General features: G+C 46.4%; 1 protein-coding gene across 1 annotated transcript; it reads left to right on the top strand.

Moving 5' to 3' along the window:
- The first annotated feature begins 3,076 nt into the window (after positions 1 to 3,076).
- LOC139226168 (cytochrome P450 2D15-like) lies at positions 3,077 to 53,250 on the top strand. Its single transcript, XM_070856806.1, is given in 11 exon segments — positions 3,077 to 3,195; positions 8,393 to 8,686; positions 14,828 to 15,041; positions 24,897 to 25,065; positions 33,707 to 33,859; positions 36,431 to 36,591; positions 38,026 to 38,199; positions 39,465 to 39,606; positions 42,176 to 42,363; positions 44,864 to 45,005; positions 47,001 to 53,250. Coding segments are annotated over 11 exon segments (1,938 nt in total). The 3' UTR covers positions 47,183 to 53,250.
- Positions 53,251 to 56,627: the final 3,377 nt, after the last annotated feature.

Below are 56,627 nucleotides of genomic sequence, written 5' to 3'. Positions count from 1 at the left end.
TTGGTGGAGACTTTGTTCCAGACCCTGATGAGTTCCTTGTAAAAGACAGGCAGCTCCCGGAGGGCGGTCCTGACACCCCCCAAGTTCACAAACAGGAGCTGCGTGTCATATGAATCCCAAAAAGTTAGTTTGCAGGTGCAGCAGGTAATCAGGAAGGCGAATGGAATGTTGGCCTTCATTGCGAGAGGGATGGAGTACAACAGCAGGGAGGTCCTGCTGCAACTGTATAGGGCATTGGTGAGGCCGCACCTGGAGTACTGCGTGCAGTTTTGGTCACCTTACTTAAGGGAGGATATACTAGCTTTGGAGGGGGTACAGAGACGATTCACTAGGCTGATTCCGGAGATGAGGGGGTTACCTTATGATGGTAGATTGAGTAGACTATGTCTTTACTCGTTGGAGTTCAGAAGGATGAGGGGTGATCTTATAGAAACATTTAAAATAATGAAAGGGATAGACAAGATAGAGGCAGAGAGGTTGTTTCCACTGGTCGGGGAGACTAGAACTAGGGGGCACAGCCTCAAAATACAGGGAGCCAATTTAAAACTGAGTTGAGAAGGAATTTCTTCTCCCAGAGAGTTGTGAATCTGTGGAATTCTCTGCCCAAGGAAGCAGTTGAGGCTAGCTCATTGAATGTATTCAAGTCACAGAAAGATAGATTTTTAACCAATAAGGGAATTAAGGGTTACGGGGAGCGGGCGGGTAAGTGGAGCTGAGTCCACGGCCAGATCAGCCATGATTTTGTTGAATGGCGGAGCAGGCTCGAGGGGCTAGATGGCCTACTCCTGTTCCTAATTCTTCTGTTCTTATGTTCTTATGTGTGGCTGATCATCAACCTCAACTCCACTTTCCCTCCCAATCTCCATATCCCTTGATTCCCCTAAACTCCCAAAATCTATCTCTCTCAACCTTGTATATATTCAGAGACTCAGCATCCCTCTGGGGCAGGGAATTGCAAAGATTCACAACCCAGTCTGTGACTTAAATGACCTAGCCCTTATCCTAAGACTATGTCCCCTAGTTCTAGACACTCTTGCCAAGGGGAAACAACCTCTCAGCATCTACCCTGTCAATTCCCTTCAGAATATTATATGTTTCAATGAGATCACCCATCATTCTTCTAAACTCCAGAGAGTCGAGGCCCATTCTACACAATCTCTCATCATAAGACAGCCCTCTCATCCCAGGAATCAATCTAGTGTTCCTCCTCCTGTTAATGGTTAAGCAACATTGCTCACATGAACCCATTGAATTTACAGTGGACAAGAGTTCTCAGCAAAAATTGCACAGATATTCTGCACTGATTGGCTGCTTTGCAACAGTGAGGGTGAAATTGGTCTTCAGCAATAGTGCAAAATGCACACTAGCCAATCTGAAGCAGCATTTCCTTTTCCAGTGAAGTCGGCTGCTGATTCACAACGCCTGTTTTGTCCTATCACCAAAGTCCAATTTCACCCCTATTCATCATCATCATCATCATAGGCAGTCCCTCAAAGCGAGGGTGACTTGCTTCCATGCCAAAAAAAGAGATGAGTTCGCAGGTATTTCAATGAAGGACCTAATATTCCGGATCCTGAACTACATCCTGAAGGGTGAAAGATGCCTGTGCGTGGATTTTTTTAGCGTCTGATGGCCGTTACACACCAGCCACCACACGGGCTTGACAGAGCTAGGTCTTGGTACAGTGGCAAGGGTTATCCAAGACGACTGGAGACCTGCTCTGCTGCACGGACATAGTGCGCGCACATATCCCTATTGAGAAGTTATTGAACAACTGCTCATGTCTGTGTGAATGCTCACCATTTCTTCTCCATCTTTCTGTCAATGTGTTCAGTAATTTACAGATTTAAACTTGCACCAACAGGACAGATCTAATTATATCAATTGTTTAACTAGTAATTTAACAAAAAGAGGAAATTGTTTCAATCCTTCTGCGTATTGTTTAGTTTGGACCAGTTATTCTAAATGTCACGTTAATCTGCGTATCTCTTTGTATGGTTTGTTTAATGGGTGTAGTATGTGCAGGCTAATGGTGCAATGGATCGGTGCACCAATGTTGCAATGATGTCTCCAACATGTATCTTAAATAAAAATAGAAAATACTGGAAACATAAAGCAGATTCATCAGTGTCTAAACCTTCAGAGTCCAACCCATAAGCTGCTCAGATTGTAGCTTTGCTCAGAACACATCTAATGACGAACATGCTACAGAATGGAATGATAGAATGTGTTTCTGATCCTGCCCGTGATGCATGGAGGGGGGCAAAATCAGTATTTGAAACCGGCCAGCGATGTGTGTAGTGGTAGCAACTAGTTATACTGTCAGAGGGACACAGACTTGACTGGAGTGTTCGAAAAATCACACAGGTATTTTCAATCAAACAAATGGAAGCAAGTTTTGAGGTGATCATTGTCATGTATGTAACCTTCATGTAACAACACTGCAATATTGTATATAATTGAGAAATGCACACCTTGACCACATGGGGTGAACTTGTGGGAGACACTCCTCACCTGGTCATCCAGGTATATAAAGGGAGGTCCCACACAGGGTCATCACTTTTGGGTCCTGTGAATAAAGGTGCAGGTCACAGAGTGACCTTGTCCATAGAATATGCCTTGTGTGGATTTGTGGTATTGTGTAAGGACTTTACAGTGGCGACGAGAAACGGGAATCAACGACCCACGAGAATGGCTACTGGTAGCACAGAGGAACGGTACTGTGTTGGTGAGGACTGGGACGATTTCATTGAGAGGCTTCAGCAGAGCTTTGTCATGAAGGACTGGCTGGGAGAATCAGTGGCAGACAAGCGAAGGGCTCATCTACTGACCAGCTGTGGACCTAAGACTTACATGCTCATGAAAGACCTGTTAGCAACCGAGAAGCCGGCAGACAAACCCTTTGAAGAGCTCAGCAAGCTAATCAGTGAGCACCTCAAACCAGCGAGCAGCATACATATGGCCCGACAGATTCTATACCCACCGACGTCGGGAAGGACAAAGCATACCGGACTTTGTTGCGGACCTCCAGCACTTGGCCAGCCTCTGTAAGTTCACAGACGCCTGCAGGGAGGAGATGCTAAGGGATTTCTTTATTGAGGGCATCGTTCATGCCGGGATTTTCAGAAAGTTAATCGAGACTAAGAACTTCACCGAGGAAGCGGCGGCGTTGCTGGCTCAGACATTTATGGCGGGGTAGGAGGAAACCAAGATAATATACGCATGCAACTCTGCCTCCAGGGGGTCAGGGGGTCAATATCATAAATGCGACTCAGAGCCCAGCAGGCAGGCAAGGGCAGTTCGACACACCCCAGGCAGCAATAGACCCCAGAACAGGTTTTCAACACAGACAATGGCAGGCTGAATGGACATTTATGCCATCCCAGTGGACAATGCATCCTGGGATGGGGCCATTTGACATCCACTAACAGGGTGCTCAAGAGCAGTCAAAGGGACAATCAGCGAGGAATGCCTGGTAACAGCTCTTGTTCACAACAATGGGAATCTCAGTTCATGCTGGAGGTGTGGGGGCAGACATACTGCTAGGACTCGCAGGTTTCAACAGTTCATCTGCAGAAATTGTAACCTCACTGGCCATTTAGCTAGAATGTGCAGGAAGCCTGCGACCATGCTAATTTACGAGGTGGATGGAGCAGAAGAGGGGTCAGCAAGGCAGGATGACGCATGGGGCAAATCAATGGATGCTGAAGTTCAGCAGGTTTATGTGGCAAACATTCACAGCTCATATACCAAAACGCCACCTATGATGATGAAGGTCCTATTAAACAGCATCCCGGTACGCATGGAGCTGGACACGGGGGCCAGCCAGTCACTCATGAGCGTTCAACAATTCGAAAAGCTATGGCCTCTCAAAGCCAGCAGACCCAAACTAGAACGCATTGAGACTCAATTACGGACGCACACCAAAGAAATCATTCCAGTGCTAGGCAGTGCAACGTTAGCTGTCACACACAATGGATCAGTGAACCGGCTGCCGCTCTGGATTGTCCCGGACAATGGTTCCGCACTGTTGGGGAGGAGCTGGTTAGCTGAGATGAACTGGAAATGGGGGGATGTGCATGCAGTGTCATCTGTGGAACGAAGTTCATGCTCACAGCTCCTACAGCAATTTGAGTCGCTATTCCAACCTGACGTCAGGACATTCAAAGGTACATTCTCATCACCCCGGACGCCAGACCAGTGCACCACAAAGCCAGAGCTGTGCTGTATGTGATGCGGGAGAAAATTGAAAGCGAATCGGACCGTTTGCTGAGAGAGGGCATCATCTCGCCTGTTGAATTCAGCGACTGGGCGAGCCCCATTGTTCCCGTCCTAAAAGCGGGTGGCTCGGTCAGGATCAACCGGGTGTCCCGACGAGACCAATACCCACTTCCGAGAGCGGAGGATCTTTTTGCCACACTGGCAGGTGGCAAGCTGTTCACCAAGTTGGACCTCACTTCAGCCTACATGACCCAAGAACTGGCCGACGAATCTAAACTACTGACGACCATCACCACGCACAAGGGACTGTTTGTTTACAACAGGTGCCCATTTGACATTCGATCAGTGGCCGCGATCTTTCAAAGAAACATGGAAAGCCTGCTCAAATCCATTCCTGGAACGATCGTATTCCAGGATGATATCCTCATCACGGGTCGGGACACCGAGGAACACCTCCACAACCTGGAAGAGGTGCTACGCCAACTGGACCGGGTAGGCCTGCGACTCAAGGAGCCTAAGTGTGTGTTTTTGGCTCCCGAAGTTGAGTTTCTGGGCAGGAGGGTTGCTGCAGATGGAATTCGGCCTACCGAATCCAAAACAGAGGCGATTCGACGAGCGCCCAGGCCCTGCAACACATCGGAGTTGCGTTCATTTCTGGGACTCTTTGAACTATTGTGCGAACTTTCTGCCGAACTTAAGCACATTGTTGGAGCCGCTACACGTGTTCCTGCGTAAGGGTTGCGATTGGTTTTGGGGGGACTGTCAAGAACGCGCTTTCAATCGGGCGTGTAACCTACTCTGTTCAAATAAGTTGTTGCCCCTGTACAACCCCTGTAAGAAATTGGTTCTGACGTGTGATGCATCATCCTATGGGGTTGGGTGCATGTTGCAGCAGGGCAATGCTGAGGGGCAACTCCACCAGTGGCTTATGCCTCCAGGTCGCTCTCTCAAGCAGAATGTGGATATGGGATGGTTGAGAAGGAAGCGCTCGCATGTGTCTATGGGGTGAAAAAGATGCACCAGTACCTTTTTGGCAGGAGGGTTGAATTAGAAACGGACCACAAGCCGTTAACATCCCTGTTGTCAGACAGCAAGGCTGTCAATGCCAATATATCAGCTCGCATGCAACGATGGGCTCTCACGCTGGCTGCTTATGACTACTCCATCCAGCACAGGCCGGGCACTGAAAATTGCGCTGACGCGCTCAGCAGACTTCCACTGGCCACCACTGAGGGGGCAGCGGAGCAAAGCGCTGAGATGGTCATAGCCGTTGATGCCTTTGACAGCGCAGGCTCCCCCATCACAGCCCGCCAGATCAAAATCTGGACAAACAGAGATCCCCTCCTTTCTTTGATTAAGAAATGTGTCCTGACTGGGGATTGGAAACCCGCACACGGAGCATGCCCTGAGGAGGTCAGACTGTTTCACAGGCGGATGGATGAGCTCTCCATCCAAGCCGACTGCCTACTATGGGGCAGCCAGGTAGTCATGCCCCAGAGGGGCAGGGAAGCTTTCATCAGGGAACTCCACAGTGAGCACCCAGGCATCGTGCTGATGAAGGCCATTGCCCAGTCACACGTTTGGTGGCTGGGAATTGATACAGACCTGGAACACTGTGCTCGCAGGTGCACGACGTGTGCTCAGCCCGTGGCCCTGGCCCACCAGGCCATGGTCACGCATTCACGTAGACTACGTGGGCCCGTTCATGGGGAAAATGTTTCTCATCGTGGTTGATGCGTACTCGAAATGGATCGAGTGCATCATTTTGAATTCGTGCACAACATCCACCATTGTGGAGAGTCTACTTGCGGTCTTTGCGACCCATGGTTTGCCGGACATCCTTGTTAGCGATAATGGCCCATGTTTCACCAGCTACAAATTCCGGAAGTTCATGTCGGGTAATAGCATCAACCATGTCAGGACAGCACCGTTCAAGCCGGCCTCCAATGGCCAGGCGGAACGTGCGGTCCAAATCATAAAGCAAGACATGCTCAGGATTCAAGGTCCCTCCCTTCAATGCCGCCTATTCCGCCTCCTGTTAGCCTACAGGTCCCGACCGCACTCGCTCACGGGGGTCCCGCCCGCGGAGCTCTTTATGAAACGTACCCTCAAAACTCGGCTGTCCCTCATTCATCCTGTCTTGTCCGACATTGTTGAAGGCAAGTGCCAGTCCTAAAATGAGTACCATGACCGAAATTCAAGGGGGAGATGTATAGAAATTGGTGACCCTATATTTGTTCTCAATCACGCTTTGGGGCCCAAATGGCTTGAAGGTACTGTAATAGACAAAGAGGGGAATAAGGTCATCGTGGTTAAACTTAACAATGGGCAGATATGCCGCAAGCATCTGGACCAAGTAAAAAAAAGGTTCAGCATGGACTCTGAGGAACCTGAGGAAGATCATGAGATGGTATTCACACCACCGCCAGTGAACGATCAACCGGAACATTCAGCAGCATGCACAGTCCCCGCGGTCAGCCCGGACAGGCCAGAATCACCACAGGGGACAGACACGCAGGCCAAGGCTCAACAGCCAGAGCCCCAACTGCGGCGCTCCACGAGGGAGCGCAGACCACCCGAAAGACTTAACCTGTGATCCCAATAAGACGTTGGGGGGGAGGTGATGTCATGTATGTAACCTTCATGTAACAACACTGCAATACTGTATATACTTGAGAAATGCACAGCTTGACCACAGGGGGTGAACTTGTGGGAGACACTCCTCACCTGGTCATCCAGGTATATAAAGGGAGGTCCCACGCAGGGTCATCACTTCTGGGTGCTGTGTATAACGGTGCTGGTCACAGAGTGACCTTGTCCATAGAATGTGCCTCGTGTGGATTTGTGGTATTGTGTCAGGACTTTACAATCATAATGGTCACTTCATTGGCTGTAAAGCAGTTTGGGAAACCCGATGGTCGTGAAAGGTGCTATATAAATGCAAGTCTTTCTTTAACTTGGTGCTGGTCTTAAATCAGTAGCATGGACAGAGTTGGCTGCTGAAAAGATGATAACTTTAGAAACACCACTTTACCGTAGGTTTCACCATGGTGACCAGATTAAAGAGGATGCTTTCTAAATGTCAAGCCAACGTAGAAGTAGTCTTGAGATATTTTAAGTTGAAGGAGCGCAGGCACAGTGACTGTCCTGCACCCATCCTGCAGCCTGTCACGATGTTCGCATTTGAGTTAGAAGATTGTGGGTTCAAATCCCACTCCAGAGAATTAAGCATAAAATCAAGGTGACACTTCTGTCACCAGTGTGCAGTACTGAGAGAATAAGCATAAAAGTGTTTAGTAAGGATAAAATTGGTTCTGTGTATATATATATATATATATGTAAATGTAAAAGTGTAGATTATGTGGAAAGGCTGCAGTGTTGAAAGAAACAAATTGGATGACTTCCCCAAGTTCATGTCTCCTGGCTGGGCAGAGCTCAAGGAACAAAGGAAGCATGGCTTTAAAACTCACCAAACTAGAAAAGACGTTGATTGGAAAGCCATTAATCTAACCAAGGATTGGCACCAGCCCTCCAGACAGACACATATATGAGAAGAAGCCAATCAGGAATGGCCCTGGAAATAATAGCCAATCCTGAGGCTTTCTGAGGATCAATGGCCGTAAGGGGTATAATAATCCAAGCAAAGATTGCTGGGTCTCTTCTCCTTAGCACATGGCAAAGCAGGAACCTCCCTCCACAGCAGAAACAAGGACGCCATGTGCTTGTGCTTTGCCAGAGGGAAGTGACGTATACCGTTTTATAAATCATTGTAACATCATTGTATCTGTTGTAACTTCTGTTTCTCTGATAGATGTGGATGTGTGTGTGCTTAATATACGATTCCAAATTGTTTTAAAAGAATCGGTCTTGCTGTCAATTTAATGGCAGAGATTTAGCAATCTTACAGCACGGAGAATGTATCTGGCCTTGCACTGAGGGTAAACTGCCATTAATTGCCATCCAAGCTGCATTAATCCTTGTCTCTTGTTTCTTTCTGGGTCAGAGATATGACTTGAACTTGGAGTCCGTGGAAGGGCAGGGGGGGGGGCGCAGAAACCCCTCCTGAAGATGGTCTATCACTCATTCTTAGCACCCTGAGCAATTTAGACAGTGAAAGGGACAAAGGAAACGTCTGTTTGCAGGACCAGGTTATGCCCTTTCTCTGCTGAAGAGAACAGAAATGTGGTGCTCAGTCCGAGCCTTTACAAAAGAATGCTTTCAGTGCATGGAGGGTTACTGGAGGGAGCAGTGTGCAGCAGCCCAGCCTGGAAACCGGCGTGGTCCCAGTCTGTAAGACCATCAGCAGGCCGGGGCCATTAGAGCGAGCACCGTGCAGCGGCATACCACTGCAGGAAGGCGACGGCTGCGAAGTCCGGTCACTGATTGCAGTGCGGGCACGCACAGCAAGAGGGGCGAAAGAGCGGCAAGAGTTTGTAGATGGAAGTGACCGGGATCCAGGAGAGGTGTGAGTCTGGGGCACAGAAGAGCCGAGGGCCCAGGGGCAGCACGAGCCAGCCCACACTGCGATATGTGTGCGCGCTCGGTCCGTGCAGCAGAGCTGGTCTCCAGTCGCCTTGGTTAATCCCTACTACTGGACCAAGACCTAGCTCTGTCAAGCCCGTGTGGTGGCTGGTGTGCAACAGTCACCACACGTTAAAAAAATGCACGCACAGGCATCTTCCACCCTTCAAGATATGGTTCGGGATCTGGAATATTAGGTCCTTCATTGAAACATCTGTGAACTCATTTCTTTTTGGCGTGGAAGCAAGTCATCCTCGATACGAGGGATTGCCTATGATGATGAACTATCTGCCTTGGATCTTCCAACACATATTATCTAGTGTAGAGGATCCCATAATCCATATGTGTGGGCTTCTAATGTATGGCATTGAAATGCTGCAGGGCATCATAGTTCACAGGTTCACACCAGGGTCGTTTACAATAGAGCCCGTGAGGATAAAGCCAGTGATATTTATACTGTCGACATGTAGACCCTGGCTTCTGTGTACTTCCCCTTGAACAGGCTAGGAGACTAAATGGATACAAACTTCTGTTATCTCAATGCTCTCTTTGAATCGGCTCTGCTCCAAATCTGTGAGCAAGTTGCCAACATTACTAGGATGATGGCATGCGATGGGTATCGATGATGTTGCTGTCGTTCTGGATGATAATACTGTTGTACTCTTGCATCTCTTTGCCCCGCCCCCCCATTAGTGTCTCGACCAGTGCTTGAAAACATGCCATCCAGGCTCCCAAACTGGAGCCCTCTGTAGCTGAATCTCTTCACACTCGCGCTCACTGAGGTCAACAGCCACCATCATCTCCAGAGCCAAGAGCGCAAGCGATCGGGGTTTGGTCAGACAATCGGTGGCAGGGGGTTGGGGCAGAGAATCGGGGCCGGATGCTTGGGGGAGGGGGGTGTGTGGGCAGGGTGGTGAAGAGAAGATCATGGTCAGCCTGAGCACCATCGCTGCGGGGGCGGGGGGGGGGGGGAAATCCCTGGGGCGGTGATCAGAGGCCACATGAGGGGGTCTCTGATCGCGGGGGATGGTTAGGAAGGGACCCTGGATCCAGGAGGGAGGTATGAAGCCACTTCTTATTGCACGAATTGTGTGAAACCCGTCGACATGAAGTTAAAAATAGGTTGAAGGTTAACGAAGAGGCTTCCAGCCTCATTATAATATTTAAATCAACATCCCACCTTCTGGGAGCAGGTCGGTTGCACGTGCCCTTGTCCGTCCCTTTTTCGCCTCTGACCTGAACCCACAATATTCTGACTCAGAGGCGAGAGTGCTACCCACTGAGAGGAAAGGGGAGTGAGGCAATGGGAGCGCTGTACACCCTGTTCTATTAAAAACCTGTGCCCAAGGTCATCTGCCCAGCTGTGAAAGTCATGCTGCATCAATTCTCATGCCACTAAATCATCTCAATTAGCCACAGGAGACTGCATTTATTCATCAGATGCCTGACACACTATTCAGGACAGCGGAGTGTTAGAACAATTATGATCCTTTTAATGTAATGGAGGCTCGTGGACTCGAGACAGAGACCTCTGATCAATATTTGACACAAATTAGTGGGAAAGCGGGTTGTGTAGAGGACACAGAGAGGCTGCAAAGAGATTTAGATAGGTTAAGCGAATGGGCTAAGGTTTGGCAGATGAAATACAATGTCGGAAAATGTGAGGTCATCCACCTTGGAAAAAAAAACTGGAAAAAGGGAATATTATTTGAATGGGGAGAAATTACAATATGCTGCGGTGCAGAGGGACCTGGGGGTCCTTGTGCATCAATCCCAAAAAGTTAGTTTGCAAGTGCAGCAGGTTATCAGGAAGGCGAATGGAATGTTGGCCTTCATTGCGAGAGGGATGGAGTATGAAAGCAGGGAGGTCCTGCTGAAACTGTACAGGGTATTGGTGAGGCCGCACCTGGAGTACTGCGTGCAGTTTTGGTCACCTTACTTAAAGAAGGATATACTAGCTTTGGAGGGGTTACAGAGACGATTCACTAGGCTGATTCTGGAGATGAGGGGGTTACCTTATGATGATAGATTAAGTAGACTGGGTCTTTACTCATTGGAGTTCAGAAGGATGAGGGGTGATCTTATAGAAACATTTAAAATAATGAAAGGGATAGACAAGATAGAGGTAGAGAGGTTGTTTCCACTGGTCGGGGAGACTAGAACTAGGGGGCACAGCCTCAAAATACGGGGGGAGCCAATTTAAAACAGAGTTGAGAAGGAATTTCTTCTCCCAGAGGGTTGTGAATCTGTGAAATTCTCTGTCCAAGGAAGCAGTTGAGGCTAGCTCATTGAATGTATTCAAATCACAGAAAGATAGATTTTTAACCAATAAGGGAATTAAGGGTTATGGGGAGCGGGCGGGTAAGTGGAGCTGAGTCCACGGCCAGATCAGCCATGATCTTGTTGAGTGGCGGAGCAGGCTCGAGGGGCTAGATGGCCTACTCCTGTTCCTAATTCTTATGTTCTTATGTTCTTATGTTTACCAAATCAATACAGACCCAACATACCCAGGTTACATTCACCATTAAAGAATTCATCGTCCCCTGCCCACTCATGGTAGCCCTACATAAGAATGCTAGTGTCACTGCAGGTCCCCAGTACAGTTCAGAATGTCAGGTTAACGCAAGGTTAATACGCAAACTCGCCAGCAGTCCTGTAGACAATTACCTCTCCTCTCGCACATGCACATTGTGGCTCAATCTCTTTATTGCTCTCCAGACATTTCACACCCATGGGTGTTCAGACTGGCCTTGGGGATCTGCACTTTCTTATCTGTGCTTCACACAACTGTGTTTCTTACTGTTCAACTGAACTCATTCCTTTTCCAACAGTAGTGTATTTGCCTCATGGGTTCATGGCTACACATGTGCTCTAAAAAACTAACTCGTTCATTAGCAAAGGTTTAACAATCAAACTGAACCCTACCGGTTCATCCACCAGGCTCACCTCATCATGGAGAAACTGAAGTCAATTAACTGGAGTTTTGTTGAGTCTTGTGAACATCACATGACTGGCTAAGCCACTCACAGTGCAACAGCTCTACAATTATATTAGGTAAAACTATAAATCAAGTGCCCCCTTATTAAAATTTGATTGCCGGGGGAGATGATGCACTCCAGTCCCTCTGGTGCCCACCTCCCGTGGAAGGCCGCGAGCGTACCGGTGGACACCGCGTGCTCCATCTCCAGGGACACCCTGGCTCGGATGTAACCGCAGAAGAGAGGCAGGCAGTCGGGCTGAACGACCCGCTGCCTGGACCGACTGATGGCCCCCTTGGCCGTGCCCAGGAGCAGTCCTACGAGGAGGCCTTCCGACCTGCCCGCTCCCCTCCGCACAGGGTGCCCAAAGATCAGGAGTGTGAGACTGAAGTGCAACCAGAATTTGAGGTGCAGCCACTTCAAATAATGGAATCGGGGCTGCAACCTCGCACATTCCATAAAAACGTGGAACACGGACTCCTCCAGACCGCAGAAAGTGCAGGCGGCCTGGGAGCCCGTGAACCGACAAAGATTTATTGCACGGGATTGCTCCATGCACCAGCCTCCAGGCCAAGTCCCCAATGAATAGGGGGAGGACTCCCACACAGAGTGCACTCCATTGGGGACCCCTGCCTCCTCCGGACGGCAAGATGGTGCGCCATGGCGTGTCCGGACGGCAGACGAGGATGACAAGGTGGAGAGTGTGCAAGAGCAGCCTGTACAAGAAACCCCTCCGTACAGAACTGAAAGGCACGGAGGGGCATAGCAACCCATTAACTATCTTAAACTTAAGTCTTGTGATTCAATTTTCATCTAAGAGTCTACAGTTAATTATTACGCAAGTTGTATTATCTTGTTCAAGCGGTATGTCTTGGAAAGAGCAATATTGCTTTCAGATCCTCTCTCACCTCTCTACACATTCACTATCATTCCCTATATCAATGAACCTATAATGCTGACTGCTCATGTCAAGTTATCATGTAATATTTCTCCTAATATTCCTAAAATCCACATCTTGGGAATGCAATCACTTTGGCATCACAGCAAGGCAGCAGAGTAATTGCATTACAAAGTTTTATAGCATTTCTGGCTTCCCCAAAGTGTCGGGTGAAGTAGATGGCACCAAATACCATCTCATGCAGTTTCTGTTTCTTTCGCAGTTAACCCTTTATGAATCGATTTGAGCTTCATGGTAACATCATAATATAAATGGAAACAAAATCCTTTCAAAGCCAAATAGGAAAAAATCACAAAATGTTGCAAGGCCACAAATAGGAATTGTGGCCATCTCAGTAACTTATTTCTTTCAACAGGTAACCCTTCTGGGCCCTCCCCCCAAGACCCTCCACCTTCATCTCACCTCAAACATTAAGCTTAGCAATTTCTTTGTCACCAAGATCAAAACTATTGGTGTAGCTGTCTTTGCTGAATTTACTCATTCTCTTCACCTCCAGGCCCCAGACCCTCCCTAGGCTTCCACCCACCTTAGCCTGAACCTCAATTTGATGAAGATACACCTTCAACAGCCATCCATGCTCTCCAAGCTTATTTCATCAGGGCGATCATCCTCCAGGCTCCCTAAAGCCCCTCAACTCATGACCTCCAACTCCTCTTCCTGACCCCAGGGTAACTGACATTATCAACACTTCTCTCTCTTCAGGCATCATCCCTCGCCGCTTCAAAACTGTCATCTTCATCCCCTTCTAAAAAAATCCTTCAATTCTTACTTTCTTATCCAATGAATGTGCCATTGACTCAAAGCTTTGCGCCCATCTCTCCTGTTCGAACATAAGAAATAGGAGCAGGAGTCGGCCATTTGGCCTCTCGAGTCTGCTCTACCATTCAATAAGATCATGGCTGATCTGATCTTGGCCACAACTCCACTTCCCTGCTCGCTCCCCATAACCCTTGACTCCCTCATTGTTCAAAAATCTGTCTATCTCCACCTTAAATATATTCAATGACCCAACCTCCACAGCTCTCTGGGGTAGAGAATTCCAAAGATTCACGACGCTCTGAGAGAAGAAATTCCTCCTCATCTCTGTTTTAATGGGTGACCCCTTATTCTAAAACTCTGCCCCCTAGTTCTAGATCCCCCCCATGAGGGGAAACATCCTCTCTGCATCTTGATCCGTCCAATCTGGCTTCCGCCAAGTGCACAGCGCTGAAATGGTGCTAACCATGATCTCAAGCAACATCCTCAGTGACTGTTAAATATGGTTTAAAGCGTGGCCCGATTGCATTGATTCAGGGCAGATTTTGCGTCCGGCTATATGCAAATGATTTTGTGCGGAATCTTGAGAGAAAAAACACTTTTCAAAACTAGTGCAATTTTGGGCACAATTTTCGCCCGTTCCGGCTATATAAATACAATTTCTTGTTGTTGTTGATTGCGTCCAAAGCAGAATCTGAGCAAATTGTTGGCCCACACTCCTAACATCTCCTTCTTTTGCTCACCGTCTATTTATATCTGATTACGCTTTTGTATGCTTATCTAGGATAAAGGCGCTATTTAAATGCAAGTTGTGGTTGTTGGTCAGCTTTTGCTCATTGTATAGCTTGGCATGTATGTGATATTATCGGCATAAAGGGATTTCTGAGCTACATGATGTGTGAGTTAAAACTTGCAAAACCAAATCCCGGGGGAATAGAAGATTGAATTTCTGCTACTCTAAGAATGTTTCTGGAAAGATAGAAGTTTGCAGCACAGAATGAGAGCCTTTGTGTCTGTGCCAGCTCTTTGTGAGAGCATTGCAAAGTAATGTCGCTGTCGAACTCTCTATCGCCTTGTATCTTCCTCAGCTTCAACAACATTTCCAAATCTTCTGTTTTATTAATCTGGCTGTGAAAGAAAAAAGGATTTTTGAAGATTGAAAAAAAAGAACAAAAGTGAGACTGAACTTGAGCAAACAAGTTTTCTTTTTATAGTTACACAAAGACTGGGCCAGTAAACAAAGTCACATGGCACTGGCAGAAAGTGTTGAGTGTTGCACAAGACGGTCTGGCCACTCCCAGTCAGGCTCTGGGACTTATCCACATCCCACTGACAGACTGGGCGGGATTTGTTCTCTGCCAGTTGGCTGGTGAACACGTGTTTGTCTCTGCAGCAAAAATGAAGTCCTGGCTCTCTCCGAGTTCCTGCTCCCGGCATTTGACAGATTCACCGCGCTGGCCGTCTTCTGCATTGCCTTTTCCCTGGCCTTTGACTTCATGAAGAGATGGAAGAGGTGTCAGAACTACCCTCCCAGACCCTGGGCTCTGCCTTTCATTGGAAACATTCTTCAGGTGGACCTCAGCAACCTTCACCTGTCCTTTGCAAAGGTACAGTACAAGCTGTGGGCTGGCCCAGACTGAATGGGGCTGGCTGAAGGTGAGGGTCACATTCTGTGCAGCACATTTAACCCTCTCACTTTCTCTCTCCTTCCGTTATTGAGTTGCTTTTTCATGTGTCTTTCTCCATTTATGTCTTCTTAATTATGTTTCACTTTCTCTTTTTTCCAATTTTATATACTTATTCTTTTTCTACCCTTATCGTAGTGCCAGCTGTGGCTCAGTGGATAGCACTCTTGCCTCTGAGTCAGAAGGTTGTGGGTCCAAGTCCCCAGTGCAGTGTTGCACTGTCGGATGAGACATTAAACCGAGGCCCAGTCTGCTCTCTTAGGTGGATGTAAAAGATCCCATGGCACAATTTCGAAGAAGAGCATGTGGAGTTATCCTCGGTGTCCTGGCCAATATTTATCCCTCAATCAACATAACAAAAACAGATTATCTGGTCATTATCACATTGCTGTTTGTGGGAGCTTGCTGTGCAAAAATTGGCTGCCGCATTTCCTACATTACAACAGTAACTACACTTCAAAAGTACTTTATTGGCTGTAAGGTGCTTTGAGATGTCCGGTGGTCATGAAAGGCGCTTTATAAATCCAAGTCTTTATTGAACATTGCTGTATTTATAACCATATCAAGGGGTATGAAGAGAAAGCTGGAATGGGGTACTGAAGTTGCATGATCAGCCATGATCATATTGAATGATGGTGCAGGCTCGAAGGGCCAAATGGCCTACTCCTGCACCCATTGTCTATGTTTCTATGTTTTCTTTAATGGAGTCAAATATAACTTTCCTGTTTATTGTGTTGTTGCTCCAGGTTTAGGTTGAGTGACGATCCCAGTAATGAAATAATACATTTTCTTAGCAAGCAGTTCACCTATCTTACAGAATACAAAGGTTAGCTATGATATGCATAATCAGTACATCTTCAGGCTTCAGTGAAAGGTTTGGCCTACATATTTTGCAGTCAGTCAGTATAAGACATGCTGATTTCAAAGATCCCCAGAGAGAGCGTTAGAGAGATGATCTGGGCCACAATATAGAGGAGGGAAGATCGAGTAGTGAGAGTTCACTAAACTCATCATCATAGGCAGTCCACTCTAAAAGTGAGTTCTCATGTTACTGAACAATCCAATACAGGAATTACAGTCTCTATCACAGGTGGGACAGACAGTGGTTGAAGGAAAGGGTGGGTGAGGAATCTGGTTTGCCGCACGTTCCTTCCGCTGCCGGCGCTTGTTTTCTGCATGCTCTCAGCTTGAGTTGCTCAGTGCCCTCTCGGAATCCTCTTCCTCCACTTAGGGCGGTCTTTGCCAGGGACTCCCAGGTGTCGGTGGGGATGTTGCACTTTATCAAAGAGGCTTTGAGGGTGTCCTTGAAACATTTCCTCTGCCCACATGAGGATCGCTTGACGTGTAGGAGTTCCGAGTAGAGCGCTTGCTTTGGGAGTCACGTGTCGGGCATGCGGATGATGTGGCCGCCCAACGAAGCTGGTCGAATGTGGTCAGTGCTTCGATGTGGGGGATGTTGGCCTGATCGAGAACACTGACGTTGGTGCGTCTATCCTCCCAGGGGACTTGCAGGATCTTGCGGAGACATCGTTGGTGGTCTTTCTCCAGCGATTTGAGGTGTCCACTCCAAGTGGTCCATGTCTATGAGCCATACAGGAGGGCAGGTATCACTACAGCCCTGTAGACCATAAGTTTGGTGCCATATTTGAGGGCCTGATCTTCGTACACTCTCTTCCTCAGGCGACCGAAGGCTGCGCTGGCGCACTGGAGGCAGTGTTGGACCTTGTTGTCGATTACGGAGACGTGGCTCCAGGATGATCAGGGCTGGGAACTCAACATCCAGGGGTATTCAACATTCAGGAAGGATAGAATAAAAGGAAAAGGAGGTGGAGTAGCATTGCTGGTTAAAGAGGAGATTAATGCAATAGTTAGGAAAGACATTAGCTTGGATGATGTGGAATCTATATGGGTAGAGCTGCAGAACACTAAAGGGCAAAAATCGTTAGTGGGAGTTGTGTACAGACCTCCAAACAGTAGTAGTGATGTTGGGGAGGGCATCAAACAGGAAATTAGGAGTGCATGCAATAAAGGTGCAGCAGTTATAATGGGTGACTTTAATATGCACATAGATTGGGCTAGCCAAACTGGAAGCAATACGGTGGAGGAGGATTTCCTGGAATGCATAAGGGATGGTTTTCTAGACCAATATGTCGAGGAACCAACTAGGGGGGAGGCCATCTTAGACTGGGTGTTGTGTAATGAGAGAGGATTAATTAGCAATCTCATTGTGCGAGGCCCCTTGGGGAAGAGTGACCATAATATGGTGGAATTCTGCATTAGGATGGAGAATGAAACAGTTAATTCAGAGACCATGGTCCAGAACTTAAAGAAGGGTAACTTTGAAGGTATGAGGCATGAATTGGCTAAGATAGATTGGCTAATGATACTTAAGGGGTTGACTGTGGATGGGCAATGGCAGACATTTAGAGAACGCATGGATGAATTACAACAATTGTACATTCCTGTCTGGTGTAAAAATAAAAAAGGGAAGGTGGCTCAACCGTGGCTATCTAGGGAAATCAGGGATAGTATTAAAGCCAAGGAAGTGGCATACAAATTGGCCAGAAATAGCAGCGAACCTGGGGACTGGGAGAAATTTAGAACTCAGCAGAGGAGGACAAAGGGTTTGATTAGGGTAGGGAAAATGGAGTACGAGAAGAAGCTTGCAGGGAACATTAAGGCGGATTGCAAAAGTTTCTATAGGTATGTAAAGAGAAAGAGTTTAGTAAAGACAAACGTAGGTCCCCTGCAGTCAGAATCAGGGGAAGTCATAACGGGGAACAAAGAAATGGCAGACCAATTGAACAAGTACTTTGGTTCAGTATTCACTAAGGAGGACACAAACAACCTTCCGGATATAAAAGTGGTCATAGCAGCGCATTTGGAAAATGGTGACATGATAGGTCCAAGTCAGCATGGATTTGTAAAAGGGAGATCATGCTTGACAAATCTTCTGGAATTTTTTGAGGATGTTTCCAATAAAGTGGACAAAGGAGTACCAGTTGATGTGGTATATTTGGACTTTCAGAAGGCTTTCGACAAGGTCCCACACAGGAGACTAATGTGCAAAGTTAAAGCACATGGGATTGGGGGTAGTGTGCTGACGTGGATTGAGAACTGGTTGTCAGACAGGAAGCAAAGAGTAGGAGTAAATGGGTACTTTTCGGAATGGCAGGCAGTGACTAGTGGGGTACCACAGGGTTCTGTGCTGGGGCCCCAGCTGTTTACATTGTACATTAATGATTTAGACGAGGGGATTAAATGTAGTATCTCCAAATTTGCGGATGACACTAAGTTGGGTGGCAGTGTGAGCTGCGAGGAGGATGCTATGAGGCTACAGAGTGACTTGGATAGATTAGGTGAGTGGGCAAATGCGTGGCAGATGAAGTATAATGTGGATAAATGTGAGGTTATCCACTTTGGTGGTAAAAACAGAGAGACAGACTATTATCTGAATGGTGACAGATTAGGAAAAGGGAAGGTGCAACGAGACCTGGGTGTCATGGTACATCAGTCATTGAAGGTTGGCATGCAAGTACAGCAGGCGGTTAAGAAAGCAAATGGCATGTTGGCCTTCATAGCGAGGGGATTTGAGTACAGGGGCAGGGAGGTGTTGCTACAGTTGTACAGGGCCTTGGTGAGGCCGCACCTGGAGTATTGTGTACAGTTTTGGTCTCCTAACTTGAGGAAGGACATACTTGCTGTTGAGGGAGTGCAGCGAAGATTCACCAGACTGATTCCCGGGATGGTGGGACTGACCTATCAAGAAAGACTGAATCAACTGGGCTTGTATTCACTGGAGTTCAGAAGAGTGAGAGGGGACCTCATAGAAACGTTTAAAATTCTGACGGGTTTGGACAGGTTAGATGCAGGAAGAATGTTCCCAATGTTGGGGAAGTCCAGAACCAGGGGTCACAGTCTAAGGATAAGGGGTAAGCCATTTAGGACCGAGATAAGGAGAAACTTCTTCACCCAGAGAGTGGTGAACCTGTGGAATTCTCTACCACAGGAAGTAGTTGAGGCCAATTCACTAAATATATTCAAAAGGGAGTTAGATGAAGTCCTTACTACTCGGGGGATCAAGGGGTATGGCGTGAAAGCAGGAAGTGGGTACTGAAGTTTCATGTTCAGCCATGAACTCGTTGAATGGCGGTGCAGGCTAGAAGGGCTGAATGGCCTGCTCCTGCACCTATTTTCTATGTTTCTATGTTTCTATGTCTGCCCTTGCTGACTAAACTGCCGGTTTGTTATAACTCTGTGTGGATGCCAGTCAAAGAGCTCGATTAATCTGTAACTTCCACATTAGTTATTCAGTGTAAACAATGACACAATTCAGGAACCATCAAAATAACCAGGAGCAAACAAACTTGCTACATCTAACTGTTGTCAAGCCCAAAGTTTGAGATTAATGTTTTGGACTGTTTAACAATTATATTTTAAAATCTATTTTATGTAACAACTTTCTCTTCTCTCTGCATTGTCCTGGCCAATATTTATCCCTCAACCAACATAACAAAAACAGATTAACTGGTCATTATCACATTGCTATTTGTGGGAGTTTGCTGTGTGCAAGTTGGCTGCTGCATTTCCCACATCACAACAGTGACTGCACTTCAAAAGTACTTCATTGGCTGTAAAGCGCTTTGAGACGTTCGGAGACGAAAGGCGCTTTATAAATCCAAGTCTTTCACTTTTTCTTTCTACCTGTTTTATTTTTGTCTTAACCTCTTTCTATTCATTTCATAGAATAATAGACAGTACAGTAGGAGGCCAATCGGCCCATTGTGCCTTGTGTTGGTGTTAGCTTTGTAGCTGGAGCTACCTATTCGAATCCCAGTTTCCTGGCCTTTCCATAATATTGTTTTATATTCTTCCTTTTCAAGTACCCAAATCCCTTTTAAATGTTGTTAATCGTTCCCACCTCATTTGTGATCAGACAATCCAGGCCCAAAATTCCTCGGGCCATATTCCACCACTGGGAGGATGGTGGGCGAGGTTTATTGTCGCCTCGTCTACTACTTATTTGATCTGAATCTCAATTCCAGAAGGGTCATTTACTTGGTGGTGGAGAGGGGTTGGGGGAGATGCATTCATGCAATTGGCAGTGTTTGTGGGGCATCCGCCTCAGTGCGAGCACAAACCTTGGAGGGCTAGTTTGCCAGGGGCCGGCTCTGCGATCAGCAGCCATTGGGAATCCAGCACGTCGGGCCCTCCTGGGCGCCATTTGCCACGAGAGCTGGTCCTGCCATGCTAGAACTCAGCACTGGGGCAACGGGGGCAGAGTTGGCAGATTATCTGCTGGATGACATCATCCTTCAGTTCCATCTCTTGCAGAGATTTACTCGGGCGTGGGGGTGGGCATTAGATGGAAGAAGCACCCTCCCTCACTTCTGGCAGAATTTGGTGACATAGGAAAAAGGGCCGTAGGTGGCATGCTGCAATTGGGCCCCGTCCCAAGTTGGGTCTGCCCAACAAACTATGCTGCCACAGCACCCCTCAAATCCAAGAATTTCGGGCCTTCTGTGTTCTTGTATCCTTCTATGTGAAAACATTTATTCTAACTTCCCCTTAATTCTTCTCATAATAATCTTGAACTTCTCCACCAATTTGCCAATCATTGGAACCATTTGTTCACTATTTACAATCTCAAAAACTTTCACAATTTACAAAACCTAAATTAGATTCTTCCTTAACCTATTTTGTTCAAGGCAATAAAAGGCCCATTTCTAGATCTTTACTTCATAACTACAATTTCCCATTCTTGGTGTCAGTCTAGTGAACAATAAGTGTGCACCCTTTCCATGGCTTTAATATACCGCACAGGATTTTGGTTCCTCATACATTTTGTTATATCGCTTTCTTTCACAGTGTCAGCTGTGGCTCAGCAATAGCACTCGTGCCTGAGTCAGAAGATCGTGGGTTCAGGTCCCACTCTAGAGCAGAACATCTGGGCTGACACTGCAGTGCAGTACAGCGGGAGGTCTGCACTGTCGGAAATGGTGTCCTTCTGTTGAGATGTTAAACTGAGGATCCATCTGCCCTCTCGGGTGGATATTAAAGATCCCACGGCACTATTTTGAAGATGAGCAGAGGAATTCTCCCCGGTGTTTTGGCCAATATTTATCCCGCAACCAACATCACTGAAACAGATTATCTGATCATTTTCATATTGCTGTTTGTGGGAGCTTGCTGTGCGCAAATTGGTTGCCGTGTGCCCTACATTACAACAGTGACTACACTTCAAAAGAACCGGCTGTAAGTGCTTTGGGATGCCCTGGGGTTGAGAAAGGCGCTACATAAATGCAACTCTTTTTCATCTTTTTTTTCTGAATCTCAGTTTTCTGATTTGTACTGAAATGCATGTTTGCACACAGAAAATGTCTCCAAGCTGAAGTACTGTTAGCTTTTTCTTACACAGTTGCAGGTATGCATTAATTTCAACGTTACTAGATCGCACATAATTTATTAGGCAATCAGAATACATGCGTGATAATGCTCTTTGCTCATCATCATCATAGGCTGTCCATTGGGGTCGAGGATGACTTGCTTCCACATTAAAAATGAGGTCTCAGATGACTGTTAAGTCCAAAGCGGGAGCTAGAGTCTCTGTTGCAGGTTGGACAGACGGTGGTTGAAAGGACGTTGGTTGAAGTGTCGGTTTTTTGAAGGGCTTGGGTTGTCATGTGCTCTTTTTGCCGTAAGCGCTTGGTCTCTGCTTGCTCCCGGCGAAGAGACTCGAAGTGTTCGGCGCCCTCACGGATTATTCTCTTCCACTTTGAGCGATCTTGTGCCAGGGATTCCCAGGTGTCAGTGGGGATGGTGAACTTCTTCAAGGAGGCTTTGTGGATGTCCTTGAAGCATTTCCTCTGCCTATCTGTGGCTCGTTTGCCCTATTGGAACCCCGAGTAGAGCGCTTGCTTTGGGCGTCTAGATTCGGGCATACAGATGATGTGGCCCATCCATTGAAGCTGATCGAGTGTTGTCAATGCTTCGATGCTGACGATGTTGGCCTGCGTGAGAACACTGATGTTGGTGTGCCTATCCTGCCAATGAATTTGCAGGATCTTTCTGAGGCAGCGTTGATGGTACTTCTCCATTGCTTTGATGTGTCTGCTGTATATAATCCATGTCTCAGAAGCATATATGTGAGCAGGTATCACTATTGCTCTGTAGACCATGAGCTTTCTGCCAGTTTTAAGGTTCTGGTCTTCAAACACTCTCTTCCTTAGGCGACCAAAGGCTGCACTGGCACACTGAAGGCGGTGTTGGATTTCGTCATTGATGTCTGCCCTTGTTGACATTAGACTCCCGAGTTATGGAAAATGGTCCACATTGTCCAAGGCCTCATCGTGGATTTTGATAATCGGGGGCAGGTTGATAGAGCACCTTTGTTTTACGGATGTTTGGTGTAAGACCCATGCTCTTGTACGCTACATTGAACATGTTGATGATGGTTTGGAGTTCGTCCTCCGAGTGAGTGCAGACGCAAGCATCATCTGCATATTGTAATTCAATGACAGGGGATGGGACGACCTTGGATCTGGACTGATAGTGACAGAGGTTGAAGAGTTTTCCGTTTGTTCTATGGATTATCTTCACTCCAGCGGGATGTTTGCTGACGGTGAGATGTAGCATTGCAGCAAGGAAGATCGAGAAGAGCGTTGGTGCAATGACATATTCTTGCTTCACCCCAGTCCGTACATGAATTGGGTCTGTGGTGGATCCATTGGTCAGGATCACGGCTTGCATGTTATCATGAAGCAAGCGGAGGATGGTGACAAATTTTTGAGGACAGCCGAATTTGAAAAGTCACTCCATAATCCCCCACGGTTGGCATTGTCGAAGGCCTTTGTGAGGTCAAAGAAGGCCATGTACAGGTGCTGTTCCCTACATTTCTCTTGAATTTGTCGTGCGGTGAAGATCATGTCTGTTGTGCTCCATAGTGGGTGGTATCCGCATTGCGACTCTGGGAGGAGTTCTTCAGCTACAGGGAGAAGGCAGTTGAGGAGGATTCTTGCAATAACTTTCCCTGTGGTAGACAGTGGGGAAATTCCTCTGTAGCTACTGCAATCAGACCTGTCTTCTTTCTTGAAGATGGTCACAATTACGCCATCTCTGATATCCCCGGCATGCTCTCCTCCTTCCAGATAAGAGAAATGAGTTCATGTATTCACGCCAATAGTGCTTCTCCGCCATGTTTTAGTGCTTCGGCAGAGATTCCATCCGCTCCTGAGGCCTTGTTGTTCTTCAGTTGTTGAATGGCCTTTTCAATCTCGTGTAGGGTTGGGGTTGTACTGAGATGGTGGCGCAAAGCTTGTTGTGGGATGGAGACAGAGTCGAAGACAGCGTCTCGGTTAAGGAGATCATCATCATCAGCTAATGAGCCATGAGAAGGACACTGCTGGACTGTGCAGGGTTGCCTGGGTAAGTGTGTTCACAATTTACACCATCTGACAATGTTGTCTTGTCAGATGCTATTTTAGTAGCATCTTCACTGTAAACTTGAGGAAGTGTCAGAGGGAGGATAGGATCATTGAATGATACAGCACAGAAGGAGGCCATTCAGCCTATTGAGCCTGTGCCAGCTCTTTGGTAGAACTACCAATTAGTTCCACTCCCCTGCTCTTTCCCCATAGCCCTGTAAAACAATTTTCCTTCAAGTATGTATCCAATTTCCATTTGAAAGTTACAATTGAATCTGCTTCTACCAGCCTTTCAGGCAGTTCATTCCACATTCCAACAACTCGCTGTGCAAACAATTGTTTCCTCATGTTGCCTCTGACTCTTTTGCCAATCACCTTAAATCTGTGTCCTCTGGAAACAATTTCTCTTTATTTACTCTATCAAAACTATTCATGATTTTGAACACTTCTCTTAACCTTCTCTGCTCTAAGGAGAACAACCCCAGCTACTCCAGTCTCTCCACATAACTGAAGTCCTACAACCCTGTTACCATTCTAGTAAATCTCCTCTGCAGCCTCACCAAGGCCTTGATATCCTTCCTAAACAATCTTACAGTCCCTGCTTCTTATCTCAGTCTCTGCAATTCCATTAATTCTCTCAGCTTTTCTCACAGACTGACTGTCGCTTTGCTAACGAGGAGTATTGAAGCCTGTCTTTTTAACTTGGTCAAGCAGGCCTAATGCCTCTTTCTCCCATTTTAAAATCTAACTGGGTCTACCCCAAGGCTTATTGCACTAGTTTACAAACTTAAACCTATAACTAATAATGCTTATTTCATTTTGTCCATGTTGGTTAGTGGCAATCTGAACTTCTGTCAAGCCCACCATTTTTACTATCTTGTTGCTAGTACTACTGGCAGGTAGTGTCCTACAGTCCCCCCCGAAGTATTTCCTTCCTTAACTGACTAGGTCACGCTAAGCAAGCGAGTCCTAGGATAATGCCAGCATCGAATAGTTTATAAAGTTGTCAATCAACCTCCTGGCTGGCTCGTCGATTTATTAGATCCCAGAGGGACCCGGGTTCCAAATGATTCAAGGTTGACCCATTAACTTTATTCAGCCAAGCAAGACTTATACACTGATACCTGTTCCCCCTATCTCTTATCTCTCTCTCTCTCTCTCTCTCTCTCTCTCTCTCTCTGAGTCAGAAGGTTGTGAGTTCAAGTCCCACTCTAGGTACTTTTTAGAGTGTAGTCACTGTTGTAATGTAGGATACATGGCAGCCAATTTGCACACAGCAAGCTCCCACAAACAAATGTGATAATCACCGCGGACTCATGTTTCTACCCATTTCATTCTTCTCTTTATTTTTAAGTTGGCGAAGAAACACGGCAATGTATTCAGCGTACAGTTTGGATGGACCAACGTGGTGGTACTGAGCGGCTACGAAACCCTGAAAGAGGCACTGGTGAAGAAATCAGAATATTTTGCTGATCGGCCAACCTTTCCAATATATGAAGATGTGTTTAAGCTCACAGGAGAAGGTAACTGTGTATCAGGCTTCGCAGTCAGCGTCGGGGGGAGTGGGATGGCAATTGTTTGCTGGCTGTTTCTGTTGTTAATCAACAAAGCTTCCATCCCTCAGCCTGCAGGACATTCTGTCGAGGGATGGGGGAGCATGTATCAATTTGGCTACCTCTGCACCAAATTCCCATCTCACCAAATTCCCGTCCGCTCTCCAGTTAGCAGCTTCATCCAACTCTCACCAATCTCTGTATTCAAAACTCTGCCAACTATTCATCTAATTATTAAAAAAACACAGCCATGCCCATGTTTTATCAGCACACTCTTCAACATGTTTGTCCAGTCGTTAAATATAATAAGTAAATGCCAAGCACAGTGCCTGCACAATGTGCCTGTATGCTGCATGTTAACACAGTTATACAAAATGGCTGCTGCTGTGGAAGCATGGGCACCCTATATTTCTCACGTTACATATTTTAACATCTAAGCTGAGATCCTTTTACTCATAAGGAGGGAGACCTGGAGATTCTGGGCATGGAGTCCCTGAAAGATTAATGGAGGAATGCTTGGGATTCTCTCCCTAGTTCAAATTCTTAAAATCATAGAAATTTACAGCACGGAAGGAGGCCAGTTTGGACCATCATCCGCGCCGGTTGACAAAGACCTATCCAGCCTTATCCCACTATCCAGCTCTTGGTCTGTAGCCCTGTAGGTTACGGCACTTCAAGTGCACATCCAAGTACTTTTTAAAAGTGGTGAGGGTTTCTGCCTCTACCACCCTTCCAGGCAGTGAGTTCCAGACCCCCATCACCCTCTGGGTGAAAATATTTCCCCTCAAATCTCCAGTATCATCCTTTGCTATGCTCTTATCTCCTTATCCGCTCGCTCACTCACTCCCTCACACATTCAGCTACTGTAGCACAATAAACTACAATGTTCTAGCAATTTCAAGGGCTATTTAATTGCCAAATTCTAAAAAATATTTCTCTTCTCCTCTAGGTAGCCAAGAGAACGTGGTTGAGGCCAACCTACAGCATCCTGCATCATTCACTCCTGCAGTGGCAAGCACCCGCACATGTATCCACTCCAGGGGAAGGGGCATTCCGTTACTGAGTGGCAAGAGGAAGGGGTTGGTCAGACACAGAACCGATGGGCGAGGAGGAGCATGAAAGTGGAATTCGAGGAGTTGCAATCTGCTGGTTGAATGACCCGCTGAAGAACTTCTTCAGGTGCTGAGCCCTGGGATGAAGGCTTCACATGGCCAGCCTGAAAATGGAGCTTGGTAGCTCGGTCCCAGCACTTGGTGCAACGATCTGAGGGTGTGTACAGTTGCGATACTGCAGCATTTCTCAGTTTCAGATCCACAGTCGGTTGACTGGATGATTGCATTAGCCAAGGAAAACATTCACTGCGCATAATGAACCCAGCACCCGCCTTGCTTGCATCGCCCGATGCACATGGGCTGGAATGCCAACCTCCCTGGAGCCCAGCACCAATTGGGGCAGGGATGCTGAACCATTCCATACTGGGTTACTCGATATGCTGTGTCTTTTTGAAAATGTTCCAAACTGCACTCTCTCTGAATATAACGCACAACCTCTGGATCCAAGAGATATGGGGATAGTGCAGGAAGGTGGAGTTGGGGTAGAAGTTGAGCTATGATTTTATTGGATGGCGGAGCAGGAATGAAGGGCCGAATGGCCTAACCCTGCTCCTATTTCTTATGTTCTTCTGTTCTCTGATTAATGTTGTATTTGACCTATGAGACACCAATGTAAAAATTACAATAATGGAAAAGAAAAAAGAAAGACATGCATTTATATAGCGCCTTTCACGACCACCGGACGTCTCAAAGCACTTTACAGCCAATGAAGTACTTTTTGGAGTGTAGTCACTGTTGTAATGTAGGATACATGGCAGCCAATTTGCACACAGCAAGCTCCCACAAACAAATGTGATAATTACCGTGGACTCATGTTTCTATCCATTTCATTCTTCTCTTTATTTTTAAGCTGCCGAAGAAACACGGCAATGTATTCAGCGTACAGTTTGGATAGACCAACGTGGTGGTACTGAGCGGCTACGAAACCCCGAAAGAGGCACTGGTGAAGAAATCAGAAGATTTTGCTGACCAGCCAACCTTTCCAATATATGAAGATGTGTTTAAGCTCACAGGAGAAGGTAACTGTGTATCAGGCTTCGCAGTCAGCGTCGGGAACCGGGGGGAGTGGGATGGCAATTTTGCTGGCTGTTTCTGTTGTTGATCAACAAAGCTTCCATCCCTCAGCCTGCAAGACATTCTGTCGAGGGATGGGGGAGCATGTATCAATTTGGCCACGTACACAGTTCTCCTGGACTCACTGGGGCTGAAATTGCCCACCACTGGAAACGAGTTGCACCGACCCTGGTGATTTTACCGGCGTGGTGGATGAGGTGGCCTCTTGAGCGAAATTCCGCTCTTTGGCGGGTTTTTTTTCAGCGGACCGCAAGTTGGTCAAAATGGGGGTGTGAGTGGAAGTTCGCAGTCTAGAGGGACGGACGTTGGGGGCGAGTGGTGTGTCCACCGCTATTAGTCATCAGCAAGCGTGGCCACCAATTTCCGGCGGTAACAGGCTTTAAGAGAAGGGGAAATTTTGGCTGACCCCAGTTCCCCGCGATACTCTGACCCCAGTTCCCTGGGACACTCTGACCCCAGGACACTCTGACCCCAGTTCCCCGGGACACTCTGACCCCAGTTCCCCGGGATACTCTGACCCCAGTTCCCCGGGACACTCTGACCCCAGTTCCCTGGGATACTCTGACCCCGGGACACTCTGATCCCAGTTCCCCAGGACACTCTGACCCCAGTTCCCCGGGACACTCTGACCCCAGTTTCCCGGGACACTCTGACCTCAGTTCCCCGGGACACTCTGACCCCAGTTCCCCGGGACACTCTGATCCCAGTTCCCCGGGATACTCTGACCCCAGGACACTCTGACCCCAGTTCCCCGGGACACTCTAACCCCAGTCCTCCTGGATGTAATTATTGTGTTCCTAACACAGATGAGGCTGCACACAGGGAGGTTAAAGTACCAGTGACCTCAGTCTTTAATAAGACACTCCAGAGTGAGGAACAGGCCTTAGGGGCCGGCTTATATACACAACAGTGCTCCCAAGGGATGAGCTCCCTGGTGGCAGAACATAGGAGTGCATGCTTTACAGATACACAACATCACTCCCCCCGCCAAAGTCAAAGTGGAAACTATTTACAAGGTGAGGCGGTCAGGAGCCTTTCTTTCCCTGGTGGACCGCCTCGGTACAAATGTCTGTTCTGGTGTGTTGTTTGTGCCCTCGCTGGGCTGGCGCGTTGTTGGCCTTGCTGAGCTGTTGGGCGTGATGGGTTAGATTTCCTGGTCCGCCGTAGTGTCGTTGATCCTTTGGGTGTGTGTTATGGGCTTGAAAAAGGTGGTGTCTGCTGTGGGTTGCTCAGGGCATTCTGTGAACCGCAGCCTTGTTTGGTCCAGATGCTTTCTGCAAATTTGTCCATTGTCTAGTTTGACGACAAACACCCTATTCCCTTCTTTAGCTATCACCGTGCCCGCGATCCACTTGGGACCATGTCCATAGTTTAGCACATACACAGGGTCATTCAGATCAATTTCCCGTGACACAGTGGCGTGATCATCGTTTACATTTTGTTGCTGCCGCCTGCTCTCTACCTGATCATGCAGGTTGGGGTGAACCAGCGAGAGTCTGGTTTTAAGTGTCCTTTTCATGAGTAACTGAGCCGGGGGAACCCCTGTGAGCGAGTGGGGTCTCGTGCGGTAGCTGAGCAGCAGTCGGGACAGGCGGGTTTGGAGTGAGCCTTCAGTGACTCGTTTAAGGCTCTGTTTGATGGTTTGTACTGCCCGCTCTGCCTGCCCATTGGAGCCTTGTTTAAACGGGGCCGAGTGACATGTTTGATCCCATTGCGGCTCATGAATTCTTAAATTCGGCACTGGTGAAACATGGCCCGTTGTCACTGACCAGTATGTCAGGCAGGCCGTGGGTGGCAAACATGGCCCTCAGGCTTTCAATGGTGGCAGTGGCGGTGCTTCCCGACATTATCTCACATTTAATCCATTTTGAAAAAGCATCCACCACCACCAGGAACATTTTACCGAGAAACGGGCCCGCATAGTCGACATGGATCCTCGACCATGGTCTGGAGGGCCAGGACCACAAACTTAGTGGTGCCTCTCTGGGCGCGTTGCTCAACTGAGCACACACGCTGCATTGCCGTACACAGGACTCTAAGTCAGAGTCGATACCGGGCCACCACACGTGAGATCTGGCTATCGCTTTCATCATTACTATACCCAGGTGTGTGCTGTGGAGATCCGAGATGAGCATCTCCCTGTCCTTTTTGGGTAGCCCACAACAGGCAGTCTGCCTGAATGGACAGCTCATCCTTTCGCCGCTGGAACGGCTTGATTGGGTCTTGCATTTCAACGGGGATGCTGGCCCAGCTTCCATGCAGGACACAGTTTTTTTTACGAGGGACAGCAGAGGATCTTGGCTGGTCCAAGTCCTAATCTGGTGGGCCGTGACAGGTGATTTATCATTTTCAAAAGCTTCCATGGACCATCAACAAGTCTGCGGGCTGCGCCACCATCAACAAGTTTGCAGGTTGCGCCATTTCCACCCCCATGGTGGGCAATGGTAGCCAACTGAGAGCATCCGCACAGTTCTCAGTACCTGGCCTGTGGCGGATGGTATAGTTATACGCTGATAGCACGAGTGTCCACCTGAGGCATTAGTGTTTATCCCCTTGTTTTCAGTGAACAGGGATATGAGGGGCTTGTGATCGGTTTCCAGCTCAAATTTGAGGCCAAACAGGTACTGATGCATTTCCTTTACCCCGAACACACACGCTAATGCCTCTTTCTCAATCATGCTGTAGGTCCTCTCGGCCTTAGACAAGCTCCTGGAAGCATAGGCGACAGGTTGCAACTTCCCCGCAACGTTAGTTTGTTGTAATACACACCCGACTCCGTACAACAACGCATCACATGCTAGCACAAGTCTTTTACACGGGTTATACAATACAAGCAGCTTGTTGGAGCATAAAATGTTTCTGGCTTTCTCAAAAGCAATTACTTGTTTTTTTACCCCCATACCCAGTTCTCACCTTTGCGCAATAACACATGTAGTGGCTCTAAAAGGGTGCTTAACCACGGTAGGAAGTTACCAAAATAGTTGAGGAGTCCCAGGAACGACCGTTCTGTGGCCTGCGCATGTTTCTGATAGCCTCTGTCTTGGCATCTGTGGGCCGAATGCCATCCGCCACGATCTTTCTCCCCAAAAACTCCACTTCTGTTGCCATGAAGAAGCATTTCGACCTCTTCAGCCGCAGCCCTACACGATCAGTCACTGGAGGACCTCCTCCAGGTTTTGTAGGTGCTCGGCAGTGTCCCGACCCGTGACCAATATGTCGTCCTGAAAGACCACCGTGTGTGGTACCGACTTGAGTAGGCTCTCCATGTTTCTCTGGAAGATCGCTGCAGCCGACCAAATTCCAAACGGGCATCTGTTGTAGAAGAACAGTCCCTTGTGCGTGTTGATGCAGGTGAGGTCCTTCGAAGACTCCTCCAGTTCCTGCGTCATGTAGGCCGAAGTCAGGTCAAGCTTGGTGAACGTCTTGCCTCCTGCCAGCGTTGCAAATAGGTCGTCTGCCTTAGGTAGCGGGTATTGGTCCTGTAGCGTGAAACGATTAATAGTTACTTTATAATCGCCGCAAATCCGGACCGTGCCATCACTTTTGAGTACTGGAACAATCAGGCTGGCCCACTCGTTGAATTCCACAGGGGAAATGATGCCCTCGCGTTGCAGCCTGTCCAGCTCGATTTCCACTCTCTCCCTCATCATGTGAGGTACCGCTCACGCCTTGTGGTGAATGGGTCGTGCCTCTGGGACCAAGTGGATCCGCACCTCCGCCCCGGAAAAGTTTCCAATGTCTGGCTCAAAAAGGGAAGGAAATTTGTTGAGAACCTGGGTACATGAGGCCTCATCGGATGTCATCCAAGTTTCAGCGGATTTTGCCCAGCCAGCTCCTTCCAAGCAGTGTGGGGCCATTGCCCAGGATAATCCAGAATGGCAGTCCATGCACCGTGCTCTCGTAGGTGACCTTGACCATGGCGCTGCCCTGGACAGTGATGAGCGCTTTGGTGTATGTTCTCAGTTTTGTGTGGATGGGGCTCAGGGCTGATCTGAATGCCTTGTTGCACCACAGTCTCTCAAACATCTTTTTACTCATGATGGATTGGCTAGCACCAGTGTCCAGTTCCATGGCTACGGGTAAGCCATTCAATTTTACGTTTAGCATAATAGGTGGACGTTTCATCGAAAATGTGTGCACCCCGTGTATTTCAACATCTGCCTCCTCTCTCTGAGGCTCGAAATTGCTTTGATCCACCATGGATCGATCTTCCTCTGCCACGTGGTTAGCAGGTTTTACAGAGCTTGCAGCTCGTTTGCAAGCTCGTTGGAGGTGCCCCATTGTTCCACAGCTCTTGAAGCGGCATGAATAGGCTGAATGGAAGCCTCCACAACGCCAACAAGGTGTGAATTGCCTTGCATTCATCCTTTGTTGGGGGACTCTGAGTCATCTGGGTCACCTGAGGCCTGCTGGCAGTTGCAGACTCGTGGTTTCTGCCCTGTACATTTCTGCTCGCAAGCATAGTTCCAGTTAATTTATGAAAACTGCTAGCACTTGTGTGCTGAGAGACTTGTTTGGTGTTATCACTGGTGGACATAAACGCCTGTGCTATCGCAATGGCCTTACTGAGGGTTGGTGTCTCTACAGTCAAAAGTTTTCGTAGGATGGTCTCCTGGCCAATGCCCAGTACAAAAAAGTCTCTGAGCATTTGCTCCAGGTAGCCATCAAACTCACATTGTCTTGCAAGTCGCCTTAGCTCGGCGACGTAGCTCGCCACTTCCTGACCTTCAGATCGCTGGCACGTGTAGAACCGATACCTCGCCATCAGCACGCTCTCCCTCGGGTTAAGATGCTCCTGAACCAGTGTACACAGCTCCTCATATGGCTTATCTGTGGGTTTCACTGGAGCCAGAAGATTCTTCATGAGGCTGTAGGCCGGTGCCTCGCAGACTGTGAGGAGGACTCTCCTTTTTGCAGCACTTCCTTCTCCGTCCAGCTCGTTGGCTACAAAGTACTGGTCTAGCCGTTCGACATAGGCTTCACCCTCCGAGAACTTCGCCAGGATGCCCACAGTTTGCTGCATCTTTGCGATGGATTCGTATTCTCGTCGCCAGTTATTGTGTTCCTAACACAGATGAGGCTGCACACAGGGAGGTTAAAGTAACAATGACCTCAGTCTTTAATAAGACACTTGAGAGTGAGGAACAGGCCTTAGTGGCCTGCTTATATACACTGCTCCCAAGGGATGCTGGGATCCCTTGGGACTTCAGGGGATGAGCTCCCTGGTGGCGGAACATGGGAATGCATGCTTTGCAGATACACAACAGTAATGATATCAGTTGTTCTTGGAATACTGATGTCTTGGGATCTCTGTAATTGATTTATCCTGCAGCAGGATGCCCTGGGTCTCTTTGCAGTATATTATAATGACATGCAACAGAGAGAAAGGGCTCACAAAGTCCAACCCTCATATCGAAGCACGCTTTGCACGAAGCAGAACATTAATTTAGGCAAATGAGTTCCTCGTCCCTGGCGTCATGGAAACAGCAACAAATTTAGAATCTGCTCTGATACCTGTAATGATAACTGAAAGGGATTGGACATTCGTCCTCTTGCCGCTCATTAGCCTCGCCAGTGAAAGGAATGCGAAATAGCCAATGATGAATCATCCAGTGATCCTTTCCACTCCCACACATTGCTAGGTCCTTGTGCCACAGAAAGTCCTGCAGACAGCCCATTCTTGATCATTCAACCATGCAATTGATAGGAAATTGTGGGGTGCTCGTGGGATATATACTTAGCTCCAAGATGGAGTTAATGTTGAACCATTAATTGAAGCAATGTGTGCATCTTTCCCCTGCCACACCTGACCTTGGCGATTTTGGTCAACTTAACCAGTTCCCAGCCTTCTTAGCCTCAGATGAGTAACGTAGAAAATAAAGACTGATGAACCAAGTTGGGGTTTTGGTTATACATCTCAAATTTCCATTTCCGGCTGAATCGATATTGTCCGTTTCACAATCATACACAAAGAAAAGAAAGACTTGGATTTATATAGCGCCTTTCACAACCACTGTTGTAATGTGGGAAATGCATCAGCCAATTTGCACATAGCAAACTCCCACACACAGCAATGTGATAATGACCAGATAATCTGTTTTTAGTAATGATGATTGAGGTATAAATATTGGCCAGGACACTGGGGATAACTCCCCCGCTCTTCTTTGAAATAGTGCCATGGGATCTTTTACGTCCACCTGAGAGAGCAGACGGGGCCTCGGTTTAACATCTCATCCGAAAGACGGCACCTCTGACAAAGCAGCACTCCCTCAGCACTGCACTGGGTGTGTCAGCCTAGATTTATGTGCTCAAGTCTTTGAACGCACAACCTTCTGACTCAGAGGCGAGAGTGCTGCCCACTGAGCCACAGCTGACACAGCTGGTAAAAAAGTTTAAATGACCCATTGTCTCTCGTCTCCCTGTAGGTATTGTCTTTGCAAAGTATGGCCACTGGTGGAGAGAGCAGAGAAAGTTTTCACTTTTGGCACTGAGGAACTTTGGGCTGGGGAAGAAATCGTTGGAGATGCGAATTGTGGAAGAGGCTGGATTTTTAAATAAAGCATTTGAAGATAAAAATGGTAAGGAAATGGCATTTTCAGAGAGATGTCAGATGCATTAGCTGTGTGGGGGTCTAAGTTATTAATTTAGGCAGACACTAAAATGCAAGAAGTATTTACAAGGAAGGACTACGTTGCCACTTCATTCTAATATGAAGCTAAAGTTTCTGATTCGCAGGAATGTCAATGATCTTTGAAGGTAGTGTGAGAGTTGTATTGTGAGGTGAATCTTCATCGGACGAAGCTTCAGAGGCACTGCTTCAAGGTGCCAATAATATGGTTTCTAAGCATGGGTGTTGTTGGATCTGTTTGTAGCTGCTGGAAGAGTGTCATTGATGGGAATGAGGGCATTGAAAGTAGAGATGCAGGTGCAGGTTAGGTCAAAGGCAAGCAGAGGTGTCGCGATAAGTTGGGGGTGCAGTAGAGAGCGAGTTGGAAGTTTGAAAATGAATTTGTGAGAGAACTGGGGGATGTAATGTATTTGCTTCAGGGGTTCTTTGCTTAAGAATTCATAGCAACACATTGCTATTAAGAACTAGTTGGTTTATTAGCAAAAGGTTTAACAATCACACTGCACATTACCAGTTCACCCACCAGGCTTACAACCACTTGCTACATCGTGGATTCCCCGAGCCCAACTGGCTGAGGTTTTATTGAGTCCTGTGACCATCACGTGACTGGCTAGGCCACTCCCACTCAACAGCTCTACACCTATTTTAAGTTGAAACCATAAATCAAGTGCCCCCTGATTTACCGACACATTAACCAAATGAAACTTTTGACAGTAAACTTAAATCAAATTAAAATTTGTTTGCCGGGGGTGATGATGTACTCCAGTCCCTCCGGTGCCCACCTCTCACGGAAGGCCGCGTGCTCCATCTCCAGGGACACCCTGGCTCGAATTTCAACAGCTCTACAAACCTGTGAGCATACCTTACAGGGGAGAGCTTTTTCATGGGTAGATGATGAGGCTGGTGAGATTGGGGTAAAGGAGGTGAACGTGGATGGTAAGGTAGTCAAGAAAGTGGTCAGAGGTAGCAATACAGGACATAGCAACTCCTGTATTGTCTCCCTGATGAGCCTGGCCTCATTTATCTATTTCTCCTAATCCTCCAGTATTTCCTCTTCAAAGCACATGAATCCTTACTGGAAATGCTATTATGCAAGCGTGGAAATTCTGTCACAAAATGGAATTTTTTTTTAACGGAAATTTTCAAATTAAAAATGCAAATTCTCCTTGTTGTCCCATAATGCCAGCTTTCCTTATTTATTTGAATTCCTTGGGTCTTGAGAAAGGGAGGGAGAAAGGGAGAAAATAGGGGAGATGATGAGAGAGAGGATTAAACAGAGAGGAAAGGAAATTTCGATACACAGGGAGAAAGGGCAGTTTAGTCACATGGGGCAGAGAGAGAGGTTTAGATAGAGAGAGGTTTAGACACAGGCAGATGGGCAGAGAAAGAGTCGATATAAAGAGCCGGGGTGGAATAGTGGTGCACAGAGATAAAATATACATCAATAGAGAAAAAGGGAGAACCATGGATACATAGAGGGGTAAATAAAGAGAGACAATAGCATACAGGATAGAGAGAGAGAGAGAGAGAGAGAGAGAGAGAGAGAGAGAAACGCAGATATACACAAGTATAGAGAATCAGATAATTATTGGGGTACTTATAACCCAACCCATCCAGCAGGGAATTAATGAAATTGTATTGGTCACACCTTCACACCCTGACTGAATTTACATTCCATCGATAAAACCAAGTCAATGGTTTAACTCAGATTTCGCAAAATTTTCCAAATCCCTCAATATCCCAACTAACTAAGTGCAGCTATATTCCTCTGAATAGCTCCACGTTTTTCAAAGTTTCACAAAGCGGTGGTACAAGTGCAGCGTCCCAAATCCGGAACCCTTGGGACTGAGGCCGTTCCAGATTTTGCGTTTTGCCGGATTTTGGAACGTCTTTCTGACGTCACGAATCCAGAAACACCCGAGCCCAGATTCGGGTATTTCCGGATTTCCGAACATCAGGGGAGGGCGGGGGTGCTTGTTGGGTCGCCGGGTGGGGCCCCGGAGAAGTTCGGGCGGGGCCCCGCCGTCGTGGAGATGTTCGGGCGGGGCCTTGCCGCCGTGGAGGAGTTCCTTGTCTGGCCCGAGGTAGGTGGGGTCAGGCAGCCGAGGCAAAGGGGAGGGAGGGTGGCCAGGGCAAAGTTGGGTCGGGGCGAGGTCAGGCCCCATGAATTCGGGGCGGGCAATGTCGGTTCGCCGAGGCGGGGGGTATCCGGATATCGGAACATTTTCCAGTTTCCGGATGACCCCCGCCACGGATCGGCCTGGTGTCCAGATTCTGGAACATTCTGGATTCTGGAACTGCAGATTTTCTGTACTTTGTTTCAGACTCGATCTTTTCCCTAAAGGGGGAAGCAGTGGCCGGATTTGAATAGGCCTGAATGGAGTGAGTTGAATCTGAATTGAATGTCCCGAGCCCTCATCAGTTACTAAATCCCTCAGCACAATTGGTATATTTAAGAGTGTTAAAATGTTTGTTTGGATCATTACTTGGGAACATTCACAATCTGTCTTCATTTCTTCAGGTCTCCCTTTTGATCCACATTTCAGTGTAAACAACGCAACCTCGAATATTATCTGTTCAATTGTCTTTGGAAACCGGTTTGAATATCAAGATGAAAAATTCCTGGAATTTCTTCACATAGTCGGAGAAAGTATTATCTTGGAAGGTGGATTTTGGGGTCAGGTAAGGCTGATCCACAAATATATCAGAAGGCGTGAGTATTGTAGGGTTTTGGGTGTCAGTGTCGGTCTCATATGAAGCAAAGCAAAAGTTGTAGCTGTTCAAAGGTAGATAATATCAGTCCTAGCTAGACTTTCCTGAGCAACAATGTATGCAATTCACTAAAGACTTGCATTTATATAGTCAGAAGGTCATTGGTTCAAGCCCCATTGCAAGACTTGAGCACATAAACCAGTCTGACACATCAAGAATTGAGGGAGTGTTGCACTGTCTGAGGTGCCGTCTTTCTGATGAGATGTTAAACTGAGGCCTCGTCTATCCTCTCAGGTGGGTGTGAAATAATCTCATGGAACTATTCAAAGAAGAGCAGGGGAGTTGTCCTGGCTAACATTTCATCAGCATCATCATCATAGGCAGTCCCTTGAAATCAAGGAAGACTTGCTTCTGCTCTAAGAGTGAGTTCTTAGACGACTGAACAATCCAATACGGAAATTAGTCTCTGTCACAGGTGGGACAGACAGTCGTTGAAGGAAAGGGTGGGTGGGGAGTCTGGTTTGCCGCACGCTCCTTCCCCTGCCTGCGCTTGCTTTCTAGATGCTCTTCCTCCACTCAGGGTGGTCTTTGGCCAGGGACTCCCAAGTGTCGGTAAGCATGTTGCATTTTATCAAGGAGGCTTTGAGGGTGTCCTTGAAACGTTTCCTCTGCCCACCTGGGGCTCGCTTGCTGTGTAGGAGTTCCGAGTAGAACACTTGCTTTGGGAATCTTGTTTCAGGCATGCGAACAATGTGGCCCGCCTAACGGAGCTGGTCGAGTGTGGTCAGTGCTTCGATGCTGGGGATGTTGGCCTGATCGAGGACACTAATGTTGGTGCAACTGTCCTCCAGAGGCTTTGCAGGATCTTATGGAGACATCATTGGTGCTATTTCTCCAGCGATTTGAGGTGTTTACTGTATATGGTCCACGTCTCTGAGCCATACAGGAGGGTGGGTATCACTACAGCCCTGTAGACCATAAGCTTGGTGCCAGATTTGAGGGCCTGATTTTCGAGCACTCTCTTCCTCAGGCGGCCGAAGGCTGTGCTGGCACACTGGAGGCGGTGTTGAACCTCATTGTCGATGTCTGCCCTTGCTGATAATAGGGCTAACATTTATCACTCAACCAACAAACCTAAACAAACATTATCTGGTCATTTATTGCATTGCTGTTTATGGGATCTTGCTGTGCGAAATGGCTGCCGCATTTCCCCACATTACGACGGTGTCCACACTCCAAAGGTGCCTCATTGGCTGCAAAGTGTTCTGGGATAGCCTGATAAAATGCAAGTTTTGTTTCTGTAGCACATATAATGGAATGAATTTCTGCGTTCACTATTTTCCGCAAGCTCAAAAACGTGTTGCAAATGAATGCATTTAATTTCAAACCCTGTGGTTGTTGCAGCTGTTGAATGCCTTCCCCTTTATTCGTCATCTCCCCGGTCCACACCGCAAAATATTCAAACATCAAGAGGTTATTGTCCACTTTATACAGGACATAGTCATGGAGCACAAATAATTATGAGATCCAAATGAGCCCAGGGATTTCATTGATGCCTTCTTTGCGGAGCAGGAGAAGGTATGTAATGGATACCGGAGCATATTCCAGGCAGTATTGTGTGTATGTGTTTTTAATTATCGTTCTGTAACGCTATGGAATGGGTTTTGGCACATTTTTAAGCATGGGGAGGAATCGTTTGACCGTGATCAGCAATGGGTACTTTGAATCATTCTGCTCTGGTTGAGGACAGTCTATGGCATAGACCAGGAGTTGAACCTGAAACATTCCTGGGGCTAGACTTTCCACTTTGCTGGCTATTGCCCAAAAAATGAGCGATGTTCCAGCCTTAGCGATGTGTCAGTCTTCATGATCGCTGGAACATCGCCCATTTTTTGGATCTCGATTTTCGGCCTAGCGATAGCCCAGCGATATGGAAGGCAAAAGCTTCCCTAGCAACGGCCTTCTGCACATGCATGTTTTTTTTTTGGTGCAAAATGGGCGATAGCATGCCGTTTTGGGCAATATATGGGCACTAGCTCAGCGATGTGAGATAGACAGTCTAGCCCCCATTGGGCAGTGCAGTGACACACTGAGCCTCCAGAGGAACCTGCCATGCCTCTTAAAATCAGATTAAGCTCAGAAAAATCTTGGCACACCTCAGTGAAAAGCAGTGGAGCAGCTGAAAATAGAGAGCTAGCCACGCCTGATGTGCGGGCAAACTTCATTCCCTCGGTTCACTAGATTGATCCCTGGGATGAGAGGGTTGTCCTATGGGGAGAAATTGAGTAGATTGGGCCTATATTCTCGAGTTTTGAAGAATGAGAGGTGATCTCATTGAAGTATGTCGGATTCTGAGAGGGTTTGACAGGGTAGATGCTGAGAGGTTGTTTTGCCTGGCTGGAGAGTCTAGGACTAGGAGGCACAGTCTCAGGATAAGTGGTCTGCCATTTAGGACTGAGATGAGGAGGAATTTCTTCAGTGAGAGGGTTGTGAATCTTTGGAATTCTCTACCCCAGAGGGCTGTAGATGCTGAGTCATTGAGTATATTCAAGGCTGAGATCGATAGATTTTTGGACTCTAGGTGAAACGAGAGATATGGGGAATCTGGTGGAAAATAGAGTTGAGGTCAAAGATCAGCCATGATCTTATTGAATGGCAGAGCAGGGTCGAGGGGCCGTATGGCCTACTCCTGCTCCTATTTCTTGTGTTCCCATTGATGGACAGTCTGAAACCCACAATCCAGTGCACTGGGAAACATCCAGGTTAACAGAAATATCCTTTCAGCTCTGTATAATTCCTTTTAGAGTGTATTATCCTGACTGATATTTTTTCCTTACATTTAGAAAAAGGGCGATCCCAAGACAGGTTTCCTGGAATCCAATTTGTTAGGGACGCTTAATGACCTCTTTACTGCAGGTACAGAGACCACCTCCACCACCCTTCGCTGGGCCCTGGTCTTCATGGTGCTACACACAGACCTTCAGTGTAAGTACTACTGTGTGTCTCTGTGTCAGAGTTGAAGCTCGGGCCACACCATTATAGAGAGACTCCAATACTTGACCTGGTTATTACAAGCTGATCACCGCCTCCCTTACTATTGGATTCATGCAAAGCAGAACGCAGAAATTACTCATCCTCCCTGCAATTCCCTCATGGCGTTGGGAGAGGGGGCTGCTGGAGATTTAGCATGAATGGGAATGTGGGCGATGGAGAAGCACTCGGTGGGCCCTCCTGACCCATGCAAATGAGGTGCCCTCCCATTGACTGCATAAACTGCGACAACACCAGAAGGTACCAGTCTGACAGCAGATACTGGGCCAGAATTTCTAGAAGGGGAGCTTGACTCCTGACCCTCCTTGAAAATTATTCTTGTACCTTCCACAGTTGCAGTTCATGTTCTTAGTGAAGGAACATTGGATACGTCCAGAGCTTTAGTTACAAAACCCGTGTCCCAATGTATTTTCAGTGTAATTATAATTTGATTTCACATATCTTCTATTCAGAGGCTTTTTTTGAGTTTGGGGTTGTATCACTTTTTTCTAAGCTTTTGGCCAGCTTTGACTTACTTTCTAGGTTGGCACATATGTAACGAACACATGGACTTATGTCATGCAGGTGTCCATAGAGATGACTCCCAGCTTCATAATACACCTGTACCTTAGTCGGTTGCATAACTTGCAGTCTTCCTCATTCAGGGAATAAAATCTACCTTCAATTTACCAAGATCCTGTCTGGCAGGAAACTATAAACCAGTTGGTCTAACATCTGTCATTGGGAAAATGCTGGATTCCTTCTTTAAGGAAGTAGTAGCAGGACATTTAGAGAATCATAATGCAGTCAAGCAGAGTCAGCATGGTTTTATGAAAGGAAACTCATTTGACAAATTTGCTGGAGTTTTATGAGGATGTACGAGCAGCGTGGATAAGGGGGAACCAGTGGTATATTTGGATTTCCAGAAGGTATTCAATAAGGTGCCACATAAAAGGTAACAGCACAAGATAAAAGTTCATGTGGTTGGGGGTAATATATTAGCATGGATAGAGGATTAACAGAAAACAGAGAGTCGGGATAAATGGGTCATTTTCTGGTTGGCAAACTGTAACTAGTGGGGTGCCACAGGGATCAGTGCTGGGGCCTCAACTATTTACAATCTATATTAATGACTTGGATGAAAGAACCGAGTGTAATGTGTTGATGATGCAAAGATAGGTGAGAAAGCAAGTTGTGAGGAGGACGCAAAGAATCTGCAAAGGAATATAGATAGGCTAAGTGAGTGGGCAAAAATTTGGCAGATGGAGTATAACGTGGAAAAATGTGAGGTTATCCACTTTGGTAGGAAAAATAAAAAAGCTAATTTTTATTTAAATGGAGAGAGATTACAAAATGCTGCTGTACATAGGGATCTGGGGGTCTTTGTACATGAAACACAAAAAGTTAGCATGTAGGTACAGCAAGTAATTAGGAAGACAAATGGAATGTTGGCCTTTATTGCAAGGGGGATAGAGTATAAAAATAGAAAAGTTCTACTACATCTGTACAAGGCATTGGTGAGACCACACCTGGAGTATGCGTACAGTTTTGGTCTTCTTATTTAAGGAAGGATATACGTGCTCTGGAGGCAGTTCAAAGAAGGTTCGCGAGCCTGATTCCTGTGATAAAGGGGTTGTCCTATGAAGAAAGGTTGAGCAGGTTGGGCCTATACTCATTGGAGTTTAGAAGACTTAGAGGTGATCTTATTGAAACGTATAAGATTCTGAGGGGGCTTGACAGGGAAGATTCAGAGAGAATGTTTCCCCTCGTGAGGGAATCTAGAACTAGAGGACATAGTTTCAGAATAAGGGGTCGCCCACTTAAAATGGAAATGAGGAGGAATTTCTTCTCCGAGGGTCGAGAATCTTTGGAATTCTCTACCCCAGAGAGCTGGGGAGGCTGGGTCATTGAATATATTTAAGGTGGAGATAGACAGATTTTTGAATGATAATTGAGTCAAGGGTTATGGGGAGTGGGCGGGGAAGTGGAATTATGGCTAGGATCAGATCAGCCATGATTTTATTAAATGGCGGAGCAGGCTTGAGGGGCCAAATGGCCTACTCCTGCTCCTATTTCTTATGTTCTTATGGCCCCTTCTGGTTAATGTAAAATATTCCATGGCATTATTAAAGAAGATAAGAACATAAGAAGTGGAAACATCCTCTCTGCATCCACCTTGTCAAGCCCCCTCATAATCTTAGATGTTTCGATAAGATAACCTCTCATTCTTCTAAACTCCAATGAGTAGAGGCCCAACCTACTCAACCTTTCCTCATAAGTCAACCCCCTCATCTCCGGAATCAACCTAGTGAACCTTCTCTAAACTGCCTCCAAAGCAAGTTTATCCTTTTGTGCAAATTGGTTGTCTGTATTTTCAACATTACAAGAGTGTCTGCACTTCAAAAAAGTACTTTATTGGCTGTAAAGCGCTTTGGGACATCTTGAGGCCGTGAAAGTTGCTATATAAATGCAAGTTCTTTCTGTCAACTGATCCTCAGGATTTGTTCTTTTTCTGCTTCTGCAGCTAAAGTCCATGAAGAGATTGACAGAGTGGTTGGGAAGGAGAGGAAGCCAATGTTGGATGACCGGGACAATATGCCGTACACCAATGCTGTTATCCATGAAACCCAATGCTTAGGAAATATTGCTCCAATTTCACTTCCTCATCAAACAGACAGGGCTACGGAGATCATGGGATATACAATTCCTAAGGTACGGATTGGAATTAATCTTGGATATGCAGCCTCCCCACCTCCACCCACCCCCACAAGACCTGTCTGTCTCTGAAAGCACAGCTCGTCCTCAGTTATAATTGTTGATTTTTTCAAGGCATTCACTGCATTGGAAGCCCTTAATGATAGGAAATAGGAAGATTGTGAGTTAGCATCACTGCTCCCTATTGCTAATACAGATACTTTTGCTGGGGTAGATGAGCCTGTATGTCAGTCAGTGAGCAGCCCATGATGGGAGGAGGAGGCCTCTTGTTTTTATTTATAGTGGTGGATCTCCTGTGGCATTGCTTATGGATTACTGGGAACGGGTAGATGTGGTGATGAGCAGAGGTTTCTCGGTGTATAGTGGGCTCATCTGTAAGTTACTTCTGGGACTATTGAACTGCAGACACACATCGAGTGCCCAGAAGACTAAAGTGTTAGCATCCTGTAGTTTTTAACTACGTAGCAGCTTTTTGCCACTTTGCTAATTATAGCAATTCAACCATTCTCAGGATTTATTTAATTCAAACTAGGAGACTCTTGTTCAGATTATAACAAATGCTTTTAATGCAGGCATATTGAGTAAACACAACAGAGATTTATCAAGTAAATTACATTCTGTTACAAAAAGTAATACTTAATAAATGAAAGTCACAGCCGGATTCCCGATAGCGTTCTCTCGAGCGACCATAGTGCCGACTCCTTATCCTCTTTTCCTTCTGAAGATTTTTTCTTCCTGTTGTCTTGATTTGCACTGCCTTCCCAGTTGAAGAGTTGCTTTCTTTATACCCTTTTGAGCCAACATGGCAAGCTAGCAAAATGAGTCCTGGTACATCTCATGTTTTCAATGGCCGAGCTTTGAAACCTTGAAAAGGGTACGTTCCATCTCCTAGGCAGTCCCGCTAATCTCCGTACCTCCCACTAGCCTAAACATTCTCAAGATACACTGCCTTTCTACTGATAAAGTATGTCGAGCTAAGTAGAACCTGATGTTCTTTGTTATTCTGTACCAAGTTCAACACATTGCCCTGGCCACTTAGGATGGTTCATTTACCATCAAGCTTCGCTTCTTAGCCTTTCTCCAGTTTAAAACCCATTTTATGTTATACGGCCCTTTTCTATCATTTATAAGCGAGTTTTACATACAATCAATGCATATAAAAGAAGTTACAAACATAAAGGTTATTCATTAATTAAAGACATGTAAAATAAGCTTCTTAATTCTAACTTCTAATATCTGTCAATAGGCGATATCTTACAATCAAGTCTTGGTCTCGCTAATGTATTTCCTTCACAGGTTCTTTGCTTTAAGAAGTCATAGCAACAAATTGATATTAAGAACTAGTTGGTTTATTAGCAAAGGTTTGACAATCATATTACACATTACCAGTTTATCCACCAGGCTCACAACCACCTGCCTCATCGTGGATCCCTTGAACCCAACTGGCTGGGGTTTTATTGAGTCTTGTGAACATCACATAACTGGCTAAGCCACTCCCACTCAACAGCTCCAACATACTCACAGGTGCATACATTACAGTCTGATAGGGTGTGGTTTAACATAAGAACATAAGAAATAGGAGCAGGAATAGGCCATAAGGCCCCTCGAGCCTGCTCCGCCATTCAATAAGATCATAGCTGATCTGATCATGGACTCAGCTCGACTTCCCCGCCTGCTCCCCATAACCTCTAATCCCCCCATCGCTCAAGAAACTGTCTATTTCTGTCTTCCATTTATTCAATGTCCCAGCTTCTACAGCTCTCTGAGGCAGCAAATTCCACAGATTTACAACCATCTGAGAGAAGAAATTTCTCCTCATCTCAGTTCTAAATGGGCAGCCCCTTATTCTAAGATCATGCCCTCTAGTTTTAGTCTCCCTCATCCTCTCTGCATTCACCTTGTCAAGCCCCCTCATAATCTTATACGTTTCGATAAGATCACCTCTCATTCTTCTGAATGCCAATGAGTAGAGGCCCAACCTACTCAACCTTTCCTCATAAGTCAACCCTCTCATCTCCGGGATCAACCTAGTGAACCTTCTCTGAACTGCCTCCAAAGCAAGTATATCCTTTCGTAAATATGGAAACCAAAACTGCACGCAGTATTCCAGGTGTGGCCTCACCAATACCCTGTACAGCTGTAGCAAGACTTCCCTGCTTTTATACTCCATCCCCTTTGCAATAAAGGCCATGATTCCATTGGTCTTCCTGATCACTTGCTGTACCTGCACACTATCCTTCTGTGTTTCATGCACAACTACCCCCAGGTCCCGCTGTACTGCAGCACTTTGCAATTTTTCTCCATTTAAATAGTAACTTGTTTGAATGCCATCTGTCCATGACAGGAGAGATCAGCACTCTGGACTAGGAATTATGGTCCTCAACCCAGAGGAGTCAATATCTCACACCCAGAATAAAAGTAGCAGGCTCCTCCTTATTGCCACGATGGCCTATTACAGATATAATCTTGATAATGTGTGTCTTTAAATGCTTTTTAGGGAACAGTCATCATTCCAAACCTTACCTCCGTCTTGTTTGATGAAAACGTTTGGTCGACTCCGCATCGGTTCAATCCGGATCACTTCCTCAACGCGGAGGGGAAGTTTGTGAAGCCGGAAGCCTTCCTCCCATTCTCCGCGGGTAATGTAGAATTCAAGGGATCATTATATGTACCAAAATATGCAACTGTGAATTAGTAATGGATGGCTAGCCGCATCTCTATATGGGCAGGGCAGTTAGCCTCCTCCTGGGTAGGGTGCGGGGAAGAAACAGCAAGTCTTCAATGATCTCTTGGAGAGGACGGGAGATAAGTTTTAGTTTTATTTAAGAAGCAAGTGAATTAGGAAAGTGGGGCTGAAAGTAGCACCGAGAAAGGGGGCTCTTCCAATGCCTGGGGTAGGGGGGGGCTGTGAGTGGGGGGGCTGCCCAAACCTCTCGTTGAACTGCAGAACGTGAATGACCCCTGCGTCTGCACACATACAGATACTGAACTTCAGGATATAGTCGATGTATTCACCGAGGCATATGAAAGCATGGGCCTTACGCTAAACATCCGTAAGACAAAGGTCCTACACCAGCCTGTCCTCACCGCACAGCACTGCCCCCCAGTCATCAAGATTCACGGCACGGCACTCGACAACGTGGACCACTTCCCATACCTCGGGAACCTCTTATCAACAAAGGCAGACATTGATGCGGGGATTCAACATCACCTCCAGTGCGCCAGTGCAGCCTTCAGCCGCCTGAGGAAAAGAGTGTTCGAAGACCAAGCCCTCAAACCTACCACCAAGCTCATGGTCTACAGGGCTGCAGTAATTCCCGCCCTCCTATATGGATCAGAGGCATGGACGACTTACAGAAGACGCATCAAGTCGCTGGAGATATATCTCCGCAAGATCCTGCAAATTCCCTGGGAGGACAGACGCACTAACATCAGTGTCCTCGCCCAGGCTAACATCCCCAGCATTGAAGCACTAATCACACTAGATCAGCTTCGCTAGGTAGGCCACTTAGTTCGTATGCCAGATACGAGACTCCCTAAGCAACTGCTATATGCGGATCTCCTTCACGGCAAACGAGCCAAAGTTGGGCAGCGGAAACGTTAACAAGGACATCCTCAAAGCCTCCCTGGTGAAGTGCAACATCACCACTGACGCCTGGAAGACCCTGGCCGGAGACCGCCCTAGGTGGAGAAAGTGCATCCGGGAGGGAGTTGAGCTCTTTGAAACTCAACGCTGCGAGTGTGATGAGATCAGACACAGGCAGCGGAAGGAGCGTGTGGTAAATCAGTCCCGCCCACCCATCGCCTTCCCCCGACGACTATCTGTCCCACCTGTGACAGGGACTGTGGTTCTTGTACTGGGGCACGATTTAATTGATTTATTGTTTTCTACAAAAATAGTTGTATTGGACTGTTCAGCCATCAAAGAACTCACTTTAGGTGTGGAAGCAAGTCTTCCTCGATTCCGAGGGACTGCCTAGGATGATGATGTGTGGAGGGGGGCTCGGGGAGGGGGGATTGAGGGGGTCTGTGGGATGGGGGAGGGGCTGTTGGTGGGGTGAGGTTGGAGGGGGGGAGGTAGTGATGGGCGATCCTACCCCTGCTCCAGGCTCTTGGAGGGGTATGTAAAATTGTCATAAATTTAGAGCTGACTTTAAGACAGCTGTCAAAGCCCCTAAGGACAAGCAAGTTTCTAAAAAGTAACTTTTGGTTTGAAAAATGGAATAAACAGCTGTATATTTTCAGATAATTTTGCGGATAAATAGGAATTTATGACCATCTTCTTCTCAGAATTACATTAAGAATTGAGAACTACTTTTGCGTTGCAGCACGAGGGAAGCACACAACCTGCGGCAACACCGAGGTAAACCTGCTGGCTCCATTCAGGCTCGAGGTTGGGAAGATCCCAGTGAAAATTGGACCTTCCCTTCTGCCAGCCTCAGCGAATTTGGCCGGTTTACTGCATAGCATTCCCAGAGCAGGGCATTGGGAGCTGATGACACTGGCATGGCGGCAGCAGTATAACAACAACGTGATAATACGCATGAGAACCCGTTGGTGTTTGATCAGTGTGACCCCGCAGTGATCTGGCCTCTCTCCCGCGGGCACTAAATACTCTTGCTCCTCACCCGCAGGTCGCCGTGTGTGCTTGGGGAAACAGTTGGCAAAGACCAAACTTTTCCTGTTCTTCACGTCCATGCTGCAACATTTCATATTTCTTCTCCCGGAAAATGAGCCGAGGCCAAGCTACACGGAAGCCAAATATGGAATTACCCGGAGTCCACTTCCTTATCGGCTGTGTGTTAAAGTCAGATAAGATGTAGGGGGGTTTCCCAGGAGGAATGCTCCCACCCTCTGCTTCTCTATGATTTTATTTGTACTTCCATAGTATACTATATTTTTGAACTGATTCACTTACTGATTGCTTATAAAGAAAGACTTGCATTTATATAGTGTTTTTCTCAACCTCAAAATGTCCCAAAGCGATGAGGTACTTTTGACATGTAGTCACTGTTGTAATGTAGGAAACGTGGCAGCTATTTTGCGCACAGCAAGCTCCCACAAACAGCAGTGAGATAATGAATAGAGAATCAGTTTTAGTGATGTCGGTTGGAAGAACTCCCCTGCGCTTTGAGTAGTGTCATAGGATCTTTTACGTCCACTTGAGAGGGCAGACGAGGCCTTGGTTTAATGTCTCATCCAAAAAACAGCACCTCCAACTATGTAGCACCTACTTGGTACTGCACTGGAGTGTTGGCTGAGATTTTGTGCTCAAGTCTCTGGAGTGGGACTTGAACTCATAACTTTCTGATTCGAAAGGGGGCGAAAGTGCGAACACTAAGTGATGGCTGACACCTACATGCCCAGTTAAGGATGAAATCCCAACTGGTACAATTTGCTATGTAGCTTTCACAGGGTCTGTGCTCGTGCAGTGTCTCATTGTCTCGGTGATCTAAATTCTGCTCTGACACAAAACTATTGCCAGAGAGAAAAGATCAGAATTTCCTCTTTCCGACAAGAGTTAAGGATCTGAAGTGAAATTGGTGAACTCGTCCAAATCCCAGTGGACAAGAGTTTGCAGTGTGAATTGCACTTCAATTCTGCACTGTTTGTTGATTTGTACCAATAAGGCCTTTGCATAGCTGCCAATGGCAGACACCTGGGAGTCCCTAGCCCAAGACCTAAGTGGAGGAAGAGCATCCGGGAGGGCGCTGAGCACCTCAAATCTCATCGCTGAGAACATGCAGAAATCAAGTGCAGGCAGCGGAAGGAGCTTGCGGCAAACCTGTCCCACCCGCCCCTTCCTCCTGTGACAGAAACTATAATTCCTGTATTGGACCTGAGAACTCACTTTTAGAGAGGAAGCAAGTCTTCTTCGATTTCGAGGGACTGCCTATGATGATGACGATAGCTGCCACAATTGATTGGCTGGCCATGCCTAATTGAATGCTGCCCATTTCTGCTCAGTCTATTTAGTGATGACAATGCAGATAGAACTAGTTTTGCGAGGAGCTCCTTGCACCAATTATTTGAGTTGGGCAAGGTCTTTGAAGATCCATCTTTACAATGTTGGTCTCATTCAGGGAGTCATTTGGAGCAATCTAAAGGTGGCAGTGGTATAATGTGGGAAGCTCGGCTCTGAAATTCCTGGCTTTGGGAGAGCGTAATTCTGTTTTTGCGTCTTTGTTGTGGCGGGTGTCAGGAATTTGGGCCAAGGGGGAGGAGGCTACTCCAGAAGCACCCCGGCATCGATTGCATTGAATTTGCGGACACGCTGGACAATGAGCTGCCCTCCAAGAGGCAGCCATGTGTAATTTAGAGAGTTAGGGCGGGTCGATGCCATGGCTCTAATATCCACAACTTCCACCTGCCCATCTGCCCATTTGGACCTGCGCCGCTCCATAAAAGTCTAAGTCCAGAACAAGCCACCAATACATAAAGGGCAGCACCTTGCAGCTGCTGTTTGATGTTGTCGGTGTGTCAGGCCTATGAGTTCACTGTCCTGTTGAAGTGCAAGGGGCAGGAGACGAGGACAGCGACAGTGTGCGCAGAGTGTGAAGCAGAGACAGCAGAGAGAAGTGAGCCCCTTGATCCGGGGCAGATGAACATCTGGGTTTACTGTCTCTGTACCATCCAAACATGGGTCTCTGTACCTGTAATGTCTGTAATGCTTGTAGCTCCACACTGTGGATGTGGATGTATTGTGTACTGCAGCTGCATAATTAATCATTAAACAACAGGCAGCTTTCCGGAGAGTTCCGAGAGAGCAGCCTGTATGTTAGGAAGCTGTGTGTGATGAGCTCTGTGAAGATGTCACATTTGGCGACGAGGATGGGATGATTTTTCGGATGTTTAATGCTTACATTTTATTGGTGAAGGATTCAGCCAACCAACAGAAGACTTTGGAAGTTTCTGTCTTTGAAAAAAAAGCTACAAAATCCGAGGTAAGAAAACAGTACACAGTATGAACAGCTAGAGATTAAAAATGGCAGGTGTAATCGGATATTTGGGTGAATATAGACATGACCGGGAACGTTTTAAAGCGTATGTGGATCGACTAGAAATGTAATTCACTGCAAATAACATAATCAAAGCTCCAGACAATGCAGTTCAGAACCAGGCTGTGTTGGAACGTAAGAAAGCGATCTTCTTATCAGTGGCAGGTCCAGCATTATACGAAACCCTTGTAAATCTGCTTTGACGAGCCAAAGGACACAACGCTTAAAGAGATTTTAACAAAGCTGAAGCAGCACTATAACCCCAAACCGTTAGAAATTGCTGAAAGCTATCGTTTTGGGATTCAGAATCAAAAGGCGGATGAAAGTTAAAAAAGCTATCGATGCACTGTAATTTTGGAAACTTTCAAAACCGAGCATTACGGGATCGGTTTGTTTGTGGGGTGAAAAAATGATGCGATCAGAAGGAAGTTATTGACGATAGATGACTTAACTTTTGAGATTGCTTGTCAAACAGCGAGGTCGATGAGTATGGCTGAATTAAATAATGATTACGGTTGTCAGTCAACCGAGGTAAATCACCTGCAGGTTCAAAGTAAAAGACAGCCATGGCCAAAAGTCTCAGAAACTGGAAATTCTACCAGAGCGTCGAAGTCGTGCTATAGGTGCCTGGGACAACACATTGCTCAAAGTTGTCCATACGTGAAGGCAGAATGTTTCTTCTGCAGAAAGACTGGGCATCTTGCGAAGGCATGCCGACTGAAGGGTAAACCAGTTTTTAAAGCTATGAGTCCAGCGTTCAAAGCTATGAGTCGAAATCCAAAGAGATTTCATAGCATGGAAGAACAACAACAGGACGAGGAGATGTTAGAGTTACACGTCATCAGGAGCACGAGGTTAACGGACAGCGATTCGGAAAGCATCAAAATCCACATAGATGTTGCGGGATTCAAGATACCAATGGAAATTGACACGGGTGCCTCTGTGAGTGTATTACCGGAGTCACTGTACCGCGACAAATTGCGTGATTTTCAACTGGAGAAATCCAAGATAGAGCTGCGAGGCTACTCGGGAGAGAAAATTCCTTTAGTAGGCCATATCACCGTACCGGTGAAATATAAAGATCAATTTCAGAACTTGCCTCGAATAGTAGTGAAAAGAGACAAGACTGCTTTACTAGGAAGAAATTGGTTGAGCTCACTGAAGCTGGATTGGAGTAAGATTTTCTGTGTGGAAGCGAGATTTTCGTCAACGGAAGAGGTTATCAAGCAGTATCCGAAGGTGTTCTGCGAAACGGGCAGTCCGATCCAAGGCATCAAGGCGAGTGTCAGGGTACAGAGGACGCTACATCGGTTTACTACAAGCCACGTTCTGTACCATATGCACTCAAGGAGAAAGTTGAGCAAGAACTCAAAAGACTAGAGACTGAGAACATTCTTTGTAAGATAGATCGATGTAATTGGGCTACACCCATTGTTGTTGTACCCAAGTCTGATGGTAAGGTAAGATTGTGTAGTGATTATAAAGTAACCGTAAACCAGGTTCTAGAGGGTAATGTCCCAAATACATTGCCGAATATAGAAGATTTATTCACAACACTGACAGGTGGTCAGATCTTCTCAAAACTGGACCTTACGAATGCCTACTTACAGCTTGAACTAGATGAGGAGTCCAAGTCATGTTTGACTATAAATACTCATCTAGGTCTATATCAATTTAATAGACTACCGTTTGGAGTGTCTTCCACCCCTGCCATATTCCAAGGGGTGATGAACCAGATTTTGCAAGGTATTGAAGGGGTAGTATGTTATTTGGATAACATACTAATTTCAGCACCAAATAGGCAATTTCATAATAAAATATTGAATGAAGTTCTCAAACGGCTAGAGAAGCACAGAGTACGAGTATCTGCTCGTAAGTGTGAGTTATTTAAAAACTCAGTGGAGTACTTAGGGTACAGAGTAGACAAAGATGGGTTACATCCAACCATGGAAAAATTGGATGCAATTAGAAATGCACCCACTCCCAGGAATGTCACTGAACTTCGTTCATTCTTGGGTCTTTTGAACTATTATGGGAAGTTCCTACCAAATTTGGCTACAGTATCATATCCACTGAATTAACTTTTGAAAAAACAGGTCCAGTGGAAGTGGTCAAAAGAATGCGAAACAGCATTCAAGGAGTGTAAAAACAAATTGGTAGAGAGCACCATGTTAGTTCACTATGACATATCTAAGGAGATTAAACTAGCATGTGATGCCTCTACGTCTGGAGTTGGGGCAGTAATGTCTCATGTATTAAGTAGTGGGAGGAGAGACCAATTGCTTTTGCTTCACGCACTCTCAGTGCCAGTGAGAGAAATTATGCGCAAATTGAAAGGGAAGCTTTGGCATTAATTTTTGGGGTCAAGAAGTTTCACAAATACTTGTATGGTCGTAAATTTACCATTGTTATGGACCATAAGCCCCTAACAGCAATCCTCCATCCAAAGTCCCAAGTTCCAACATTAGTTGCAGCCCGAATGCAGAGATGGGCTTTGATTTTGTCAGCATATACATATGATATTGAATACAGATGATCAGCTGATCACAGTAATGCTGATGCAATGTCTAGATTGCCTTCCCCATCACAGGTTACACCCGATAGGGAAGAAGTGTTTTATTTTTCATACATTGATGAACTGCCAGTCATAGCTGAAGAGACTAATAGAGCAACCAAACGTGACCCAGTGATGTCAAAGGTGTATGAGTATATTGCAAATCGATGGCCAAATCAGGTAACCGACAAAGATACACATCCATTTTTCATTCGTAGGAATGAATTATCAGTCGATAAAGATTGTATCATGTGGGGTGCAAGAGTGGTTATACCAAATAAATTCAGGTCCAAATTATTAGGAGACCTCCATGACCAGCACCTGGGAATGCGCCCGACCAAGAGTTTTGCACACAGTTATTTATGGTGACCAGGTCTTGATAAAGATATAGAGTACATCGTGAGTCAGTATACGACATGTCAATCAGTAAGCAAGCAACCACCACCAGTACCATTACAGCCATGGAAATGGCCTCCTAGGGTGTGGCAAAGGCTACATATTGATTTTGCTGAGTTAGAAGGATAACAATTGTTCATTGTAATTCATAGCCATTCAAAGTGGGTTGAGGTGTTTCCATGTGGAAAATAACAACAAGTAAAGCATTGGACATTTTACGAAAATTATTTTCTGCATTTGGCCTCCCTGAAGAAATAGTTTTGGATAATGGACCACAATTGCATTCAGAAGAATTTGCACAATTCACAAGCAAAAATGATGTGAAACACACCAAGGTTCCACCATATCACCGTGCTTCGAATGGTGCAGCAGAGCGCACTGTACAAATTGTCAAACGTGCCCTCATAAAACAAATGTTAGATCCAAATCCAAGAAAATGACAGTTGTCATTGGATCACAAATTGGCTAATTTTTTGTTTACATATCGAAATACTCCTCATACAACTACAGGTAGAACATCAGCAGAGTTGCTTCTCAAACGACAGCCATGAACCAGATTCTCATTGTTAAAGCCAAATTTGGCACAGTCTGTAGAAGAGACACAATTAAGACAAAAAGAGAATCACAATAATGGGAGAGTAAAAGAGAGGAGAGCGAAATTAAACCAGAAGGTTGAGAGTGAAGAACTATCACCATAAATGGTTAAAGTGGTTACCCGGAAAAGTGGTGAAGATATGTGGTCCTCGCACATATTTGGTAAAGATTTTTGATAATGGACAGGTTAGGTTTGTCCATATTGATCATATTTTAACTACAGACATGGAAGGAGTTGAAGGTGGGAATAATTCAATTATTTCTGACTTTTTCAGGTAGTTTTGAAATATCAGTAGCAAATGCTAAATCCAATGTAATCCACTACATCCACTGGAAACAAATCCAGGAGAGAATCAGAATGAAAGTCTGAGTCCGAGTCAGGGAAACAAAGAGCCTGAAGTTAGAGTGAGTGCAAATGAAAATCAAGGAAATTCCATGGAGGAAAATGTTCCTCAGGATGAGCCTCAAATGAGTGTAAAATCAACACCATGTTTGGAAGGTTCTGTTCGAGAGCGATGGTATCCTCTTCAAAACAGAAAACAAGTGGTAAAGTTAAATTTGTAAATATGTATAAAAATAAAAGTTATTTATGATGTTTGTTATGATGGCTTTGTCATTAAGGAGGGAGAAGTGTAATGTCTGTAAGCTTGTAATGCTTGTAGCTCCACGCTGTGGATGTGGACGTATTGTGTACTGCAGCTGCATAGTTAATCATTAAACAACAGGCAGCTTTCCGGAGAGTTCTGAGAGAGCAGCCAGCATGTTAGGAAGCTGTGTGTGCTGCGCTCTGTGAAGATATCACAGTACCCATCTAAACATGGGGCACTGTACCCATCTAAACATGGGGCCTTGTACCCATCTAAACATGGGGCCTTGTACTCATCTAAACATGGGGCCCTGTACCCATCTAAACATGGGGCCCTATACACATCTAAACATGGGCCCTTGTACCCATCTAAACATGGGGCCTTGTACCCATCTAAACATGGGGCCCTGTACCCATCCAAACATGGGGTCCTGTACCCATCTAAACATGGGGCCCTGTACCCATCCAAACATGGGGCCCTGTACCCATCTAAACATGGGGCCCTGTACTCATCTAAACATGGAGCCTTGTACCCATCTAAACATGGGGCCCTGTACCCATTTAAACATGGGGCCCTGTACCCATCCAAACATGGGGTCTTGTACCCATCTAAACATGGGGCCCTGTACCCATCTAAACATGGGGCCCTGTACCCATCCAAACATGGGGTTCTGTACCCATCTAAACATGGGACCCTGTACCTATCTAAACATGGGTACATGGTAATGTAGAAAAAGCTGCATACAGCCCTAGAGAATAATATTCCAGCATTTAAAAATACTGTCCGAAAGGGGCGAGACACAGTCAACAGATTTGTTACAGTATAAATACCGACAGTATAACAACATGCATTTATGCAATGCATTTAACGCAGTAAAACATCTCAAGGGACTTTACCAGAACATTATCAAACAAAATTTGACACTGAGCCACATAAGGAGATATTAGGACAGGCGACCAAAAGCTTGGTCAAAGAGGTAGGTTTTAAAAAGCGTCTTAATGAAGGAGAGAGAGGTGGAGAGGTTTAGGGAGGGAGTTCCAGAGTTTAGGGCCCAGGTAGCTGAAGGCACGGCCGCCAATGGTGGAGCAAAGGAAATCAGGGATGCTCAAGCGGCCAGAATCTCGAAGGGTTGTAGGCGATGTTCCCTCTCAGTTTTTTGGGTGTGTTGTCCCTTTAACAACCTGTGAGACCCATTCAACATCTGGTGAGCCAGCCTGTGCGGGACCCCCAGACCGCTGCATGACTGCGCGGCCTCGCAGCTTAATGGCACCATTGGATGTGGGGCTGGAGGATGTTACAGAGATAGGGAGGAGGTGAGGCCAGGGAGGGATTTGTAAACCAGGTTGAGAATTTTAAAATTGAGGTGTTGGTGGGCATGGAGCCAATGTAGGTCAGCGAATACAGGGTTGAAGGGTGAGCGGGACTTAGCGCGAGTTAGGACACAGGCAGCAGAGTTCTACATGAGCTCAAGTTTACGGAGGGCGCAAGGTGGGAGGCCATTACAATATAAATACTGACAGCAGTGTGCCAATATTCTATGGGCATATTGCTTCATCTATTTTACTAGATTGTGGGGTGGAGTTGGGGTTTTGTGTGAGCCTGCGAAGAGGCCTGAATGTTCCTACTGCCCATGGCAGCCCAAGAATTCTTATTCTGGCTCTGCCTTGATACTATTCACTATCTGAGGCAGATTAACGAATGGACAGGGCTCAAATGCGAGACAAACATTAAGCAGTTAGATGTAGACATGTTAAGATAATGTTCTGCATTAGTAACAGAAGGAGTAGACCAAGACTGAGAAGTGGGAGAGCAACGCGGCCGGCATATGAGCGAAGAAATTAAAAACTGGAGAAAGGTTAAGACATTTGTGATATCCATACAGAAAATGGTTTAAATGAAGGAGTGCGCGGCCAGTAACAGTCAGCAAATATATTTGAAATATTGGCCCGTCTGTTGGTCAAATGGTTGGGAGCCACTGGCAGGAGGAGGGTGTCATCACAGAGTGACCAGTTTACAGAGTCAATCCCCATTATAAATTCTGACAGAGAAAAAGTGGGCATGTTGAGGTAGGCCACGTAGCATTCTCTTGATCAGGAGCCAGTGAATCGCCCTCCCAAAAACTGTGTGGTCGAAATTCGGTATCGCTGATTTTGAGGCGGTAACACCGGCTGAGTGCAGATTTTAACGCCAGGCGGCATTTGCCACAAAATTCAGTTTTGCCGCCTAAAAATCATGGCGTTGCACATTTATGCCCTTGAAAAACCAGAAACGAATTCTCTAACAGCTGGCATTAGCAACCGAATTTTGGCCCTTTTGGTTTTTGGCAAATATGGTGAACAGCCAAGTGCTGTGACCAGCGTGGATGAGAGAGAAAAGCTCACCAGGTGGGCTGTCATATGATCCCATTCAGTGCAACACATTCATTAGATGGATCAGCCAGAAATCAAACTAACAATTCTTTGTTCTCAAACCTCTGTAATATTTTTTTGTTTATACAATGGAAGCATTTTTCCTTCAGCTTACTGTGTGATGAACAAATAAAAAGACCAGGCCGATATTATATTGTATTCTCTCCTGTGTACTTTCCACACCTTGTTTCCATACAATCTCAGAATACAATCTGCTTCACAACACAAGAGTCAGTACTGGCAGCAACATCTGCTTCCTGTTTTCCGTTCTGGGCACGACGTTAATATTGGACTCTTTCTTTCCTTCTTCCTCTCCGTCTGGGGGTCAGTGGGTTACACAGCTCCTAGGGCAAAGAGGGTGAGCAGTCGCCTCAGCCCCAGGCCTCTGCCAGTGCTGCTTCTCAGCTCGTTGCTGGGTCCTGCATGGCAGTTGCATGCTGATGGATTTCCTCATTACACAGGATATACGGCACAGAAAGAGGCCATTCGGCTCAACCAGTCCATGCCGGCATTTATGCAACACTCGAGCCTCCTCCTGTCTTTCCTCATCTAACAATCAGCATAACCCTACATTCTCTTCTCCCTCATAGCCTCCCCTTATAAGCATCTATGCTATTCGCTTCAACCACTCCCTGTGGTAGCGAGTTCCACATTCTCACCACTCTCTGGGTAAAGAAGTTTCTTCTGAATTCCCTATTGGATTTCTTGGTGACTATCTTATATT

This window comes from Pristiophorus japonicus, chromosome 16 (assembly GCF_044704955.1).
Source record: "Pristiophorus japonicus isolate sPriJap1 chromosome 16, sPriJap1.hap1, whole genome shotgun sequence".
Lineage (NCBI taxonomy): Eukaryota > Metazoa > Chordata > Chondrichthyes > Pristiophoridae > Pristiophorus > Pristiophorus japonicus.
Note: the sequence above shows the minus strand (reverse complement) of the source record. Positions and strands in the feature narration are given on the sequence as shown.